General features: G+C 41.2%; 2 protein-coding genes across 2 annotated transcripts in view; both read left to right on the top strand.

The window, feature by feature from the left end:
- The first annotated feature begins 23,167 nt into the window (after window positions 1–23,167).
- Window positions 23,168–34,008, top strand: mmp9 (matrix metallopeptidase 9). The gene is made up of 13 exons (XM_061684939.1): window positions 23,168–23,411; window positions 24,713–24,951; window positions 26,109–26,257; window positions 27,369–27,497; window positions 27,582–27,755; window positions 28,114–28,287; window positions 28,461–28,634; window positions 30,272–30,427; window positions 30,518–30,704; window positions 30,781–30,923; window positions 32,661–32,811; window positions 32,910–33,013; window positions 33,366–34,008. The coding sequence occupies exons 1-13, from the start codon at window positions 23,271–23,273 to the stop codon at window positions 33,473–33,475; spliced, it is 2,031 nt and encodes a 676-aa protein (XP_061540923.1). The 5' UTR covers window positions 23,168–23,270; the 3' UTR covers window positions 33,476–34,008.
- Window positions 34,009–39,476: 5,468 nt separating this feature from the next.
- Window positions 39,477–60,948, top strand: part of kcnc4 (potassium voltage-gated channel, Shaw-related subfamily, member 4) — a 24,802-nt gene continuing 3,330 nt past the window's right edge. Inside the window, exons 1-3 of the mRNA XM_061699029.1 lie at window positions 39,477–40,355; window positions 57,182–58,106; window positions 59,860–60,036. Coding sequence (XP_061555013.1) covers window positions 39,708–40,355; window positions 57,182–58,106; window positions 59,860–60,036 — 1,750 coding nt within the window. The 5' untranslated portion in view covers window positions 39,477–39,707. The remainder of the gene's footprint in view (window positions 40,356–57,181; window positions 58,107–59,859; window positions 60,037–60,948) is intronic.

Raw genomic sequence — 60,948 nt, 5'->3', positions numbered from 1 at the left:
AAACCATTTCATTCCTGATGGGTATATTTAATATTGTTTCACATCACACTACAGAGATCCCACGAACCAGTTCTAAATCAGCCTCTTGATCAAACTCTTTGAGCAGGATAAACCAAATTTCTCCACCCATGACTAGGCAGCTGGGTTGGGTGAACATATGCCATTTTTAAGTAGAGCATATAAAAAACATGATACCATGTTGACCTAATGACAAACGCGCACAATTTAGACAGTATCGCTTCACATGACAACGCAGATCAGCAAATATTCCATAAAAAAAGTCCAAAATGATAAAGATAAAACCGTTCAAAAGTTAATGTTCTTTTATGTGTTCAATAGTGTAACTATGAGTTAATATTTTCAAAATATCAGACAAACGAATGGATTGCACCACTTGGTGACGCTTTTCGGTCATATTTGGAAAAATATGTCCTGTTTGAGATACCGCAGAATGGTGCATAATGAAATCTGAGCTTTTTGGCTATTTTTCAAATGTTACTAAAATTGTAATCACGGACATTTTCAAAAGCAACTGCAATTTAATAACACATTTCTCCCATTATTGTAATAGATTACAATTAAATAATCTCGTTACCTATAATGAGTTACTCCCTAACACTGGATATGAGTAAGCAACATGGACTATGGTCACCTCTCGTTTACTGTTGGAATGAACATCAGGTCCATCGAGTGCGCAATTTCTTACATTTAAAGTTACTTCTCTTATTTTTTGCCTTTTGTTTGCGCAGCACGTCCTCAGTTGCTGAGGTGTGATTACCTTTCTAATTTCCGTGTGTGACTTCCTGGAGCGCTGCCACACTTATCATTAGCAGCTTTGCATAGCGCGGTTTTTGAAGCGCATTTTCTCTGCTTATTATTGTGTGAATGCTGATAGGGAAACATGGTTCCCCTGGGCAATGAAATTCTTACTTTACCTTCACATGGATCCCAACACAATGTCAGATTATTTAAAAAAAAAAAAAAAAAAAAAGGTAAATAATATTAATATAAAGCAAAAAACTAAATACAATCGAAGGCATTACAATACAAAATAAAGGAGGGGAGGGAGAAAGGAGAAGCGGCAGTAAAACAGGCCAAAATCCAGATGATGTAGAGCAAGAGACTAGTGTTGCACACTAGGTGTGGTTTAACCATATGTGATAGTGTAGAAATAAGTCTTAAATTGAGATTTGAACTTGACTACAGAGTTAGCCACTCCACATGACCCACGCAGGCACGGGGAGAACATGCAAACTCCACACAGGCGGGGCTGGGATTTGAACCCCGGTCCTCAGAACTGTGAGGCAGACGCTCTAACCAGTCTATGCCATGCCGCTCTTTATTTATTTATTTAATTCAACTCCAGTTCCGTTCGACATCAGCTCTTCAGCATTCAACGTGTATGGAAATTTGGGTGTCATCTCTAGTTACTCACATTATTCGTATGCATCCATTTCATTAGATCAAGTTGACGGGATTAATATACTGAGTTATTCCAATTGTCAGCAGTCCTGCAGCTGAAGATGCATTACAGCAATCAATGCGCTTGCTCATTAAATAATGTTTATTTTTTTTATTTGAATTAAACTGTGAGGTAATTCCTATCGTGCCTGTGTGCTTTCCTGGACAGATGCAGACACTGCAGTCCTCTGGCCTTTGGGCTCGTGTGTAGTATCATCATAAAATGTCCTTTGAAATTGAGCTCGTGAAGGAAAAACTATAGATACAATTCAATTTTTCTGTGAGCCAATATAAAGTTGCTATGGGTCCTTTTGAAAGGTGTCGTATGAGTTTATCCATCTATCGTCTACATTGCTTATCCTCACTTGGATTGTGGATGTGCAGCATGTGAAGTATTTCCTACCCTCATTGTATACAGAACACAAGGGGGGTTATTTGGTAGGTTGACTTAGTACAACCACCACCAATCTTGTAATACGATACTGACATGATGAAATTGCCTTTTCATTGCCAAGATGAATATGTATTTCCTTGGTGACTGTGTTAGTTAAGTGAATGCTGTGACATTTATGTCCCACGAAGGGGCTTTCCACATTAAAAATGGACGAGCAGTTTGATCCACCTGCAGGACTTGCTGATCGGGCATCATGAATAAGTAAGAGTGTTGTGCCCGCGGTGGCACCACACACACAACAAGAAACGGGGCTCCTTGCTTCCCACTATGTAACGCGACCACATCATGCTAATGGATGTCATAGCAGGAAGAGTACAAGACTCTTCGGTTTGGGCGCTATGTTTTTTCCCCCCCCACAAAAATCCAATTTCAATTTACAAAAAAAGGATGTGTGTGTGTGTGTGAGTGTGTGTGTCTATCTTTGACAAGAGAAAGATTATAAATTAGGCATTGCTCCCTTTTAGTCCCTTTTAGGATTGGGTTGAAAATTGAAAAACATTTCTACACATTTTTGATAAAAATATATATTTTTAAAAGAACAAAAATGGTTGATGAATTTTATGATTAAAAAAAAAAATCTTAGTTGTACTTGACCCTCAACATAATTTAACATATTGTTAGATGTTTTCCTTAAAACAGTGGTTTTCGAAACTTTTACACCAAATACCACCTAAAACAAATACATAGCCACCATAATGACCACCATTAAAATACAGTAGCGTAGTCGGCGAAGTGCTCATCATAAAATGAGGTGGAGGTTTTATTCCTAAAAAGTAATGTTACTGTAATCCACTGTAACATTATGCACAGGTGCTTAAATATAGGAAATTGAAAATCTGCACTTAACTCATTCGCTGCCAGCCTTCCCAGTTAACATGGATATTTGACTTCTAAAGCCGTCAATGGCAGTGAATGTGTTAAATTATTTATAGTTAAAATGTATTGCACTGAAAGTAAGGAAAAACATTACCTAAACAAACACTGGAAAACACATTATCATTTAATCTAAGAGATTAAATGTAAACTGTATTGTACTTAAACACAACTGAATTGAATTTAACAAATGTACTGTACTGAATACAGTTCTGCCACTGAGGTACAGTGGTACCTTGAGATACGAGTTCAATTCCTTTGAGGATCACGTTGGTATCTAAAAATAAATGGTATCTCAAAACATCTTTCTCTATTGAAATGAATGGAAATGAAATCAATCGCTTCCAATCCCCACCACAATTAGTTTTTTAGAACATGTTTTTTTCACAGGAAAAGTTGCACCCAACAATTTTGTACTGTATATACAAAAATTAAAAAAATAAACAGGAATAACATTTGCTGTCTACATAAGATGGAAAACAGACAATGCAGGCAAAACCATGACTGCACCTCATATATTGCACGTCCTTGGTCTTCTTCTTTGGGGTCTATTGGCGATTGGCAAACCGGCTTAATGGCGCATTACCCCCACCAAGTGATTATATACTTCCACTGCAAGGAAACCTAAGTTAATTGATGGTGGCCAAATGTTGTGGAGTTTGCTGGCGCCATCCAGTGGTAGGGGTCTGAAGCGCACTCTTACCTCAAAAGTTTGCTCGTATGTCAAGACACCAAAAAAAATGGCCAAGAGATGGCTCGTATTTAGAAAAAACCTAATTGATCCAGGCATCGCAAGGTATCTCAAAGCACCACCAAATTATTCCCAGTTTGGACATTGAATTAACTGATTCAGCTTTCACTTAGAGGGAAACCCATGTGCCACACGTCGAGAATCACTCCCTTAAAACATTGGCTGAACAAGTATTAACCTTTTGAATACTAAGTAATAAGTATTCATGCTTTTGTGATTGGTTGAAATGTATTCCAAATAGAATTACTGTCAGTGGGAAATGTTGTATGTGAAAGGGCCCAGCATCTGCGCATGTACGTCAGCATTGAGGAGGCCGTTAATCCCGGATTGACTGACTGGCAGAGTTTTAGCATGTCATTCTACTGAGAGGCAATCGATGATTAAAAAATATAAATAAATAAAAAAAAAAATTTAAAAAAGGAGGCCACCGACGCTGACAGGCCGTGTGTCATTCCACGGTGACGTGATTCACAGTGTGAGATAAAAGAGGGATGCAAGTATGTGTGCCAGTCATTGCCTGTTCCGTGGCGCTGCAATTTCTACGAAGTGCTTGGGATCCACTGCCACCTGCTGGTCAAGGATATCAAACACACACACACGCACACACACACGCACACACTCACACAACGTGACATGATGTTACTATCATATTTCATACTTAAATGAATACAACTAAGAACTAACTAAAAAGATTGTGTCTCATTATGTAAGATGTTACAAATTAAAATAATCATAAACAGATAATTTATAGGAAATTAATCAGTGTTTTTTTTTAACAATAAGGATATTTTTAACAACAAATAAGTGTAATAAACATATATGGTTTAACAAAAATGGTTTATTTCAGGACACGGTGGACGACTGGTTAGAGCATCTGTCTCGCAGTTCTGAGGACCGGGGTTCAAATCCGAGCCTGTGTGGAGTTCGCATCTTCTCCCCGTGCCTGGGTGGATTTTCTCCAGGCACTCCGGTTTCCTCCCACATCCCCCCCCCAAAAAAATAAACGTAGTAGGCTAATTGACGACTCTAAATTGCCTTAAGTGTGAGTGCGAATGGTTGGTTGTTTGTTTGTGCCCTGCAATTGGCTGGCAACCAGTTCAGGGTGCACCCACCTCCTGCCCGATGATAGCTGGGATGGGCTCTAGCACTCCCGCACTCAGATATTTGCAAGTTGAGTTAATAGTAACATATAGACAATGTTTATTGGGATTTTTTTCAAATGTGTGACATACAATTTCTTTTTTTTTTTTCTTTTTTTTTGTATGACTGAACTTGCCCTGGCTCAAATTGACCCTGGACCCATTGCAACATGCCGACATTACCATATTATCGGCAGCCTTTTATTTCTCAGTAACTGTTTTTTTCTTTTTTTTTCTCAATATGTTTATGCCTCAAAAGTATTCTCTGTCAATTGACCGCCTGTTGTCATACCAGAGCGTCTCCAACTACCGGAGACAAATTCTTCGTGCGTTTTTGACATACTTGGCGAATAAAGATGATTCTGAATTCTGACATGTTCGTCTGTAGATAGCATATGTTAATTGATCAAATCCCTCAGGTAGCATTAATAAAGCTAATATTTTGTTACATAACATCGCTCATATCATGGCATTAGTTTTATTTTGTGGGAAAATATATATTTTTACAGAAAACAGGCAAGTCTGCAACTTATCTGCTCCAATAAACATAGGTTCACTGTATTCGTATGCAATACATTCAAACGTCACTATTCCATCATGTCCTTTTGAAGTCAGTTCTTGAATAGCCAGTAAATGTTGAGGAAATACTGTTATGCTGCTCTTACACAGCATGTATTGCTTCGCAGTGTAACGACATGCAAGAGGGGTCATCAACAGATGCATGACCGCAAAAAACGCTAATGTCAGGGTACAAGCAGGAAAATGACATACGCTGACATCTACCAGAGTTTTTGTTGTTGTTGTTTTTTTGCCTGTGAGAGAAATGTTGCATTTGTCTTTAGTTCAAAACCTCCAGCAAGGCCCGTACGTTGTCGCCAGTGTAGTCAAACACACATCAGAGGGAGGCATACAATAAGTGCCTGCCTCAACAAGTGCTGCCACTGACTCACTTCCCCTCTGCTATCAGCTGTTTGTCCTTGATCCACACGGGAAATTCCCATGCCTTGTTCTATTTTGTGAAGGCACTGAAAAAGCCTGCTGAATTGACTCACCCCATACGAGGTCACCGCTACTGGAGCTGTTCCTCAGCCCAATGAACAGACGAGACGGATTCAGACGGGTGGCTCATTTTATTTTGGACCATTAGGCGCTTTTTGCAGTCATCAAACCGTGTGAAAAATATGTATAAATGAACACAATATCCTTTGTAACATTAGGACAAAATACAGTCAACTGTACGGTGGCCTGGAAGTGCAAAACAACATAACAAATTGTGAAACACTTTTACATTTCAGAAAACACATTAACAAAAGCAAAACCACTTTTCCAAAAGACGAAACAAATTGAGACAACCCGGAAATTTCACAGATATTCTTAGAAATCCCACGCCGGCAGCTTCCTTGCATATAGCCACACTTTCCTTTTAATTCTCGCCTGCATCCTCTCTTTTTAACAACCTGCTTCTTCCTTAACTCTTAATCTATTTTTTTATGGTTTAATAAATGTGATCAAGTACAATCTATTGAATGTACAGCATCAAACGCCTGTACAGACTCGCTGTTTAGGGCGTCCATCCACGCAATCGCTATTTGGGATGGACATCTCGTTCCATCTGCGTAGCCTTTCCTTTCCCTCGATGCAGGAGCCAATCACGTTGAAGCAAGGCGGGTCTTGCTGAGAAAGGAATGAATGTCTAAGAATGTCTGTGAAATGGGATGTTCCCTTTCCGGGCTGTCTCAATTGTAATTTGTTTCTGCTTTTGTTCATGTGTTTTCTGGAATGTAAAAGTGTTTTGTTTTTTGTTCATTGGTTTTTGTTTTCTGAAATGTAAAAGTGTTTCACAATTTGTTACATTGTTTTGCACTTCCAGGCCACCGTACAATTGTCTTTTTAAAAACACACAAAAAAATCAATTACCTCATTACACTTGCCAATGTCGCGAAGCATTTTAAAGATGAGCTCCAACACCAGTTTGACCGAGCCACATGAAATTGGGTGGACATGTCTATCATAACAGGACACGGAGCCCCAAATTAAACAGAAAGTCGACCATTTTGGTGGGAAGCAGTAAATTTGGCTGAATTCCATCCGTCGTGTTCCTTGAAAGATTTATTTATTTATTTATTTTTAATCTCAGCCCCTAAAACAAGTTTTACCCATCGACACAAAATCGCGTCGACATGTCAAAACAGGACATACCAAAAAGTCACAAGGACCCGAGCCTGAAATTGAACAGAACGTCAGCAATTTAGGTTTGAAGCAGCTACTCTGGGCAAATTCCATCAGTAGTGCCCCATGGAAAGTTTCCAAAAAATAAAAATAGTAATAATAAAATCAGCGTTAGACACTAGTTTCACCATTCCACACAAAATCATGTGAACGTGTCTATCATGATACGACGCATGAACAAGTCTCAAAGACCCATTAGCGAAAATGAACAGGAAAGCAGCCATTTAAGTTTGAGCTTGCCATTTTAGGTGAATTCCAGGGCTCGTACTTTGACAAACACCTGCTTGGGAATTTGTCCAAACAAGCTCCAACTGGGAACAGGTATACTCGAGAGATGGTCGATGCCACTTAATGTGGGTGGAACATGGCTTCAAAATTTGAGGATCATTTGGAGGATTGGCCATGAAAATGGGTATATTATTTACATACACTACTGTTCAAAGTTTGGTTTCACTTAAAAATGTCCTTAGTTTTTACAGAAAAGCAGTTTTTTTCATTTTAAATTACATTTGCTGAGAATTACAGTCTATAGATTGTTAATGATAAAAACACAATGCTTTTTTTTAAAACAAAAAACAAACATTTCTAGGTGACCCACAAACTTTTGAAAGGTAGTGTCTGAGTACAACTGTATGTTTTCATGGAAAACCAGAAATGATCTGTGTCACCCCAACTTTTGACAGGCAGTGTATGTTTTTCTTTTGGTTCCTTGTGGCAGAAAGAAGTTTGGGGGGGGGGAAAGAAGCAAAGGAGTTGTTCTGTTTTAAACACAAAATGATTGAGTACAATGAGTGTTGCCTTGGTGCTGCTGTCACTACTTGCGGTTGCCCTTTGAATGCGAGGGGATGACGCGCCCATAAAGGCTCCCCCTCATGACTGGCAGTAATTGGCCTCTAAGCGTGGCCGTGCAACAACAGGCTGAGGTCGTCCATAAAGTCGACACGCCTGCCCGGACTTGATGTGAACGGTGGCCCACGCCGCAGCAGACGCGCACTCGCCGCATGTGGCCGCCAGCCACAGCTCCGCTTGCCACTGCTATTTATAGCAATGTGTACATTTTGGAAAATAAGAGTCAAATACAGTATAAATGAGGCCTCAACAACGTTAACATGCTGACTAGGCAGCAGCCTCGTTCGATGCTTTCAAGCCGCAGTCAATGTTGCTCAATGTTTCTTTTATTATTGTTGGCTGTGTGAACATGTTAGCATGGTGGCTTCATTTTAAGGCTGAATTACCATACGCGTTGATGTGAGCGTGATTGTTGTTGTCCATATGTGTCCTGAAGACTGATTGGCACTCACATTGTTAGACATTTAGGGTTAACGGTAAGTTACGATAAACATGAATTACAGTAACTTACTGGCAACAGTTACTGTTAAAAACAATTCTGGAGTCATTACTCAAGTGCATTTATTGATCAGTATTTATTGTTGATTTGCTTACCTGAATCAGGTGACACTCTGCAAAAGCAGCAATTGGCTCCTGTCTCTTCACCTGTACAATGAGCTTTCGCCCATGGGAACATACTATGACCACCACACCACGTGTATATAATAGAAGCATATACAGCAATATTTCTACACAATAGATTTTATGAGCATTCTCTTTCTTGTAAAGTTGTATTTTCTTGCATGTTTCTATGCGTGTCTTATTTACAACAAAATGCTTAAACACTGCAGCCAGGAATATTACAATGCATGCTGGGAAATTTTGAACTGACCAGGATGTCATTCATTCTAAAGTGGAACATACAGTCAATGTAACGCAAGAGTTAAATAAGACACACATTCAACAAACTACAGGTAACATAAAGACACACAATCAGTTTTACGTTAATCGTTATTGTCAATGAACATTAAGGATTAATGCTTTTATCATGGCAACAGTTCAACTTTGTATGGCGCAATGCATGCTGGGAAACACACAGCTTCACAATTCTGCTGCTTTCAAACTGAGCAGAGCATTCTGCGTCTCCACTAATTTATTGTTATTACAGAAAATTGTCTAATACAATACTTTTTTTGTGAAATGGCACAGTAAAATGGTGATTTCATAATAAAATGATTGATATAGTACTTTGCTAAGTTTGTCCAAGTCTGCTTGAAATTTCAAATTGATATACACCATGTTATGGTATTTTTGTGCCTACATATTTTGTTTTACAATAATTAACATCCATTCATGAAAGTATAGTAACTCTGTGTGATGTCAATCAAAATCCCATGGTGCAGTGGCAACTATAATTCATTACTGTATCATCACTTTAAAGTATTTTTACTGTATGGTATGTGGGAAATAACTGTAGAATTTCCAAAATGTCAAACAGTACAGTCTATTGTTTGTCTTTATGTGCCATGCAATTGGCTGGCGACCAGTCCGTGGTGCGCTTTAAAGTGCCCCTTCACATCACGCCAATGAATGGCCGTCTATGCTCACAGCACACTTTGATTCCTGGGCTCCGTCCAAGCAGAGCAAACTAATCCAAGCCTCTAGGCTTTGGCTGAGTGTGTTGAGTAAATGCACACACATACACACCCGTACACTCACTTTTCAACTGTGTGTATAATGTTGCAGATGGTGGGTGTTTTTGTGTGTGAAATGAGGAATTTCCCAACTTTCTCGAAATAAAGTGATACCTCCAAGTAGGACCACAATCTGTTCCGTGACGCTGGTCAAACTTTAATATGGTTCACTTTCAAAACAAAATTTCCTGCTAAGATCAATTCTGTTTGTAATAATTCATTCCTGAGCCCAAACTTTCACCATCATAAAGCCTTTATTAACTGTACAGGCAATGTTTTAAGTAACATTTTTACATTATTAATTGTCTGCAGGGTGATTAAAAAGTAGCTTCCCATTTTAAAACAGTTGTATAAATAGCCATTCTCTGTACCGCTTATCGTCTCGAGGGTGTGCTGGACTTTGGGCGAGAGGTGGGGTACACCTTGAACTGGTCGCCAGCCAATCGGAGGGTTTATAGACAAAAAAAAAGTTATAATTTATTGTAATTTTTTTCCAAATTCTTATTAATGTCATGAACGGAACAGCGGATGGGACCCAAACATGCACGGCTCCACTACAAATGGACAGTTTAAAAAAAGAGAAGTAGGCGACCCGAAAAGGCAACAGTATCTATAAACGTGAGGCAAAAAGGCAAGGTCGATAATCGGAACAGGGTCCAGTCTTACTGTGAGTCGGTGACGTGGAAAGAAGGAATGCTGGAACGCCACGACAAGGTGCAACGAACTGGGGACTTGGAAGAATGAGACACCGGGTTAAATGCGAGGGGTAATTAGGGTGAACGAGGCACAGGTGGTGAAGATGCTCTCAGGAGCAGGTGTGTACGAGGCAGGGGCAAGACAACAACCAGAACACACCCCCATGACAATGAATGAATTATTACAACAAATGGGTATGAGAGGAATGCATTTAGCCTAAGTTTTTTTGTTTGTTTAAAATTCGATATGGCCACCAGAATTTGCTTGCAGCTTCTGGAGACGCTCAAGAATCACGTCCGAAATTCCACCAGGAACTCTTTTGGGACGAAAGACATTTCAGCACTCATATCCTGTTTAAACATTACATTATCCTTGTAAAGTACCTTGGCAGGAGCTGGGCAAGCTTCCATGCTTAATGTGGCCATGTAAAAGGCCTGATGCACTCTCATAAGTTTCGTATTCCTACCATCAGGTGATTCAAAAGCAATATTGTACATTTCGGTTTTGATCGCTCGTGTTTAACAACAGGGGAAGATGAGTCACGAGTGTGCTGCCACGGTGCCAGATGACAACCGTCTCACTCACGGATTTATTCTTGTCGAACTGGAGGATTTATGACTCATGACACAAAGGCGGCCGTATGCGCGATACTAACTTTGATGTGGTTTATGCCCATTTTATGGCCGCTTACCCTCGGCCAAAATAATGTCATGTTTTCATTGCTGTTTTTGTGTTTGTGAGTCAGATTATACACAAAAACCTTCACCAGAGTAAACAAAACAAAAAAAAGGTCATGTTTTGCTCGGATTGGGACAACTTGTGGACTGTGTTTTTTGTTTACGTGCATTTTGGGCGTGTGTGTGCATGTGAGTTGTGAGGTGTTCACTGAATGTCAACACAATGATACTGGGCGTGGGTCACTTGAAAATTACTAAAATGCACATTTGCGTGCAGGCAATAATTTGCTTCAATTCAAGGCCTTTTTTCAATTTCATTTGCGGCCATTTTACAACAGAAGTTATCTGAAGGCACTTTCCATATGGAGCAGGACGGCTGCCTCGACCGATTGGGTTGCGTTAGAGTTCTGTGTGAGAGTTCTGTGTGGAACTTGTCCTGTTCAACTGCTTTATGATCGTGGCCACTATGCTGCAGCTCAGTTTCAGGATTTTGGTAATCTTCGCGCCTACGCCAGAAGTCTGCAACCCATGGCTCCAAAACCACATGTGGCTCTGTCATCCTTTTGTTGTAGCTCTAAAATAGAATAATGTATTTAATTGAAATTGGAATTCCTGAATTACATTTTCCGCATGTAATTCTGAATTTCAAGATTACGGTGCTCTTGTAACATTAGAATAAAAAGTTGAAAAATATTTTTTCATCGCTCAAAATATGCATTACAGGCGCCGATGTGCAACACCTGCCGTGAGGGAGGGAAAATCAAAACAAAGCGCTCACGCACACCTCACAGATGATGTGTGACGATAAAGGTCGCGTCTGCAGCCTCGATATGTTGACTGTACGTTAAGGTTCAGGAGCAAAAATCACGTTAACCAAGTAAAATAAATATTTTTTGAATTGGCTATTATTTTTACAAATGTATATTTTACATTGTTAACTGAAATAGTCCTTTATAATTCAAATTGATAGCTGACTGCATGCTCCACACGTGATAAAAAATTATGACAGAACAGAAGCAGATGGCATCTTTGGTTTGAATTTTTGGTTGGCTGCAGGTGGATAATTTTAAGTTTGGTTTTCATTTTATAAAAATTAGGACTCAAGTAAACATTGACTATTTATTTGAATGTAAGCTTCAAACAAGTGTCTTTTTTAGGCCTTCAAAACGTTTTTGTTACATGGAGAAATAAAATGTCTTCCAGCAGTTCATTGAATTCATAAATGCTTTAGTTTTTTACACATACAGGTAGAACAAAAAAAAACATAATGCAGTGTTATCCTCACTTCAGATGTCAAAAGGGTTTGGGGGCTCCCGGTTTTTTTTTTTTCACTCAAAATGGCCCTTTGAGTATTAAAGGTTGTTGACCCCTAGCCTAGGCCATCTTTATGGGAGTAAAAAGGGCAGATGGAGATGCTGTGGCATGACCTCAAGAGTGTAATTCACACCAGACATCCTAAGAACCTTGCTAAACTGTAACAGTTGTGTTAAGAGAAATGGTCAAAAATGTACCCTGATAGTTCTGCATGTCTGATCTGCAACTACAGGAAATGTTTTGGTTGAGGTTGTTGCTTCCAGTTGACCTTTGGAGGGTCAACCAGTTATTAAATCTAAGGGTGCACTTACTTTTTCCCTCCCTGCCCTGTGAATGTTTACGTTAAGCTATATAAAAATATGAAAACATATAATTGTTTTTTTTTGTGGTATTAGTTTAAGCAGACGGTTTATTCTTGTAGATGAAAATTAGACTACATTTTATGACCAATTTTTGCAGAAATTTCGGAAATTCCAAAGGGTTCGCACACTTTTTCCTCCCAGTCGAGCAGCAATACTTTTTTTTTTCAGATGCTTAGCGAGATTAATTAGATTTGCATGTCACACCTAAGACAAAACACTAATCAGTCACATGACACTGGGGGGGGGGGGACGATGGCTAATTTGGACGTTTTCACTTCGGGGTGCACTCACTTTTGTTGTCAGTGGTTGGACTACTTTACATTGTAGTAAAGTGTCAGAGCGAGGGAATAGGCTGCACTTCTGGAACACAGAGGCATTTTCTACATGTGAAAGGGGAAAAGGAACAATGAACAACAATAGAATGTAGTACCAGGTACCAGAGTTGCTCTCGGTGCTACAGGAAGCGAGAGAGAGAAAGAGGGAGAGGGAGAGGGAGACAGAGAGAGAGAGCGAGAGTTTTGTGATGTTTATGGCAGCTTTTATTACAGTAAAACAGAAAAACAGGTGTCTATCATCACAGAGACAAAGAATTGAATTGAGAACAAGAAAAATGTAGCAAAATCACTACATTAGTAAGAATACAGATGTTGGGATTGGTCACTAGACCTGCCGTGTAAATAACGGATGAATCTGAAAGGAGACAATCGTTACATAAAATCAACTTTGAATTGCTTTTATACAAATTGTCTCTGGAGTACCAGACTACACAGAAGCACTATCATCTCAAAGCCAAAAGGTACGCAGAGTTGCACTGACTTGTCGGCTGCAAGATTAGCGCTAGTGAACAAGGTTAGCGTCTGGTAAGCAGAACATATGCAAATGTTCAGCGTTGTTGTCAACATTGGGGGTGATCGCCACCTTTTTTTGACGATGTTGCACCACATGCACCGCATGCATGAATCCACTACAGTAAGTGACAAGTGTAGCGGCTTGGTTATGAAGTGCTGCCTCCACCAGAGAAAATCCAATCCAGTTTTTTTCTGCGCTGTCTTTCGTCATCAAACTCTTGTGTTAATAATAACCCTTGGCTTGTCACAATGCCATTGAAAATCCGTACTTGGTATTGCACAAGGGGGTGGAGTGGGTAAGGCTGTCACAATTAATCGATTAATCGACAAATAATTGATCATCATTTTAATTGACAGCTATTTTGAACATCGGTGACTCGTTTAGAGCTATTGTTTAACTTAGAATTCTACAAATCCTGATTTCAGCCTCGCATCAGTAAATACCGCTTTGTTCTGTTTTCCTACAGAAAATTACGACCAACCAGCGAATTTGAGTTCGTAACTGCGACGCTCGCGGCAAGACGCAGCGGCCTACAAAGCAGCGGACTCGCTGAGCATCTCAAGCCGACAGAGGAGCAGCGGAGGTGGCTTGGCCTCATGCGGAAGCACAGATTCAAATATCTTTAAATAAACATTAATATGCATGATCACCCATTCTTTTATTGTTCAAAAAATAAATAGAATAAATAGAATATTTGAACCTGTGTATTCTTCAAGTTAATTGAGTAACTAATGCTATAGTATTGATTGCACAATAAAAAAAAAAGAAAAATGTCAATCTCATTGTATAGTGACAATAAAAAAGGCAGTTGTATACTTATATTACATATGATATATGATAATAAATGATGATATGATATTAATATAATACTTATCCAATTTTAATTATATTTTAATGGAATAAAAAGCAATTCTATTGTATGACCAGTTTGATACAAAATACAATTATATACAATATACATAAGCAGAGGCTCCCTGCTCCAGCTTTCCATCGGTTTGGGGGTCGTTGGCCTGGAAATTGTTGAAGGCCCTTGATATAATCCATAAAAAAATCTAAAAATATCGGTTATCTCTAACGGTGGGAAAAAAACAGTTATTGTGCATCTCTACTGGGAACTCTTTTAAATTGTGAACAAAATGCATACCATTTCTCCTTTATTGGCAAAATGTTTATCTGTGAAATTATCATCCGGTTTAGAAATGGTCATTATGAAATCAAAACAAATGGCAAAACACAAGCATAGTTGTTAAATACATTGTACGTCTTTTATTGTACAATAGTACCAAGTAAAGACACAATATACCGCAAAGTTACATGAAAAGAAACATTTCCCACAACACAAAGTCAGTTGTGAAATATCAAATGGGCTAATATTGGCTCCACATCAAACACAGTCACACTAGTGTGTGTGTGTGTGCATGTGTGTGTGTGTGTGCATATGTGTGTGCGTGTGTGTGTGTGTGTGTGTGTGCGTGCGTGTGTGTGTGCGTGTTGTCACTGTGTCCCACCACAAATTCAACATGATTTTAAAAAGGAAGAACCTCAGCAGTGCTTTGGTAGACAGGAAGTGACTTTGGCCTTTTTTAGTGCTTAATAGAAAACACAACAGAACACTTGTATACCAATGGAACAAGTCACACTCACTCTAACACTGAAGTGTGAACAGAGAAGTGAGGACAAATACAATTGCCATTAATTTTGGTGGTGAGAATGCAGTAGGTATATACTGTAAAACAAAGTAAATCTTAGCTGGGGGTTTGGGGGGTGGGGGGGTCATTGTCATTGTCATTTGCTTTTTGTATAAGGGGAGGGGGGGGGGAAACATAAAAATCTGAAATCGGATTTTTGTGAAATAAATTGGAGACTTTATTTTAAAACGGATATAAACCCCAATGACATCACAATTGTCTTCACCTCCGCTCTGAAACTCCACGAGCAGGATGTGCACGTAATGTTCAGACGGCTGAACCCCAACAAAGCCTCCGGACCCAACAATATCTCCCCCTACACTCTGAGACACTGTGCGGATGAGCTGGCTTCCTTCTTCACTGATATTTTCAACACCTCTCTGGAGTGATACCATGTGTCAACCCGTTTCAAGCCCTCCACTAGTTTCCTTGTCTCCAAGAAGCCAGTGATTGCATGCCCTAATGTCTTTGGAGCGCCTGATCCTGCCCCACCTCAAGCCAATCACCTCATGCACATCCTGGACCCGCTGCAGTTTGTCTACAGTGCCAACAGGTCTGTAGACCGGTCGCAGTCAAGCTGGCCCTTCACTCAATTCTGCAGCATCTGGACTCCCCGGGAACCTACGCCGGGATTCTGTTCGTGGACTTCATTTCTGCCTTCAACTCCATCATCTACCCCAGGACAAGTTCTCCTACCTCAACATGCCCGACTCCCTCTGAAAGTGTATCACAGACTTCCTGATGGACCGGAAGCAGCATGTGCGGCTGGGGTAGACCATCTCACGGCTGCATACTTTCCCCCTGGCTCTTCTCTTTGTCATCAATCTGTAAAACTGATCAAGTTCGCGGACAACACCACTCTCACCGGGCTTATCTCGGATGGCGACGAGTAAGCCTACAAGAGGCAGGTAGACCGGCTGGTGTCCTGGTGCAACCGCAACAACCTGAAACTTAACACCCAGAAGACAAAGGAGATGATGGTGGATTTGAAGAAACTCACAGTCCTACGGTGTCCCCTCACCCTCACAAACTCCTCCATCTCTGTCGTGGACTCCTTCCGCTTCCTGGGCACCACCATCACCTGGGACATCAACTTTCGGCTCCCTCGTCAAAAACGCCCAGCAGAGGCTGTTCTCCCTAAAGCAGCTGAGGGAAATCAAGCTTCTGACCACGATGTTGGTGCAGTTCTAAATGGCTATCCTCACCTCTTCCATCACCGTGTTGTACGCTGGTGCCATGGCCAGGGACAGACTAAATCCAGGATGTCAAAACTGTTCTATTTTCCATGTACAAAATTTATTTATCAGCTGCTGTTTACTGAAATCTATGAAGTTATTCAAGAAAAAAAAAATTTAAAACACTGCATCTGCTCGCTTATGGAAGCTGCCATTTTTAGGTCTTCTTACTCCCGCGGAAGTGCCAATTTGGGAGATTTGATGAATTTGCGATTAGCATTCATCAGTTTCATCTTATTATTTAACTAAGAAAACCATACAGAGTTAGTAAATATTCAGCAGCAGCAAGTTACATATCATCTCTGTCGGGCGGAATCACAGCTGGCTCGCAATAGCCGCTCGCTGTTCTTGCATATCAAGTTAGTATCCTACTTTATATTGTCATCAGATAGGTACTGTTGCAAACCGACATCAACACAACACCGCCCCGAAATCATGTTCAACCGCAAATTTAATACGCTAAAAAAACATCACTATTCTATTACACTGTCATTGATTAAAATTGTACAATACGGCACCAGCTTGACCCCATTAACAGGCAGCTGCTCGCTCCGGCTGAGTGGCTTGCGCGGCGAATGCCTGGTTGACTCGCAACAGCCGGACGACTCATTTTCACAGGTCTTAGAGCCATGTGTGATGTATTCAAGAAAATAATGAGAAGTTTAAAAGGTGAACATGTATCTGTGCATTTCCTTTGAGGCTGACAGAGTTACAACACCTACTTAAGCGTTACAACGATCCATTTTTTAACGAAACAGACTTACTCAAATGTATCCGATCTATCTACTTTAACCAGTTATTGTCAAAACAAAAAACAAAAAAAATCCAGACTTCCAATCGTGAGGCACACTGCCTGACAGCAGAGTAAGGGAAGAGCCAGAGTTTTGCATCACATCTCAGACACGGGCTCATAATTGGTAATAGATTTGTTCTCAAGCTGTTTTTGCCGCTTTGAATTGGTTAATAATGCACAAGAAATAACGGACGACATGTGGACAGACCAATAGTATAATGCAAAATCCATCATTGTCTGAAATCTGTCAACTGATAAAGTTCAATTTTATACCATGGTGGTAGGCCGCTCCAATGGTGGTGCTTCATCATCACGACACGTCACGCTGATGACGAATTCGCCAAACATTAATTATCCTGTTTGATTCTTATTCCACAAGCACAATATTCATCACAGTACTGTGTTTTGACTAGTGCTGGCACATAAAATATATTCTTGTTTTAAAAATGTGGGGGTTTAGTTCCCCTTTAAGGTCATATCACCCAGCCCTATTTCACAGTGTAATTTCATCACATGGATTCTGACCACAAGCATTTTGAGGAACTTACCCCTCTGCCATGATACTATCCAGCTCTGTTATGACATTATGTTGTTGGCTGCCTACTAGTGTGTGCGTGTGCGTGTGTGTGTGTGTGTGTGTGTGTGTGTGTGTTATGACTGAAGCCAATTTTGTGAAGAATGCCTCGGAAAAAAAAACATCTTTTTCAAGGTTCCAGACGTGTTTTGGGGAGCTAAAAAGTCAAAATCCAGATGACTTTGTTGGCTTTGACGCCGCATCAAATTAGAGGCTGATGTTTTTAAAGCAGGCCTGCCTTGCGTGGACGTTGCACAGAGCCACATCCAAACTCAAACAGTCAAACTGTCTTGAAACGAGGCCTTCCTATGTGGAGTTTGCATGTTGTCCCATTGCTTGCGTAGGTTTTCTCCACGTATTCTGGTTTCTTCACAAAGTCACAAAATATGTGAGTTAAGTTTATTGAAGACTCTATTTTGACCACTCCATTGTTTGTCTATAGGTACCACGCTGACGCGACATGATGACCAGTTATTTGTTTGTAAATATGTGCCATGCCAATGACCAGCAAACAGTCGATTACTGTTAGCCTAATAATATAAAGTTATTTTTAAATATTTTCTGAAAACAAGAAAAAACACAACAAAATTCAACAAACAAGCATAAAGTTGCCTTGATTAGACCTATGCAGATTGATGACTCAAAATCTACACAGACATACTGTAAAGAAAAAAATACAACTATTAGCAAGCACATTGGTATTTTTTTTTTAATTGATTTCGTAAAATAAAAACGATTTGGGCATTTTTCCTATAAGGCTGATGATATCTACTACCCTGACTGGCGACCATTGGCTGGCAGACAGTCCATTGTTCCTCTGTGTGTCCTGACATTGACTGGTGACCAGTCATTTGTTTGTCTGTTTTTGCCCTGTGATTGGACGGAAAGACATACAGACAGATGTCCCTTTTAAAATGGTGAGACATTTTATTGTGTTTCCTCAAAATTGTTAGGTGTACACAAAATTATTTTCCAACTGTAAAAAAAACAAACCGGTGTAAATGCTTTCTTAGGGTGTTATGCAACTTCCTTGTCATTTTGAGCCAGGCACAACAAATAAAAGCATCACTTCAACTCAAACTTTGAATCGGGAATGAATCAATCTGTACTTAACTGCACATTAAATGCAAGCAAATCACAAGAAAAATATTTCATCATCGCAATGGTGTTGTTCCAGGGGAGCTATCACGATGGAGAAGTATACCGCAAGTAAAGATGACGACATTTCTCAGATGTGCAAACAATCGTAACAGGCTGATGAATGACGCTGCATGCCATGTGTCAAAATGAGTGATGCATCAACCACATCAGGAAATTGAAATATAAGGAAGGATGCAGTATCTCACGCATCCAACTACATCCACAACACTCCTCTCTCACAGGACATTGCAGGTACACTTGCTCTTAATTCTTTCCATATAAGGTCACAAGTATAGCAACTTGATATTACAGAACAATTTGGAGTGCCAACAAAATCTTGCTGAAAGGTATGCACTAAAGTACACTTCCTGAATACTGGATGTAGAACCATCATCAATGTGCCTTAACACTTTCTCAATATAATAATAATAATAATAATAATAATAATAAGAAGAAGAATATACCAACTATTAGCATTTTAATAATTCTCATTAGAACTATAGCTTCAACACAGGGTAACATGTAAAACCTTAAACAAAATACCTTAGGCTACGTTCACACTGCAAGGTATGATACCCAATTCAGATTTGTTGTTGAATTCGATCTTTTTCGACAGTAAAATTATGTAAATGCGACTTCTAATGTGGACGGAATGCGTCTGTGGCGAGACATGCATGCACCCAAAACACAACGTCACGTTCCGCAGTGTGTTTACAGAAGTAAATGCGGCTTCTCATGTAGGTCTCAGTCCTGACACATTTGTGACCATTTCAAGACGTTTGCTGAACAGGGGACAACATTTTCTTCCATTCATCAGTTCTAAAGCATCTTCTTTGCACCACTGACCATTTCCGGTTCCTTTCTTCGCTATTGCTTTTTATGTGCATCTGTTTCCTAGAATAATTGTGACGTTTGTCGCCTTTTGATGACGTATAGGTTGGATGAACGTGACCTGAGGGCCCAGACTGCACTCGCATCGGATACATATCCGAATATAGAATTGCCACCCTGGGCAGCTGCCCATATCGCCCATACCAGAAACCACCTCTGCACCAAACTGTTAGCATGTTAGAATAGAGCGAAAGATGTAACTTTGTCATCAATGTGCCTTAGCACTTTCTCAAATCAGGTTGCTATTTTTTTATATGATAACATACCAACTGTTAGCATTTTACCAATTCTCGTTAGAACTAGTACTTGACTACAGGGCAAGATGTAAAACCGTTATCGATTAGCCATAGCGCTTTCATTACTCAAAGGTTGCTATTGTGCTATATGTTAGCATACCGACTCTTAGCATTTGAGCATTGTAGCAATTTTCATTATACATTGCATTCATACATTAAACCCCTGTTTTTCTAGGTGGAAATCCACAATATAGATAGACCATATACAAAACATTTATATATATATATATTTATATACTCCTCTCACATGCTTCAAACACATTTAAACTCTCTCTGCTTCTCCTTATATACATAAAAAAAAAAAACTAACACAAAAAAGAATCACTGAAAAGTCAGTGATAGTGATGGTTCAGTACTCCCCCCACAGTTTACATTTACTACATTTCAATTAATTGTTCAGTATTTGAAGCGGTACGGTGGACGACTGGTCAGAGCGTCTGTCTCACAGTTCTGAGGACCGGGTTTCAAATCCCGGCCCCGCCCGTGTGGAGTTTGCATGTTCTCCCCGTGCCTGCGTGGGTTTTTTTCCGGGCACTCCGGTTTCCTCCCACATCCCAAAAACATGCGTGGTAGTTTGATTGAAGACTCTAAATTGCCCGTAGGTTTGAAGGTGAGTGCAAATGGTTGTTTGTTTCTACGTGCCCTGCGATTGGCTGGCGACCAGTTCAGGGTGTACCCCGCCTCTCGCCCGAAGATAGCTGGGATAGGCTCCAGCACGCCCGCGACCCTTGTGAGGATAAGTGGAACGGAAGATGAATGATTGAATGTACAGCATTTGAGTTCTGTGTGAGATCTTCAGCATTCAGTTCTCCAGTTACAAACGGTATTGATCTCAATGCGTTGATGTCGGCGCAGCACGGCAGAACGACGGGCAGATGGAGAGATCAACCACGTCAGCAGTGCACTCAATGAGAAAATCTCCTCATGCAGCTATGGAGAGTCATACTTTTCTACACACGCTTAGACATGAACACAATAACAGTTTGACTGTGAAAACAGGGGTGCATGGACTCGTCAATGTCAGGGAACATACAAACAATGCGCTGGTCGCCACTCACGATCAGGGCACAAATTAACAATTTCTTCATCTTCATTGAAGCTATCATGCCAACATTGTTTTTGGATTGTGAGAGTCAAAACCCAACCAAGCACGGCAGAACATGTAAACCGCACACACAGGAGGCCCTGAGCCCAGGTCCAAACCCAGAACCTATTGTGTGTGAGGTAGACATGCACACCATGCTGCCACATTGTGTAGAAAGAGTGTAGACATATTCCAAAATGTCTTCTCAATCAGCTTGACCACATGAGGCAAGTATATTGTGGCGACTTGTATCATTTTGCTGATGGAGTAAGGGGACATGTTGCAGCAATGTCATGATGAAGCTTATCATTACGAACGAATTACAAAGAAAGAGGAAGGAGTATTACATGCGATATGTGAGAGACTAAGAAAAACAAAACATTAGCTCATGAAAACAGACCAACCTAAAGTGTTTTTAGGGAATATTTTATCATCTGATTTTTTGTTTGTCCTAATTTTAAATTGCATCTTTAAAATCTAAATTATTTTCTATTTATGAAAAAAGTGAAGTATAATTAAAAAATTAAGCATGATGCAGCGTGATGTGTGTCCTCTAGCAATAAGACACGAAAAAAAGGGTTCTGTAACACTAAAGTGTGCGTACAGCAGAGAGGTGGGCAGACTTTCATGCTCAAGGGCAACATTTGATGTTTAAAATGAGCAGCGGGGCCTGTTCATTTGCAGATGAGGTAAACAGACAACATTTTTAAAATGTATATAAAGTAAAATGCAAAGTAAAAACCTAAAATAGTTTATTTTCAGTCATTCATTTTCGATACCGCTTATCCTCCGCTTATAAATGATAATATCAAATCAGTCAAATAAAAGAAAAAAGAAAAGAAACATTTTAAAACAAAATAAATTGAATTCATCCATCCATCCATTTTCTGTACCGCTTATCCTCACTTGGGTCGCTGGCGTGCTGGAGCGTATCCCAGCGGACTCTGGGCAAGAGGCTGGTTGCCAGCCAATTGCAGGGCACATAGAAACAAACAAAACCATTCGCCCTCACATTCACACCTACGGGCAATTTTAGAGTCTTCAATCTATCATGCATGTTTTTGGGATGTGGGAGGAAACGGGAGTACCAGGAGAAAACCCATGCAAGCACGGGGGGAGAACATGCAAACTCCACACAGGCAAGGCCGGATTTGAACCCAGGTCCTCAGAACTGTGAGGCAGATGTGATAATCAGTCGTCCACTGTGCCGCCAGTTTATTTTCATATTAAATAAAATAATTTATTCACATTGTTTATCCATCCTGCGGCACAGTGAGCGACTGGTTAGAGCGTCTGCCTCACAGTTCTGAGGACCGGGGTTCAAATCCCGGCCCCGCCTGAGTCGAGTTTGCATGTTCTCCCCATGCCTGCGTGGGTTTTCTCTGAAATAAACATGCATGGTAGGTTAAGTGAAGACTCTAAATTGCCCGTAGGTGTGAATGTGAGTGCAAATGGTTGGTTGTTTAAATGTGCCCTCCGATTGGCTGGCGATCAGTTCAGGGTGTACCCCTCCTCCTGCCTGAAGATAGCTGGGATAGGGTTCAGCACGCTTGGTACAGAAAATGGATGGATGGATGAATTTAATTTATTTTGTTATAAAATGTGTCTTTTCTTTTTTCTTTTATTTTACTAATTGTATTGTATTATTTATACAATATCAACTAACTAATTATTTAAAAAGATAAATTAGTTTAAAATCAATAAACACATTTCAACTATCCATTTCTGTTGAAAATGAATACAACAAATATGACTGGACTCTCAGTGGGCCAGGTTTTGAAAAAAACGTAACAGACTTACATGACCCGCGGACCATACTTTGCACACCAATGTCCTGATGTCATTCAAGGCATCAAAATAAATAATTGTTAGTCTTGAAAGCAACACTGCTGAAATAAATGCACACTACTATTTTTCCATAAGGGTCCACCTACTATATGCACTATCGTCACAAATGCCATACTCATCTGTTGTTATTGTTGTTGCGAATTCAGATGTGAATATTTTGGAAAGTCCCTCTGGAGTCAATTGAACTGATAGCATGTGTCAAGGGTGTGCAGTGGGAGGGTTGAGGTTGCTGGAGGGCGGGGGATGAGGTGAAGTGACTAAGACGTCAAGTTGCATAAAAAGCCCCACCAATCGAAACAAGGACACAAGAGCGGCGAGACGCCAACAAGAGGACGCTAGACGGATTGCACATTTCAATTTGACATTTTTTCCACACAGACCGACGGGCTCCGCCATGCGATCCTGCGCTTTGCTCGTGTGTCTGCTCTGGGGCTTCAGCACCATGCGGGACGGATGGAGCCTTCCCCTCAAGTCGGTCCATGTCACGTTTCCAGGAGATATCATCAAAAATATGACTGATATGGAGCTGGCACAAGTGAGTAGCAGATGGTGCATGTTGTTTTGATAAAGAGTTTTCACAAAAGCAGTCAAGCTGTGCAGGGAAGCAGAAATGGAAACTAATCACCTGGCACTTGGGCTGAGCAATCTGGCCTTGAAATGAAATCTCCCATGTTTTCACAAAAATGGCATTCATTCATTCATTCATTTTCTGAGCCGCTTATCCTCACTAGGGTCACGGGCGTTCCGGAGCCTATCCCAGCTATCTTTGGGCGGGAGGCGGGGTACACCCTGAACTGGTCGCCAGCCAATCGCAGGGCACATATAAACAAACAACCATTCACACTCACATTCACAACTACGGGAAATTTAGAGTCTTCAATCAAACTATCATGCTTGTTTTTGGGATGTGGGAGGAAACCAGAGTACTTGGAGAAAACCCACCCAGGCACGGGGAGAACACAAACTCCACACAGGTGAGGCCAGATTGGAACCCGGGTCCTCAGAACTGTAAGGCAGATGTGCTCATGTTGTCTTTTTCTTAGCAGAATAATACAATGTATTCATTTATTTAAAATTATTATTTTTATTATAACAGCCCGAAGGAATTCTAAAATGCTAACTTTTTTTGTGTTGGTTGTTAAAGGATTAAAAGAAAATTGTCCTGACAAATAAACTGGACTTAATTGCTAAAATGGATGAATCCCGCAGCCTAGCCTTGTCACGTTTGAGGCTTGGTCGAAGGTGAGGAAGGCAAGGCAAAAACATGGAGGACCCAAGTGCAGGGAAGCAGGGAGGCAACGCAGTAGTGCAGGAGTATATAAAAAAAATATATTTAATTCCACAAACAAAGGAAAACAAGGATCATGAAAATGTCTAAATGCTAAATTAACAGATTCCAAAATCTAAATGCAAAGTAACAAAGAAACACTTGAGTAAACCCAAAACAAGAAACAAGACATGACTGGTGAAATAACTGAGTGACAACTGGCGACTATGACGTACCGCAGACAAAGACAACGACACCTGACAATGAATACTGCAAAAACATGTGACAACCACAAGAAAGAAACCAGGGAACTAAATACAAACAGATTGACGAGACGATGAGGAACACCTGGACAAGACACGAGTGGCTGGAGAGAGCTGATTGGTCGACGCAAGGTAGCCGAGAACAGGTGGACACAACAACCAAATGAGCACACGACAAACATGGAACACAGGAAAACATGGAACAAAACTAAACACAACCCAAACCAAAACACAGACCGTGACAGCCTAACCTGTTGCCATAGCTACAGTACTGTATGTTCTCTTACCACTGGCCTCCTTCCTCAGAATTATCTGACCAGGTTTGGCTACATGGAGAACCTGAAGCGCAGCAGCTTCCAGTCAATCGTGTCCACCTCCAATGCCTTGAAGCGTATGCAGCAGCATATGGGCCTGGAAGAGACGGGTCAGCTGGACTCGGCCACCCTGGAGGCCATGAAGCAGCCGCGCTGTGGCGTTCCCGACGTGGCCAACTACAAAACATTTGACGGAGACGTCAAATGGGACCACAATGACGTCACTTACAGGTGAGTCGAGAGAACGGGGATTTTGGTCTGATTTTGTGATTTCCAATTTCAGCCCAAAGTATTTTTGAGGTCTACTACTAAAACAATTTGAAAACCACAGCTGTAAGCCATCCAGTGCCACTCTGAAATGGTTTTTTTTTCTGATCTAAATTATACATATATTAACATTGTTAGGAAGTAACAAACATGTAACAATGGTACGTAATTTAATGACAGAATTTACGTAATTATTATCGTTACAATATTGGGAGAAAATGTGTAATTCAATTAAAGTTGTTGTTTTTGTGGGGGGTCCAATGAATATAATATTAGTTACATTTGAAAAATATCTTGCAAAACCCCTGAGTTATTTTCATATGACTTCCTCCTTCTAAAGCCAATGCTTGTGATTGGCTCTCTCTATGCGCCATTCTACTGTGTCTTAAGCATGACCTATTTTTCCAAATATGACCTTGAAGCGGGCAGCACAGTGGGCGACTGGTTAGTACATCTGCCTCACAGTTCTTAGGACTGGGTTCAAATCCCGGCTCCACCTGTGTGGAGTTTGAATGTTCTCCCTGTGCCTGCGTGGGTTTTTTTCCGGGTACTCCGGTTTCCTCCCACATCCCAAAAACATGTGTGGTAGGGTGATTGAAGACCCTAAATTGCCCATAGGTGTGAACGTGAGTGTGAATGGTTGTTCGTTTACAGTATATACGCCCTGCGATTGGCTGGCGACCAGTTCAGGGTGTACCCCGCCTCCCGCCCGAAGATAGCTGGGATAGACTCCAGCACGCCCGCAACCCTTGTGAGGATAAGTGGTACGAAAATGAATGAATGAATGACCTTGAAGCTGCCCTTTGTGATGCAATCTATCCGTTTGTCTGAGATTTTGAAAAGGTTATGCTTGCAGTTACATTTTTTAACACATAAAACAACATTGGCTTCTGAACAGTTTTATCTTTGTATTTTTGCACCTTGTTGTGGAACAATATTATGAAGCGCTATTGTCTAAATCGTGTACATTAGTGACATTAGTTATTACATTTTCAACAGAGTATCTTGTACTTGTCACCAACTACATTTCCAATAACTGGAAGTAATCTTCCCAACACTGTATATTAAAAAACCTTTTGTTGAATCCATCAAGAGAAATGTTGTACTCGGTCCCTTCACAGGATCTTGAACTACTCTCCAGACTTGGATATCATCCTGACAGATGACGCATTTGCCAGAGCTTTCAAGGTTTGGAGTGATGTCACCCCACTAACGTTCACTCGCCTATTTGAAGGGACGGCGGATATCATGGTGTCGTTTGGAAAAGGCGGTATGTGTCGCAGGGTGTCACTGACTTAATCTTTGGGGGCTGTTGGGCTTATGTTAAAGGGGACATATTTTGCCAAACCAACTTTTTGTAGTATTTGGGATGTAATACTGGCTCTATGGTGCCTCAGTAAACATGAGAAATATCACTTAAAATCGTCCATGCATTCCTCCTGAGTTCCAGTTTCTACCGACAGGCTTGAAATCAGGTCATTCAAATTTCTCAAGCTTATCTACGTCACTAGTGAAGATCTCCGCTTACCTCTCCGCTCCCGAGTCAGCGCTGTCAACATAACAAAATCGTGTGCTCTCACAAGTGGGTCTTCTACACGGAGGCAACCGATCAGAGAAAAGGGGTCCTTTGTTGCCTTATATGGACAAAGCAGATGCAAAACTGGGTCAAACAGAGGTACCTGTTAGATGGGCCTTTTCTAGACACTTGTATGACAAAACCTAGGTGGGTTTTTTTTAAAGGAAATTGACACTTTTATTACTAAGTCCATGTTAGAGAGTCCCTCTGTGGACATCTAAATAGCCGAAATACGGGACCTTTAACAGCAAATTACAATCATCAGCGGGTGGCATAGTATGGTCTGCTGGCCACATATGGTTGTTGTTTTTTAACTTGGCCCATTCTTGCCCATTGGCATTTACATTATCAAGAGTTCTATAATACCACCAGTCAATATCAGGGCACATATAGACAAACAATGGACTGGTTTTCAGTCAATGTCAGAACACATTGACTAATTGAATTAAGTACTTTCCTTTGTTAAACCATGTAAGGCAATTGAGAACAGTGTCTCATTTACAATGCCAAACTGGAGGCAATTTAGGGTTCAGTGTCTTGCCCAAGGACACTTCAACAGTGGACAGTCAGAGCCAGGATTCGAACTGCAAACCCTTTGACCACACTTCCAACTGAGCTACAGCCGCCCTAGTATCGATGAAAAACAGATTGGTTGCCAGTCAATGTCAGATCATATATAAACCAACAATGGACTGGTGCTACAAGGGAGGCAGAAATGTGTCATTTTTGATGGTTTCATTAACCAGTGAACATTTTTGGCACACCAACGATGTAATGTTAATCGGTGCTTAATGTTACGTTCCAGACCACGGCGACCCATACCCGTTTGACGGTAAGGATGGCCTCCTGGCACACGCATACCCCCCGGGCAAGGGAATCCAGGGAGACGCCCACTTCGATGACGATGAAAACTGGACGCTGGGAAAAGGAGCAGGTAGTTGACGCTTTCCCTTGTACTGTGTTGGCCTCACTCTGCTCCTCACTTGGATAAATTGCACACACTCCTGTCTCCAAAAAGTGGTGAAGACTCGTTATGGGAACGCCGATGGGGCCATTTGCCATTTCCCGTTCACTTTTGAGGGCAAATCCTACACGACGTGCACTACCGACGGCCGCACGGACAACCTCCCGTGGTGCTCCACCACCGCTGATTTCGGCAGAGACAAAAAATACGGCTTCTGTCCGAGTGAACGTGAGTCTGAAAAGCTGATAGCTAGATCAATGTCGAGTTATTACATATAATTCATATTAATAGGGGCGTTTGCAGCCCATTTTGGGGGGTGCTGAAAAAAACAAAATTAATCCCAACACCCCTCAAATTTGAGACATGAAAAGATTTTTTAAATTGTATATTCTTTTAAATAACCTTGAAAAGTCTAAAACTATTTTGCACTTGGTTGAAATGTAACAATCTAACAAAAATACAAGGAGCTCAGCACGCCAAAATGTTTGATCCTAGAATCACCCCTGATATAAATTAATAGTTAAGGGAATATGCTGTAAAATTATCTAAAAGAGTGTAATCCACTTCCTTCCTCCCAAAACGACAGTTCTGTACACTTTTGGAGGGAATGCCGACGCCGCCCCCTGCATCTTCCCATTCGTCTTCCAAGGGAAGGAGTACAGCAGCTGTACAACGGAGGGCCGCGAAGACCGGTACCGCTGGTGTGCCACCACAGAAAACTTTGACCAGGACAAGAAATACGGATTTTGTCCCAGTCAAGGTGCGTGTCGGCAAATGCTATGAAACAGGACTCCTTTTGTGTTTTCTGTCAGTCCATTTGTGTTTTCTTTTTAGCAAAATTGATTGATATCAGATTTTTAGTGAAAAATGCATTTTAAGGCCGTGTCTCAAACCCTGCTTGTTACTGTTGTTTGTGTGTCTCCAAACGAGAAGACACTGCCGTATCCGGTGGGAACTCAGAGGGAGAGCCGTGCCACTTCCCGTTCACCTTCCTGGGCAGAGAGTACGACGCATGCACCAGCGAGGGCCGCGGCGACGGCAGGCTGTGGTGTGCCACCACCGCCAGCTTCGACAGTGACAAAAAATGGGGCTTCTGTCGCGATCAAGGTGAGAAACTCAAGATGCATTTTTTTTTCACAATTTCAAACATGTACCCAGGGTGGCACGGTGGAATCATGGTAGCTCGTCTCTAAAATTTGGGGTTCGAATCTCCGCTCAAAATCAACAAAGAATTACAGCATACCAGTTAAAATCACTTAGTTTCAGGGGCAGTTCTGTCTCATGCAAATCAGACACTGCTAATCTCAACCCCCCCCCCCCCCCCCCCCGTTCTCCCTAACTGTGGTACGCGGGCTCCCTCTAGTGGTACATGAAATAATTACTGTATTAAATGTTGACACGGTTGCATAGTTATACACTGACTTGAACAATTGTTTTAATCCAGCACGGCACATTTGTTAAGTATAGTTAATTTTTATTTAACTTTAAAGTACATTTGTATTTAATTGTTTAGAGCTGTTTTTTTCCAACATTTATTTAGGTACAGTTTTTATTTAGCGTTTATATATAATGAATTTTAATTGAAGCATTATTTAAGTTCAGTTTTATTTTCCCATATTTGCAAAGTATTAATTTTCAGTGAATAATTTTACAATGGCTTACAATATTAATAAATATACCTTTTAGGAATAAAACCTTGTTTTTGATGGGCCTACTACACTACTGTCTTCCAATGTTGATCATTATGGTGGTATTTGGAGAGCCAAGTATTTTTTGAAGTGGGATTTGATGTAAAAGGTTTGAGAACCACTGGGCTAGACAACCGAGGCAGCCTTAAAGCATCACTGGTACTGTATTTTTGCTGGTGGAGGCCGCACTTCATCACACCGCAATTTGTTTACAGGCACTTTTTTCGGGGTGAGATAGTCCGTTTTCGCCGGGAGGTGGACGACTGGTTAGCACGCCTGCCTCACAGTTCTGGGGACTGGGGTTCAAATCCCGGCCCCGCCTGTGTGGAATTTGCACGTTCTCCCCGTGGCTGGGTGGGTTTTCTCCGCGCACTCCGGTTTCCTCCCACATCCCAAAAACATGAGTGCTAGGTTGATTGAAGACTCTAAATTGCCCTTAGGTGTGGATGCGAGTGCGACTGGTTGTTTGTTTATATGTGCCCTGCAATTGGCTGGCAACTGTTGCAGGGTGTACCCAGCCTCCCACCAAAAGATAGCTGGGAGAGGCTCCAGCAGCCCGTGACCCTAGTGTTGATGAGCGGTTAAGAAAATGGATGGATAGTCCGTTTTCAGCTTATCTCCAATCACCAAGCTGCCCAATTACACTTTGTTGCCCATTAGTGTAGTGGATCAGTTCATGTGGCGCATGCAGCTGACACATCGCTGAACACAAATACACCCGCCCCAAGATCATGAACTTGGAAAAAGTAGGGCGTTGGGACTAGGCTAGGGGAGACGTGTTATGGAGAAGCTTAGAGTCTGAAGAGAAAAGTGAGCCCCAATAAAGACCAGGGAAAAGCATCACTTGTGCTTTCCCTAATTGGGGCAGAGATATGTCACATGTGATTTGCCTACAGCCTCTTTTGGGGAAATAGTCTGCTGACAAAAAAATGACTTGGTTGTTTAATTTCATGCATGACGGTTGGGCAGGCACACCTGATACACAACCATTTGTATGCAACACGTTTAAAAACTCTTTCAACTTTTTATTTACCTGTTTATTCACAAACCATGCAGGTTACAGCCTGTTCTTGGTGGCTGCCCATGAGTTCGGACACGCGCTCGGCCTGGATCACTCCAACATTCGACAGGCGCTCATGTACCCTATGTATGTTTACATGGAGAACTTCTCCCTGCACAAAGATGACATTGCAGGCATTCAGTATCTCTACGGTAAGGCAACAGATACTAAGATCCAAGTACTTTTATCATTCAAAATGTTGTAGTATTGTTATAAAATAAAATATGTGCTATTGTGTTCAGGACGCAGAGAAGGCCCAGCTCCTACACCCCCTAGACCTGACACCCCTACCACCACCACCCCGGTTGTACCTGTGCCAACTACCACCACCCCAACACCTGTGGATCCAACAACCAAAGACGTTTGCAAAGTGAACAAATTTGACACCATTACAGTCATTAAAAACAATTTATATTTCTTCAGTGATGGGTAAGTAAAACAACCTGGTGACATACTTCATAGTCACTCAGATATACAAATGTCGTCATGTTTTTTTTCTCATTAGATATTACTGGATGAAATCCAGCAGAGATGATAGTGGTGAGCTCAAAGGTCCATTTCGAGTTTCTGAGCGTTGGCCAGCACTGCCAACAATCATTGATGCTGCCTTTGAAGACCTTCTCACCGGGAAACTGTATTTCTTCTCTGGTACGTAAGCTTCATATATTGTACGTGCACACAAATATGGCCTTCCTTACCATAAAAACCTGGAGCAGAGCTAGGGCACTGCAAGTAGGCAAGTGGCTAGTTACGGTTGTGAAGCAGCGCAGAGTCTAGCGAGCCCCGATGAAGACAAACTAAAAGCATCATTTGTATTGTCACTGGTGCGCGCAGCACTTCATTCATTCATAGATAATGTGATATGAGAGCCAAATTAGGAGTTTTTCATGCTACAAGCTGTCCTTTGGCCACTCTTAGCTTTGACTTGTGAGCTCAAATTTGCGATACCAGTGCTGTATGGTGGCAGTGATTGTGAAGTCACTTCACAACAAGCAGCAGCTTAGCAGATAGAATTGCCACTCCCAGTTGAAGTTGCTGTTTATTTAAAACAACCACATAGCCTCCGCTGGCTTAATGGTAACACATAATGGAAAACACTACAGGGATGGGCTAACAATTAGCATCTATGTGGCGGTGTTATGACCCTTTAAGCAACTGATATTTGAACATGAACAAGGCAGCACATGGACAACATAACAGTAATCACAGGCATATATTCTTTATCCTATGTGAAGAACAACAAATATTATTGCTGTACTATCTGAGGAGCTGAGACTCTCTCCGTATACAGTACATTTACCCTATACATCTCATTAAATTAGAGTATGGTAGAAAAGTCCATTTATTTTAGCCCTCACACATTATATAGATTAATTAAACACATGGGAAAATGCTTTTCAGAGTGCAAATTCCTGCCTAATTTCTAGATTGAAAATCATTTTCATTTTTTCTTGTTTGTTTATTACATGAAATTCTAGTTTCTCGAGATGGTGAATTTTGGGTTTTCGTTTGCCGTAAGTAATAATCATCTAAATTATACATATATATTTATATTTATTTATTTCACTCTGAGTGTGTGCATTGCATCTCTAGAGTGTGAGTTTCACGTTTTGAATTGCACTACCTCAATAAATTAAGCTTTTGACACTCTTCTAATTTATTGAGCTGTAACTGCATAGCCATCTCTCTGTCTTATACTGCCCCCAGGTGGCCAAGGCGCATACACCAGAAAGAGGAGCACAATGTGCATTGAATTGAAGGAGAAAGTGTGACAAAAATGGCTAATTCTTTTTTCATTCCATTTAAATATGTCATTACAATACGTTTTTAGTATATAGTTTAAATTATAACACAGACAACACACAGTCAAAACAACTGTATTCATCATTGATTATACTATTCCTCCTGCTCATCTAAAATTATATATATATATTATTATTATTATGAAATATTTTTATTTTACCCTCAATATTCTTGTTTAAATTCTTTGTCTTCAAAGAAAGTAATGTTGTCACCACAGTGCGTGGTGGTGTGGCGCCCTAGCGCCCTCAATTGAGCAGCCACCACTGGCATATCACCCAAAAAATAATTTCACAATACTAAAATAATGTTCTCGTCTCAATGTACTCACAACTGACTTACTCAGTGTGAAATCCGGGCCTGTTTAGTTGAACACGAAGCTATTATTCTGTTGTGTGAATGGCAACAGCTGGATACACAGGTGATTGTACCTTCTGCTATCTTGTGGAAGAGCATGGAATTGTTCTTCCTGTGACTATAAGTTCGCGACTTAGATCGATGAACAAAAATCATTTTCGGACCGATTCAGTGAAATCAGATCATATAATATTGTATGTCCCCTTAAACAATTCACGGTCTTTCTAGGGCGGCAGTTCTGGGTGTATACTGGACAGAGCGTTCTGGGCCCCCGCAGCATTGACAAGCTCGGCCTCCCAGCCAGCGTGACGACGGTAGCGGGAGCGCTGCCGAGGGGAAAATCCAAGGTGTTGCTATTCAGTGGGGAGGAATACTGGAGGTGAGTTGAAATTCATACAAACACACATAGAGTCATTGAGTTGACCCAACTTTAATGTTTTATAATTCTCATTATGATGATGATGTGTGTCAATACAGGCTTGATGTGAAAACCCAAATGGTTGAAAGCGGCTACCCACGATACACACACACTGTCTTTGGCGGAGTGCCCAGCGAGCCTCACGATGTCTTCCAGTTCAAAGGTAAATGCCATCGTCACTTAAAAGTGTTGATTGGCGTCAGTGGCAGAGTACTGTATGTTGTGGTCCACTGTATATACCTGTTTCGAAGGGATTCGGAATAGAAACAAGTAAAATTATCTGCCAGTGCAGTAAAAGAATTACACTTGGTAAAGATTTGTTGAAATGAGAAAATGATGCCAATCCACTCTGAAACTGGTATTAGTCTATTTTCAAATGACAACTAGTTTAAATCTACTCTCAAACTACTTTTAACCTACTTGCATTTTTGTCTGCTTTCAAGCTAGTTTTAACCCTGTTTAAACTAGTTTTACTGAAGATTGTTTGAGTTGAATCATGTCTGTCTGCTTTGTAGGTCACATCTACTTTTACTGGGACCGCTTCTACTGGCGCATGACGTCCCGCAAGCAGGTGGACCGCGTGGGCTACATCAAATACGACCTGCTGAAGTGTTCCGATTCTTGAAGCGCTCGCTCGGTCGGGATGGGATCGGAACACATTTAGAATCAGGGAGAGCGTAAATCAGTGTTTACGTGCGGTGCCTGATGACTTCCTGGGTTATTCATAGGCCGGCCATCGCTGGTGCGACACAACATTGTATTTATTGGCCTTTAACGCATGTAAACAGCACAGCCCTTGATGTGATCATATGTGAAATTATGGAATAATAACAGCCAACGTTGAAGGCCAATCATTTAAGACCGACCGTATATGGGTCCAATTCCAGGTTGTTTGAATAATTTATACAGCAAGTGTCTGACAGGTGCAGACTTTTAACAGTATTTGTTTTTTTTGTCATCTGTATAATTATCTTATTTTTGTGTTTTTAGTATTTGTGTCTTTCTTTTAAAAAAAGGCTTCAAAGCCAGTATTTGCACTGAATTACAATGCATGGCTCTTTCACTTTAAATTATTTGTTTTCTCAACTTCCAATGCAATAAAGATTCAGCCAATTAATAAAAAAAATAGTAAGTGTACTTGTCATTTTTTGCTGGTTTCAGTTTGGGATATTTATATATTTTCATTTCTTTGGCTTATTTTGTACTGCATGGTAAAAATAAAAAGCTAAATCAATCAACCAATCAAAAGTCTGGACAGAAAAAAATTCATATTTTCAAAAAATGAAAATGTCAACTTTTTTTTCCAATTTGAAAGTTAACAAATAACAAATTCAATAATTTCCAACATTTGTTATACAAAGGTTAATGCGCTGTGCAAGATTTACATGATGCCATGACTAATAAACTGTTTTTTAATCTACTTTCAAATTTGTTTTTAAATGTACTTTGAAATTGGTTTCAATCTATTTTCAAATTACTGTAATCTTCATCTACTTTTTCAATCTACTTTCAAACATGCCTGGGTCTACTTTGAAATTGGTTTTGATATATCTCTTAATCTTTGAACCCTAAGAAAATTAAATGTTCAATTTAAAGACTTCAATAAGCTTTTGTCTTAAAAATAATAATAATAAAAAAATCATAGATGTGTTCAGCTGTGCTGCATTGCCATCGTGGCATCACTTTCAGCACGCCCGCGACCCGAGTGAGGAGAAGCAGCTCAGAAAATGGCTGGATGGATGGATGGATGAGTGCTTCTCAAAATCTGGTACGAGGACCACTGGTGGCCTGCGGGCTCCCTCTCGTGGTACATGAAAGAATCACTGCCCAAGAACGGTTGTAGCTCCCTTTTAAGATCTAAACATTCACATGTAATCTTTAAGGACTGTTTGTTTTTAGACAGTAATTTAGGTACAATGTATATTTAACTTTTATGTGCATACCTTTAATTGAATAATTATTGAAATTGCATGGTTTTTAAAACAATGTTTTACTATATTTAAGCACAGTACTAATATTCAAACTGCACAATGTTACAGTGGTTTATAATAATATGAAATATACTTAGTTACTTAGGAAAAACTCTTTTTGATGAACATTTTGCCCTACTACCTTCTGTATTTTAATGATGGGCATTATAGCGCTACTTTGACAGCTTTTTTTAAAAATGTGGTACTTGGTGTAAATTGTTTGAAAACCACTTGACTGTATGCTTGACTGTATGCTCCAGTGTCACTCTTAAATTTACTGAATTTTTCCTATTTCCTCTCCATGATTGCATCTTTAAAGAGGAGCTTTCCCTCCCCCCCTCATATTAGATCACTTTGTCGTATTTGTTATCTTTATGACTTGAGTATAGTACATGATAAATATAATCTGTGAAGAAAATCAGCCGTCTCTGGCCCCATCTAGTGCCTTTAATTTGATGTACAAGAAACTGCAGTGCCTGAGGAAAAACAACCAATCAGAGACAGAAGGCGAGACTTTCGAAATTGCAGGCACAGCCCTCTCGCCTTTTGCTGACCTGTTATCTTGTTTCCCCATAAAAGAACCTTATTCTCAATGGAGTGTTACTATAACACTAATGTTTTCAGTGTGAAGGTTTGCTGTATTTTTTTTTTGTTTTGTTTTTTTGTAGCGTCTTGGCAATATGGCCTTAAAATAAAATATTTCATTTATTTATTATTTCATTTATTTTCAGAAAAAAATATAGATTATATATATAGATATAGATATATCAATTTTAATTGATTATTCTTTCCTTCACGGTATTCTTATTTTGCCTCATCTATTGACCTGACCCATTTGTCGTTTTTTAAAAAAAATAAATGTGGGCCTCAAACGCTTGCCCGCCCCTGAATTAGTTATAGATGTATTTTTTTAATGAATATTTTTTAAGTAGATGACACTGAAACATGTTTTTCAACAAAATTCCCGCTGAGTGGCAGTATAAGACTGCGTCTGGACTTTGCCGAGCGCACTTGGACGCCTCACGGCTACAGTACCTGTTGTGGCCATAGTTACCAAGTGGCCGGAAATGGTCATAAAATACATCCTGTGTGTCCATATTGATGAGCCACAGTTTGTTTTGTTTAATTTGGTATTTTAGTTCGTGTGAAAGCATTTTAAGTATGAGAACAAATGACTTGCTAAAGTAGCAAAGTCGTACAAGTGTAACTTTTTTTTTTTTTGGAGTGTGGTTCTCATGGTAGTGAATCTTGGTGGACATGAGAGGGTGGTGGGTGGAAGGCAGTAACTGCTGCTAACTAGTGGACGAGCATTTAATTGTTCTCACACGACTCACACTTTTTTAGGTATTAATTTGACTTATGAACGCAAACTTGAGATACGAGTGCTGTATGGTGGCAGTGTCAGATAGAATTAGTAAATATTCCTTAAGAAAAAGCGGCTTCTGCGAGCTGTTTATTGCCACTCTGTATACTGTCAAATTAAACATCCAAGATAAAAAACATAAACGTGTTGTGTATTGAAAGCAACCACACAGTTTAGTCTTTAGTATGCTATCTTAAGTATAATTCTAACATAGGCAATGATTAGCATCTATTTGGCTATGTTATAACCGTTTAAGCGACATATTTAACACAAATGCTGCAGCAACGCATGAAGACAGACAATAGAACATTATGAAAAGTCTTTATCCGCTGCGAAGAAAAACAACATGAATCCCGCTTGAGTTTAGGCTTTACACGATCAGGATTTTTGGGGCCGATCACCGAGTTTAAAAAAAAAAAACGATAACCGATCACCGATCTGATCACAAGATGTAGCAATGACTTGTTCATTTACTGTATATACCTGTGCACTGTATACTGAGTATCTTCAAAAATATTCTCTAGTAAGGTCATGTATTCTAATCAGTCAGGTCAAACCAACATTACAACATGACAGAAATAATGGATGTTAACTTACTGTAATTAAATGACTTTATTGTAATTAAATTACTTCACACACACCAAAACTTTAGAGCATGATTCAACAGAACGCCTGCATGTTTACATACCTCTGGACGTGCTAACGCTAGCTTGCTAGGCTACATAACGTTTTGTTGGCTGCTTGTGAGCCGTATCGTAAGTACGTGAACATACTTCAAGCAATCCTTGAACTAACGTCTTCTCCAGAGCACCTGTCACCACCACACGTTTTTCCCCATTTTGTTCTTTTTTGAACAACACAATACAGGCACGATCCATTGTTGTTGTTGTGGCCATGGTAACAAGTGTATCCGGTCGCGTTTGATTGGACAAAGCCCAGTGATCATAAATGACGTCAAAAGACACGCAACAAGGCTAAATTCAGTTTTGTACGTTCAACGAATGAATCACTCTTCAGTTCCTCAATACACCAGTTCACTGAACGAATGACTCAATTCACTTAAGTCCCTCCGCTGAACGAATCACTCTTCAGTTCTTGAGTTCCTCAGTACACCAATTCACTGAAATAATCACTCTTTAGTTCGTCAGTACACCAGTTCACTGAACGAATCACTCAGTTCACTTAAGTCCATCCCCTGAACGAATCACTCTTCAGTTCTCCAGCTCTTGGATTCAAATATACCATATACGACGGCGACGAGAGTAAATGTCTTTTGCGGAGACGATCAATGACGTCATTGATCGGATCCTCAAATTATGACATTAAAGCTTATCAGCCGATCTATGCTAACGATCGGCTGATACTGATCAAGCCGATCAGATCAGTGTAAAGTCTACTTGAGTTTTAGGCAGATAGAACAATAGAATCCATTGCAATATGATTGGCTGCATCGAGGCAGGAAAGTGTGCAGTATGACTCGGTCTTTACACTGCCTCCAGGTGGCCATGGCGCACATACCAGAATGAGCAACAAAGTGTGCAATGAATGGAATGAGAAAGTGTGACAAATTTCGTTTTGTTTAGTCATTCATTCATCTTCCGTACCGCTTATCCTCACTAGGCACGCCATACCAGCTGACTCTCTGTACACCCTGAACGGGTTGCCAGCCAATCGCAGGGCACATTGACAAACAACCTACGGGCAATATAGAGTTTTCAATTAACCTATCATGCCTGTTTTTGGGATGTGGGAGGAAACCGGAGTACCCGGAGAAAACCCACGCAGGCACGGGGAAAACATGCAAACTCCACACAGGCGAGGACGGATTTGAAACCGGGTCCTCAGAACTGTGAGGTAGACGTACTAACCAGTCGCCCACCGTGCCGGCTTATTTTTTATTTTATTTAATGATGTCATTACTGTATGTTTTCATTAAGTACAATCTATCGAGTGACATTTTTGTCATTAAAAAAATAAATAAATAAATAAACTTGCAGTTTTAGGATGGCCTGGAACGGATTTATTGCATTTCCATTCAATTCAATGGGGAAAGATGATTTGCGATAGAAGTCTTTTGAGTTACAAGCATTGTCTAGGAACAAATTATATATATATAATCTCTGGTTACCAAAAAAACTATTTCATAAAACTGAAGAGGAAAAACTCTGAAACTGGATAATTTCTTGTGACACAGTGCCATTTCGTGAAATCATTATGCCAAGGAACAATGTTGAAGTTAGTTGACGCGCTTCATTTTGACAAAAGTCGTGCTTTGCCACCATCTTGTGGCATCTTGGTGCCAAGGAACCCCGTTTGTAGTGAGTTTAGGAGCTGTATTTAGACTAATGTGCTTTTCCGCCACATTGTGGCATCTTGTGCCAAGGAACTATGTTGAGGTGAGTTGAGAAGCTTTAGTTCAACAAAAAATGCTTTGGTGCCACCTAGTGGCATTTTGTTCTCAAAGAACTATGTTGATGTGAGTTGATGTGAGTTCAGACAAAATTTGGACAAAAGTAGAGCTTTGCCACAATCTTGTAACATCTTGGTTCCACACAATTATGTTGAAGTGAGTTCAGGAGCTTTATTTCAACAAAATTAGTGCTTTGATGCCACCTTGCGGCACTTTGTTCCCAGTGAACTATGTTGAAGTGAGTTCAGGGACTTCATCTGGACAAAAGTAGAGCCCTCCCACCATCTTGTGGGATCTTGGTGCTGCAGAACTTTCTTAAAGTTAGTTGAGGAGCTTCATTTGGACAAAAAAATGGTGTTTTAGCACCATCCTGGTGCCAAGGAACTTTGGTGAAGTGAGTTGAGAAGCTTTATTTAGACCGAAGTAGGGCTTTGCTGCCATCTTCTGACATCTCGGTGCTAAGAAACTACTGAAATGAGTTGAAGAGCTTCGTGTGGACAAATGCGGTGCAAGGGTGCCATTCTGACATCAGTAGGCAGTTATAAACCTGATCTTACGAGCGTCAATTCCTCGCGGATATCTGCGGCAGTGTACCCGTGAATCAGAGGAATGCTGTTATAATCAAAATAATTGCAAAAAAACACAAAAACAAAACAAAGAAAACGTGTACGGTATATGTAATATTCCCACCTGTGGTATTTTTCACGGTGCTAAAGGGGAATTGGGTCTAATTTAAAGGTTGGTGTTTTCAGAGTGAAAAGAGAAATAGATGAACAGAGGGAGTGGTTGCGCGATGACCAGCAGGCAAAGAGTTAAAGCGGATCCTCTGTGTTGTGGAGCTGCGTGGCGTGGCGTCGCTGGGGAGAAAGAGGCGCAACGACAGCGTTGTTGTTTCCCCGGTGGAAAACTGGCGCACATCTGCTCCAACTGTTGAACGTCTCCCGTGGGGTTGCTCGGGACCGGGGAAAGTTGCGCAATCCGGAGGTACGATCGCTTCGCAGGACTCGAGTGAGGCCAAGCCACACTCGGTTGGCAAACAAGTGGTTTCGGAGATGCGATGTTTGGACACGACTGAAGGAGCAGCCAGTCTTCATCTTGCGGCGCCGATTTGACGATGATCAGCTCCGTGTGCGTTTCGTCTTACCGAGGGCGCAAGTCCGGCAACAAGCCTCCGTCCAAATCATGCCTGAAAGAGGAGATGTCCAGAGGTGAAGACTCGGATAAGATCATCATCAACGTAGGTGGCATCCGACACGAGACCTACAAGAGCACCCTCCGCACCCTGCCGGGCACCCGCCTGGCATGGCTGGCCCACCCGGAGCCGCAGGTACAGGTGCAGGGCTCCGAAGAGTCGTGCACCTCGCCGCCGCCGAGCAGCAGCGCCGGCGAGTTGTTCTTCGACCGCCACCCGGGCATCTTCGCCTACGTGCTCAACTACTACCGCACCGGCAAGCTGCACTGCCCGGCCGACGTGTGCGGGCCGCTCTTCGAGGAGGAGCTGGCCTTCTGGGGTATCGACGAGACGGACGTGGAGCCGTGCTGCTGGATGAATTACCGGCAGCACCGCGACGCCGAGGAGGCCCTGGAGACCTTCGAGCCGCCCGAGCCGGACGACAACGCAGACGACGACGATGACGACGGCGACGTGACGCGGCGCTTCGGCATCGAAGAGTGTCCGGGCAGGTCCAAGAGCTGCTGCCAAGTTTGGCAGCCCAAGATCTGGGCCCTGTTTGACGACCCCTACTCGTCCAGAGCAGCCAGGGTGAGTTTGGGGGGCACTTTTGACACATGTTGCTCGAACAACAGATAGCTTTTGTTCCTCAAGAGCACCAATAATGTCGCAAGATTGATCTGACCCTAATATCTCACTATTAGAAATATTTTCATGCCGGAAAACTCATTCAATGTGGGTTTTCTTTTTCACTTGTAAATTGGTTAATTTGACGCAGGGCATGTTTAGCTACCAAAGTATCAGAAACAATGAATCAACGAAAAGTTATTATTATTTTTGTTATTGTTATTGTTTTCTCCTTTAGGAGCCACATGTTGCTCAAACATCAGGTGCAACAGGTAGCTTTTGTTTCTCGAGAACAGCAATAATGCCTCGGGGTCGCTTTGACTGGAGGTGTGTGCAATCATCTAAAAATGTCATATACAGTATAATGGGAAGCAATATCCAAAGAAACATGGTTGATATCTCATTATTTTACTCCATTATAGGCAGTTTAATGCTGGAAAATATTTGTTTTTCTTATGGTTACATTTTCTCCAATTTTAAATGGGTCAGTGAATATGGCTCATGTTTAAATATCCTAAATTGTGAGCAACAATAAAACAATTCCAATAAACATTATTATTATTATTCTCATCTTTTCCTCTTTAATGGCCACGTGTTGCTCATGCAACAGGTAGCTTTTTCTCTCTCTCAGGAACAGCAGTAATGTGCCAAGGTTAATTTGACCCAAGGCACGTGGAATTAGTCAGAAACAATGCAAAAAAATCCCAATCCCAATGTTTATATCTCATTATGAGTTCAATTGTAAGAAGTTTCATACTACTTTAACAAGTTTTTTAAAAATTGCATTTGCTTGAGTTTTAAACAGGTGAGTTGAACCCGGTCCAAATCCAGGGGACATGGGGGGGGGGGGGGGCATAAAAACCTATGCCAATAAAGTTATGCTAAATCATTAATTCAAAATGACTTAATGTTTTAAAACTACATTTGTTTTACTTTTAAATTGATTGATTTGACCCGGGCCATGTTTAACTAAGAAACAGAGGGGGAGGGGGAGGGGGGGGGGGGCGTAAATCTCAATCCCAATAAACATAATGTTTTCTTCTCCCCATTTAGGGCCCACATGTTGCTCAAACAACAGGTGCGACAGTTAGCTTTTGTTTCTCAGGAATAGCAACAATGTTCCAGGGTCAATTTGACTCGGCTCATATGCAATCATCCAAAAGTGTCAGAAACAAAGAAAAAACACATTATTGTTGACATTATTATTATTATTACTGTGCCTATGTTTCAAATACTTTTACACATATTCCTTTTAAACAGTTCTTCTGTGGAGGGGACTGGAAATTAGAATTAGCTGTAAATGATGTGATGCTGTACATTAGAGATTTGTTGTTCAATTGTCTTTGTAGCATCTGTCCCTATTCAAATAAACACGAAATATATTTTTTTTATTATGATTATCATCATCATCATCATCTTGACCTTGAGGAGCCGCATGTTGCATTAACATCATCTTTTTAATCCTCCAGTGACGTTCGTTATGCAGCACCAATAATGTTCCCGGGTCAATTTGTGCGTGTGTGTGTTTGTGCGTGTGTGTGTGTGTGTGCAACACCTTTTTCTGAAAGGACAACGGTGGTAAGAGTGGAAGAATATCCACAGGAAGCAAGCGTGATGTAAGTGTTTTCACATTTTAAGTGAAAAAGACTGCAGCAGTGTCCAAATACTTTTGTTCAAGGTTTCATGATAGTTTGAGATGGTGGCTGGCAGTCATGTGACTTCCTGTTTCTGTTTAATTGTGTGTTAGGGTTAGGCACGTTGGACCATTACATATTTTTCCACATGTGTTTGAGAGATATCAAGTGTGTTTTGCAAGATTTTTAAACCAAGGTTGAAACATTTTGGTCATAAATTCTGAAAGTTATGCTTTGACTCAAAAGAACAGAATAGCTAAAGTGAAGCAGGGTGGTGGCAGCAAAGTAATTTTGGGAATGTTTTTCTTTGAGCTGGATCTGTGGTTTTAGACAAGATGGAGGGAATTATGAACAGTTCAAAATTACAGTCAGTGATAGACCCCTTATGATGACGACAAATGATGGACTCAGTTTTCCCTTGCCCGGACGCGAGTCACCGGGGCCCCCCTCCGGAGCCAGCCCTGGAAGTGGGGCTCGAAGGCGAGCTCCTGGTGCCTGGGCCTGCACTCCGAGTGTGAAGCGGCTGGGATGAGAATCAGCACCTCCGAATCTGAGACCATGGTCCTCAGTCGGAAAAGGGTGGATGAGACTCGTGGATGAGATGAGATCCTGCCCCAAGTGGAGGAGTTCAAGTATCTTGGGGTCTTGTTCACGAATGAGGGAAGAATGGAACGGGAGATCGACAGGCGGATCGGGCCAGCATCTGCAGTGATGCGGACTTTGTATCGGTCTGTTGTGGTAAAAAAGGAGCTAAGCCGAAAGGCGAAGCTCGCAAATGGTCGGTCTACGTTCCTACCCTCACCTATGGTCACGAGCTGTGGGTGGTGACCGAAAGAACGAGATCCCGGATACATCTGATTCGGATGCCTCCCAGACACCTCCCTGAGGAGACCCCGGGGATGACCCAGAACAAGCAGGAGAGACTATGTCTTTTGGCTGGCCTGGGAACTCCTCGGAATCCCCCCCGGAAGAGCTGGATGAGGTGGCTGGGGAGATGGAAGTCTGGGCGTCCCTGCTAAAGCTGCTGCCCCCGCGACTCGACCTCGGATAAGTGGTAGAAAATGGTTGGAAATGGATGGATGTATGGGTAGCGCAAAACCTTCAGGATGCTGGTAGAAAGCAACAAAAAAAAGTCTGGAAAAGCCTACTATAACATCTAAAATATATTTGGGGTTATTCAGTGGCACTTTAAAAGGTGGTAGTTGTGTGACAAACTTGAGTTTGAATGTGATTGGTTAACTCTTAACATAGCTACATCCCAGAGGGTGAGCACACTTGTGCAACCACAAAGATCCACCATTTTGATGTCACAGCCAGACTACGCTGCGTAAAATACTATAATTTCAAAGCCAAAAGGTAAGCTGAGCTGTATTGAGCACATAGCTGATTGCAGGGTGAAGTTGTCAATGTGGTGGTGGGGCTGGGTGGGTATTTATTTCCGCCGCATGCTAATTGACAACTGTAACTGGGCGACTTTCTGAGGAAGTGCTGCCTCCAATGCTGAAAAGTCTTCACGAGCGCTCACTTGTTTTCCACACTCTGGACTCTGCTTTCGCTTTCCGCTTGCCTCGTTCAATCCCCTCGCTAAGCCTGCTGTCGTCATGGTAACGTATGTGTGACTTATTATTGGCTCAGCATTGTATGAGGCGTGCTGAACTGTCATGAGACCTTCCCCTCAAAACTGGCTAATTTCAGAAAGACAAGAAATTGGGAAGCATGCTGGACGAGTGGTTAGCACATCAGCCTCACAGTTCTGAGGTTCAGGGTTCGGAGTTTGCAAGTTCTCTCCGCCCGTGTTTGGGTGGGTTTCATTTAAAATTGTGAAATTGTTCATAGGCATGAGTGCTTGTTTGTCTACAGCCTGTATACTGTATGTGCCCTGACACTGACTGGCGACCAGTCTGTTGGTTGTCTATATATGACCTGACATTGACTGGTGACTAACCCACCTCTCAACCAAAGTCAGCTGGGTAGGCTCCAGCTCAGCTGCTACCCCAATGAGAACAAGCACAATAGAAAAAAAGCACGTCACATACATGTTATTAGGACATGTGGGAACTGTTTTAAAACTGTGATAACAATGCAGAATATCTCAATCTCCTTTAATGTGATGCTCAGCTCGCTCGAGCTGAGCTTTGGCTGTCATCATTTTATTAGCGGGTTCAGCAAAAAGGCATATTTGTATCATCTTGTGACTGGTGTGGTGCACTTTTGATGTTAGACAAGAAGGAGCAATGAGTGCACATGGAGACTGGTATGTTGGCTTCTCGCGAGCTGTCATATAGAGTAAAACCTCAAATGAATGGTCCTGGCACCAACGGACTCTGGAGTGTTTTTTTTCCTGTGTGTCAAGCCCTTCACTGTGGTATCCGATTGTAACAGAGGTGAGAAAAGGAAGCTCATTTACCTTAGTATTGGTGACAAATTGAAACTTATGAAGAAATTGGAGTCGGGAGTTTCCGTGGCCAGAGTATGTGAGGAATCCGGCGTGAAAAAACAAACAGTATGTGACAGACGTAGGAGTCAGGAAACACTCCAGGTTTTTGTGGTTAAGTTTTATGAGTTTGATGTCTATATACATATACTGTATTTTCATCTATTTACAATAATTTTGTACTGAACTGGGTGTTTTTAGCAGATGGTATTCAGTACTTAAGTAAAAGTACTGATGCTTGTCCAAAAAAACAACTCTGGTAAAAGTAGTGAAGCCACTCCCTTACTTAAGTAAAAGTACAAAAGTACACACTTGTAAATGTACTTGGGTAAAAAAGTAAACATTAAATCAATCTTTTTCAACCCAATAATAAAATATATATGGTGAGATTTTTGTGTCTCTCCAGATGATTGGCATGTGTTCTGTCAGGGCAACAATGGACAAAACAAAACAAAAAAACGAGCATTTATTTGTACTATTAAAATAACGTTTGTGTTTAAAAAAGTAAGGAGTAAAAATCAAAGGTCGCCACAAATATCAATACTCAAGTAAAGAACATATACCTGAAAAAATCTACTTAAGTACAGTTACAAAGTCCAAGTTCAACCACCTCTGGGTTTTAGGCATTGAAAAAAAAGTGCTTCAAATTAACAGACCAACGGTTTGAATGGACGGCCCCTCAACCTTTGATTGAGGTTCCACTTTACTTGTCACTTGTGTTCAAAAGGTAGGGTGTTTAATGTTTGTTGTTTTAACATGTGGCATCATGACATCTTCTTTGATCTGAATGTCATCAAAAGGTAGTGAGTGTTTCATGTGTGTGTTGTTTTAACATGTGATATGTCATCTTCTTTTTGTGTCTCAGTCAAGCTGCCAAATGTTTTGTCACCCGTGCTCAAAAGGTGCAGTGTTGTCAATATGCTACTGTTGAGGTTTGCAGACCATTAAATATGATGTAAACATGTTAAAAGGTTACACAGACCATTAAATATGACAACAATTACTTGTTGGTGTCCGCACGTTTGCCACTGCTCTCTATTTGATATACAAACGCAGTGAGCGTACGATGAACCATGTTTGCATCAGATCCGCAGGCCCGACAGACAAATAGAAAGAGCTGTTTGTATACATTGTGTGTGTGCGTGTGTGTGTGTGTGTGTGTGTGTGTAACAACGCGCCTTGGTGGTCACACTAATAAATCTACGTGTTTAAAGTTTCCACTGCAGAAGTGTGATCACTGTCTTTCTCTCTTTGTCCCAAACAAATGTACACACACTAGGACTTCACATTGTTTGTAGTCAACAATAAGGTGATGATAGTTGAGTTGGCTTTGACTAATTCAATAGCGTCATTGATATTTTTTTTTCAGTCATCAACTCACTATGCGCGCCCCCAAACACAAACTCGCTCGCTCACTTACTTTCCCCATCATCCGCGGTTGCGCAGGCCCCGCCCACCGGCTCATTCATCCAATCACATTCAGACACCTTTTGGCCTCGAAGACAGTCGGAACTTGTAAAACTCTTAACACCAATCCACGTAACACAACTGCAGGGCAGTGTTGCGGAGTAATTAATGACAGGTAACGAGATTATAGAATAAAAAAATGTGTGTACTTGTAATCCATTAAAATCCTGGGAGAAATTGGGTAATTAAATTAGTTGGTTTGGAAATTTCCTATGACTAAAAAAAAAAGTGAAAAAGTGAAAAAGTTTTTGTGGTTCTTTTTCCAATGTAACTAAAATGTTACATTGGAAAAAGAACCACAAAAACTTTTTCACTTCCTCCTTCTAAAGCAGACGCTTGTGATTGGCTCTCTGGTCATGTGCCCTTCTGCTGTAGTCTCAAACATGACATAATTTGCAATATATGACCCCGAAGTAGGGCTGCATGATTTATTGTTTGATCATCGTCATCACGATGTCATCATGCGCAGTAGTCACATCGCAAAGGTCCTGGCGATTTAGCGGACAAAAAGATTTGGGTACCCAACATGGACTGCATGCATCATTCCACCAATCATAGTCATACTGTGAATAGTTTAAACTCGCAAAACATTCTCCGAATAAGAGGCAAAATGTTCTCGTTTCAAGTTGTTTGTCACTCCCAGCTCTAATTTACTGTAAAGCTACACGTAAAACAAACAATTAAACAACAAATGTCCACGAACCTAAGTGCTAGCAAACGGTGATAAGAAACGCTAGACATTCTGATAAGATTAGCACCAATGTTACAGTACGTATAACCCTTAGAACAATACACAGGGCAGCCCCGATGTGTGGCGTCGTCCCCGGGTGCTTCGGACGATGTTTTAGACGAACCATTTTTCAAAGAGAGCTTGAGATAATGTTCAACAAGTTTTAATACGGGTCGCAAGCACGCAACATAACTAGCTAGTGCTAGCAGTAGTGTTTGTAGGTAAACATGAATGAATGAATAGACTTTATTTAAATGAGGATGATAAACTTTAACATAGTTACAGAGCAAAATTTGCTACTGATGTGCTGTACAGAGGGTTTATACCTAATGCTGGTTTTCAACCCTTGTCCCTCGTTGGGCTTGCACATAAAGATGATAGCCAGCACAAAATAATATAAAGAGGCTAACACTACATTACACATTTAGACAATACGTACAGCATAGAAGAATAGAAAAACTATATTGAAAAATACTAAAAATATGCTAAAACTATATTACATTGTTATAAAATGCATACAATCCACATAAGTAATAAAGTACACTACAAAGTCCAAGAAAATACACACCCAAAAAAACATGTTGATTTATGCTGTAAAGATTCGATAAACATTGGTTTGTGCGTGCAAATAAATGTTGGCAACGGCTAGCGAGGCAGGCATTGCACCGTTTCAAGATGTAATCCCATTGTTGATCCCATTCACACTCACAGTCATGCCTACGGGCAATTTAGAGTCTCCAATTCATGCATGTTTTTGGGATGTGGGAGGAAACCGGAGTGCCCGGAGAAATCCCACGCAGGCACGGGGAGAACATGCAAACTCCACACAGGCGGGGCCGGGGATTGAACCCGGGTCCTCAGAACTGTGAGGCTGACACTCTAACCAGTCGGCCACCGTGCCGCCTGTATGCTTATTATGTTAAAACATATTTGTAAAATTACAAATTGATTATAAACAAATTAATACTATTAGGATTGTGGTAATATACATACTACAGTATAACTGGACATGAAAATAAATTATTTTAACTTACATGCTCAATACTACAGTGCATTTAAATAGAGTAGACTTGACACAAATTTCTCAGTATACATCTGTGCATAGTTTATTTTCTACTGAATCTATTATAAACTGTCCAAAAAATACAGAGAGGGCAATAGAAAAATATGTGCTGGTTTTCATACATCAGGAGTATGTTATCCTGTATTTCTTCGCTATATAAATCACAGGGACACAAAAGAATCGCAATGTCATTTTTTTCCAATATCGTGCAGCCCTACCTTGAAGTGTTACCTTGTGTGGTTACTTTGTCTGAGATTCTGAAAAGTTTAGACTCATAGTTACACTTTTGAACACATAAAAGAACTGACTTTTGGACAGTTTCATCTTTATCATTTTTGACTTTTTAAGGAACATTAACTTATCTGGGTTTTCAGATGAAGCGCTATTGTCGAAATTGTCTACATTTGTCATTATGTCAACATGGTATGGTATGGTATGGTATGGTATGCTATGCTATGGTGGTTTTCAACATACTGCACACATATAATGGCACGAGCAATTGTTTTTATCATGCATTTACATTTCATCATGTTTTGTTATCACTTTATTATGTGTGTAAAGAATAAATATTTGGTATATATGATCTGTGGTTATAATCCACTTTTTTAGAGGAATCATCCAAGGGTCCTGTTTGTACATTCATTTAAAATTAAGAAAAATAGTTAAAATTGTCATCAAATGTAATTAGTTATCTTACTTTGAGAAAGCAACTGAAATAACTTTTCAACAGGGTAACTTCTAATTGTAACCAACTACAATTCCAAAGTAATCTTCCCAACACTGCTGCAGGGTCGCTACGCACTACAATATATAATAATATTATCGATTTTTTTTTTAATTACGGTAATTACAGTAGAAAATGCTTTTCATTTATGCATTGTAGCTGTGCAATGTGGATTGTTGCAAGAGTTTTATAACAGCAGACTGCCTGTGAGACTCTGAAGGTGTCTGTGATTAGTAATTGGATGAGCGAGTAGGTGAGGGTGGGGCCTGCGGAAGGAGGAAGAGGATTGCGAGCATGCGTGTGCACCATTTTCTCCGAGATGAAGGCTGACCGTTGAGAGAAACATTATTTGGATGTTCCCTTTGGCGATATTAACTGTTCAGTTTTACAATAAAGAGCAGGGGCGTGCACAGACATTTTCAGGAGAAGGTGCTCAAGCCAAACAAATGGCACCCATCGCCAATAATTAAGATCAGTGTCAGTGCCAGAGTATGTCCAATGAGAGGACATTCGGTTGTTCTGTGGTGTGCGGATATTTTTACCGCTTAAAAAACATGCACGATTCACACCCTGTGCTGTGGTCTGAAAACGTGTTTCTCACAGTAGAGAATTAATTCATGCATATTGCTGTGGAGGGGCCAAATGCTAGGCTAAGTTTGAAAGCCTTCAGCTCACTGTAAAGATGCGTGTATACAATACTTTGACAGGAAGTGACGTGACTGTATGCAAATGATCAATAGTTTTTCTTATTTTTTTTTTTTTGTTTTGATTCTCATGTAGCTCAATTTAAGACTTACCTTTCATTTTAATTTAAAAAACAAATTTGGGTAAGTAAAGATAATGATAATGCTTGGGGGGTTTAAATCAATGGATCAATCAATCCTCGCCCCAAGAGAGGATGCAGATTGGCGTTTCTGTCGATCAACCTCGCGAATCTACGCTCTTTCCAACAAAAAGGACGAGCTTCATCTTCTGATAAAGACCAGTAAAGACTTCGGACTTCATGTGCTTAAGGGAGACTTGGCTTTGTGAGGCTGTACCCGATGGTGCCGTCATGCTTCCCGGCTTCCATCTTCACCGGGCAGACCGCGACATGGAATCATCGGGGAAAACAAAAGGCGGCGGGATATGCTTCTATATCAACGAAAAATGGTGTACGAACATCACGGAGCTCAGCACACACTAAAGCCCGCATTTAGAGTCGCTGTTTTTGAACTGTAAGCCATTCCACTTGCCTCGTGACGTCGCATCATTCATACTCAACGGTGTTTACATTCCGCCTCAAGCTAACATGAACGCTGCACTGCTAATGCTCGCTGAACAAGTAAACGAAATTGAAAAATAACACCCTCATTATTCTCGGGGACTTTCCATCCATCCATTTTCTGAGCCGCTTCTCCTCGCTAGGGTCGCGGGCGTGCTGGAGCCTATCCCAGCTATCATCGGGCAGGAGGCGGGGTGCACCCTGAACTGGTTGCCAGCCAATCACAGGGCACATACAAACAAACAACCATTCGCACTCACAGTCACACCTATGGTCACTTTTAGAGTCTCCAATTAATGCATGTTTTTGGGATGTGGGAGGAAACCGGAGTGCCCGGAGAAAACCCACACAGGCACAGGGAGAACATGCAAACTCCACACCGGCGGGGCCGGGGATTGAACCCGGGTCTTCAGAACTGTGAGGCTGACGCTCTAACCAGTCGTCCACCGTGCCGCCCACGAGGACTTTAACAAAGCTAAACTCAACCACAAACTCCCTAAATACAAACAGCACATCGACTGAACTACCAGGGAAAATAACATTTTAGACCACTGCTATACTACGCTAAATAACACATACCGCGCCAAACCTCGTGCAGCCCTGGGCTTGTCTGATCACTGTTTAATTTACTTAATACTAACATACAGGCAAGAACTTAAATGTGGGAAGCCAACAGTGAAAACAGTGAATAAGTGGCCCAATGAAGCAAAGATATAACTTTAAAGCTGTTTAGCCTGCACAGACTGGAGTGTCTTTGAAAATTCAGCTGGCAGCCTGGATAAATATACGGACGCTATATAAGTTTCTGTGAAGATGTGTGTGTATTAAGAAAGTCATTTCGCACATTCAATAACAACAAGCCGTGGTTCACTGCCACGCAACTTCGCCAAGCTAAGGAGGACGCATATCGAAGCGGGGACAGGGCCCTGTATAATCGCACTGGAAACCAGCTGACTAAAGAAATTAACATTGCAAAGAGGAACTATGTAGCAAAGTTGGAAAAACAGTTTAGCGCTAACAATTCTAAATCAGTCTGGCATGCATTCCAATCGCTGACCAATTACAAGCAACAATCCCCCAAGCTGAGAACAATAGTAGACTAGCCAACGACTTGAATACCTTCTACTGCAGATTGGAAAAGGACACTTTCAAACCCCACACCCACCCAGCCGCACCACCGACCACAATCACACCTCTGACTTCTGCGTTAAGCATCCATGAACAGGATGTGAGGATCTTCCAACAACGAAAGATTAACAAAGCGGGAGGCCCAGACCTTGTGTCTGCATCCTGCCTCAAAGTCTGCGCGGACCAGCTCGCTCCAGTCTTCACACAGATCTTCAATAGATCTCTGGACCTGTGCGAAATACCATCCTGTTTCAAACGCTCCACCATCATTCAGTCCCCAAGAAACCTACAATCTCGGATCCGAATGATTACAGGCCTGTCACATTGACATCTGTGATCATGAAGTCCTTTGAATGCCTTGTGCTGGACCACCTCAAGAGCGTCACAGGTCCCCTGCTGGACCCCTTTCAGTTTGCCTACTGAACAAACAGGTCTGCGGATGATGCAGTCAACATAGGACTGCACTTCATCCAAGAACACCTCGACGGCGCGGGGACCTTGGGGAGGATCCTGTTCGTGGACTTCAGCTCTGCCTTCAACACCATCATCCCTTAACTCCTTTCCTCCAAGCGTCTCCAGCTCAGCGTCTCGCCTGCCATCTGCCAGTGGATTTACAGCTTTCTGACGGGCAGGACATAGCAGGCGAACCTCTCTCCACTGCTCTTCTCTCTCTCCACGAACAACTGCATCTCAATGCACTCGGCTGTCAAACTCCTGAAGTTTTCAGATAACACCACTGTCATCGGCCTCATCAAAGACGGTGACGAGTCTGCATATTGACAAACTCCGACTGCAACGGAAAATCAAAACTGCTGACAAGATTGTCAGTACCCCCCTACCCACCCTTGAGGACGCTGCCAGAACTAAGACAAGAGCGTGCAAAATCGGCTCGGACCCTCCACATCCTGGTCACCAGCTCTTCCAGCTCCTTCGCTCAGGTAGGCACTACCGATCAATGCAAACTAAAACTAGCAGACATTCCAACAAGCTTCTTCCCATCTTCCCATCAACTTCTTAAACAGCAAACGTACAATTCCATTGCAACATGCCGCCAATGTTTTGTCTTGGGTTTGTTCTCACATGTCTGTCGGGTCAATTATACATACTCGTGCATTCACTGTAGTAGTCTTGCCACGCTACACTACCTGCATATCTGTTGTTGACCAATACTGGCCACTCATGCCAGAGTAGCATCTGCACCACTTGCACACTAACTGAGGAGTATCTGCAACATTTGCACAATCGACAATGTCCCAGATTATTGCACTACTAGTCACTTTAAACTGCAGACATTCCATGCACCCTTTGCACAATGGTCATTGTACCGGACTAATACTATATTAGTCATCCAAACCGCTCTAATTGCTAGAGGACTATGCATCTTTTTGCAAAAAATAAAACATAAAAAAGTACCGGCATTTCCAGATTACTAGCAACCTTTTATTGCTCAGTGTTTTTTATTATATTTATTATATTTTTTTTCTTTATGTCTCAAAAATATTATCTGTTGTCATACTAGAGTGGCTCCAAAACCGGAGACAAATTCCTCGTGTGTTTTTTGGACATTCTTGGCAAAATAAAGATGATTCTGATTCTATTTCTGGTGTCACCGATCTTTGCCAACTGAGGTCATGTGAAGCCATCCATCCATCCGTTCACTACACAACTTCTCCCATTCAGGGTCGTGGGGCGCTGGAGCCTATCGCAGCTTACTTGTGGTGAAAGGTGAAAGGCAGACGACACCCTGAACTGGTCGCCAGCCAGCCACAGGGCACATACTGAGAAAGACAATCATTCAGACTCACATTCATACCATCACTGAGTGGGAACTGAACCCATGCTGCCTGTACCAAAGTCAGGCGAATGTACCACTACTCCATCAGTGACCCACCAGTGAAGCCCTTTGATACAAATAATCTTGACATGACAATGGGCAATTTGTGTAAATGCATACATTCAAATATCTCCTTGAGTATATACAGTATGTGACTTTTGGCCTGAATACTGCAATGATAAAATATTATCATTCTACTGCAAAACTTAGTGGTCTATTCTGGCTTTCACATAAACAAAATTAAGATTTTTCATTCTAGTTTTCATTAGTTGGGAGTGTCAGGGCTCTTTGGCACTCTCGTAGACAATATCTGTCTGTCTGTCTGTCTTATACTGCCCCCAGGTGGCCAAGGCGGGCTTGCAGCACAATCATGATTGATGCAAAGTGTGAAAAAAATCTATTCTCTTGAGTTCTATTTAATTATGTCCTTACTGTATGTTTTTATAACGAACAATATTATACAGGGCTATTCTTCAAATTTAAAAAAAAGCAAATTTTTTTTTTTTTTTTTTGGGAGGCTGGAACAGATTAACGGCATTTCCTTTCATTTCAAGCGGGAAAGATGATTTGACGTGCACGTACACACGGATCCACTCACACTTACAAGCACATGCATACACAAGAACACGCAAATGCTCACACACATTCACACATGCACAATACGTGCGTACACACACATACACGTGTAGACATGTACTCGCATGTGCACACACACGCTCACAAACATGTACATAAATTTACTCACACACACATGCATGCACATATGAACACGCATACGTATGCACACACACACACACACCTACACACACACGCAGACACACACACATACACAAACTTTACCTAACTTGACTCGAAAGAGCTGGGAGCGTTTCATCCTAAAAGGGAGATGAGTCGCTACACAATGTGTAAACACATTAATGGAATACACACACGAACATGCACACACACACATACACACACACACACACACACATACACGTTCACACACACACATTTGCCAGCTAGCACGTATGCATGCGCGCACACACACACACACAGACACACACACACAGCAGACCTATTTATCCAGCTGCGGGATTATTTATTTAGCAAGGGCAATACAATTTGTTCAGGCTTTTAGTAAAGAAACAAGACGGGCTGCTTACGATATAAAGACAAACATGCGTCCATTCATTCTTCTGACAGCTTGCAATATTGTTCATTGAAAATGGGATGGTATGACAAACTCATTGTTTTTCATTGTTTGCATGTTGCATGCTGCTGTTGATGTTAAGCACTTCAGTATGCTCCATGTATGTTCACTAACTCAGACAGTGGGACCTGAGAAATACAGTATGTATTGATGAAATGTGGACCTCTAACTTAACATTATTTACAATTACAATATATGTAATGGTCTGTCAACCTCAAATGTACCATACAGCATAGACCTTTTCACCGTGACATCACACGTACTTCATCATGGGTAAAAAAAAAAAAAAATTTCATTAGGCCAAGGCAGTGATTGAGTGTGAATGGTACAAATTCAGATTTTTAGCCTTCGTCTCTACTGGTGTAGTTTGAATGTGTGAAGTGTCACTCCAAAAAAAAGTTGTTACATAAAGTAAATTTGCTTCTAAGGAAGACAGAATATCTCATACTGTAGTACAGTGATTCGATTTTCGAATCACCGTACGTTGTGGAAATTCAGACATGGTAAACAAGATCATTAAGGGATTGGCTAATGATTTGACTTTTCTGTTGCTCGGATTAATGGCACTCTGCACACACATGATCTTTTGACGCTGAAATGGATGGCTGACGTTAGCAAGCAGGCTCGCCATTATTGCTAAATTAAACAAAGACAACCCAACCAAACATTTAATACATACCTGAGAAAATGTCTTCCACAAATCTGATCATGGATATTTTCTTCCCAATCTGTCCACTAGAAGTGGTTACCGCTGTCGGTGCAACCCCTAACAAAACAATCTTTTGAGTTCATCATTGTCAGTTCAAATCAGCGGTAGTTACGGTTGCAAAGGGGTTTAAAATTTCTAGTAAATTTCCATTCCAGGTCAAGCTTTAATACAATTAAAATGCAAGACATTTAGCAAAGCAAAGCAAAGCAAATTTATTTATATAGCGCATTTCAAACACAGGGTAACTCAATGTGCTTTACATGATTAAAAGCATTTAAAAACAAAGACAAAACAGCTTAGAAACATTTAAAACAAAGAGAAAAAAATAAAATAAAAATACAATTAACACAGCATACAGTGCAAGAAATATTTAAAAATGGAAATGGTCTAAAAAGCATGGGGAAAAAAATAAGAGTTTTTAACCTGGACTTAAAAACATGCACACTTGGGGCTGACGTAACTTCTGTTGGCAACTTATTCCATTTGTGTGCAGCATAATAGCTAAATGCTGCTTCACCATGTTTGCTTTGGACTCTGTGCTCCACTATTTGACCTGAGTCAGTCGATCTCAGAGCCCTACTGGGTTTATATACCATTAGCATTTCATTCATGTATTCAGCACTTAAACCATTTAGTGATTTATAGACTAGCAGCCGAACTTTAAAATATATTGTAAAGCTGACCGGAAGCCAGTGTAAAGACTTTAGAATTTGAGTAATATGCTCTGACCTCATTGTTCTGGTCAGAACCTGAGCCGCAGCATTCTGAATGAGCTGCAGCTGTTTACTGCTCTTTTTAGGGAGTCCAGTCTAAAGACCATTACAATAGTCAAGTCTACTTGAGATAAAAGCATGGATGAGCTTCTCCTGGTCTGCTTGACACATGCAAGCCTTCCCTCTGGAGATGTTCTTCAGATGGTAGAAGGCAGTTTTAGTAATTGATTTTAAATGACTGTTGAAAGTCAGGTCCGAATCTATCAGAGCACCAAGGTTTCGGACTTGGTCTTTAAAGAGAGTGGCTCCAGGTATTTACTAACAGCAATTCTGTTTTCTTTATTGCCAAAAACAATTATCTCAATTTTGCGGTGGTTTAATTGAAGAAAAGTTTGGCTCATCCAGATATTTATCTGTTTTAGCCAGTGACAACACCTCAATTGAACTGTAGTCATCTGGAGACACTGCTAGATATAACTGTGTCATCTGCATAGCTATAAATCAAGATTAAAGTTCTGAAGAATTTGACCCAAGGGTAGCATATACAGGCTGAACAGATTTATTTGTAAATATAACGTTATCAAAAGATTGTTTTTATCTTGAGCAATCAATTCTTTCATTGAAGAAAAACAACATCAATGTTGAGTTACATATTCTTAATCTCCAAGACCAAACCCATTTAAAAATGAACAAAAATGTACCCCCCTCTATCCCAAAACACCAAAAAATCCCCATTAAAATTTTCAAGAGCCTCTCTCCCCCCAAAAAGTCCCATACGACATGCAAATTCAAAAGCATCTTGCCTCAAGCTTCTCAAGCCTAGCCTATGCATTTTTTCTAAACCCTTTCAAGGATTCAATTACTTTGTCATACCAACACATTTGCACATGATATGGCATGAAATTTGTTACCCGAAGTCCCAGATAGGCCCAGTAAGTCTCAAGACTAAATAGAGTAAGAAATTGAGACCAAAAAAACTAATCAAAAAAATAAAATAAATACCTATTTGCAGTTGTGAATTTTTGCAAAGGTGCAAATGCAGCCATAATTTGGATGTGGCGGAAATACAAATCCAGAGGCTTGACTTGTACATAATATTTCCATGATATTTCCATGGTCTTTGTACTTGAAAAGAATAAAGATTTCATCGTGCTGAAATGAATAGGAACAAGCGAGCCTGATGTCAGGGCTACAGAGTACTTTTCCAGTTTATTAGTCTAACAGCTTTCGGAATGAAACTGTTTCTCAGCCTCGTGGTCCTGCATTGGATGCTCCTCCGGCCCGAGGGGAGCGGATGGAAGAGATGGTGTGCTGAGTGGGCTGAGTCTTTGAAGATGCATAGAGTTCTCTTTCTGCACCTGCTGGTGAAGATGTCTGTAGTGGTGGGGAGGCTGCACCCCACAATCTTCTGAGCAGCCTTTGCCGTCCTGTGTAATGCCTTCCTCTCTGCAGCCGAGTACAGCAGCCAGACCAACGTTAGCAGTCTTTCCGGGGCCAATGGATCTCAAACTTTTTACACCAAGTCCCACCTCAAAAAAATACTTGGCTCTCCGAGTAGCACCAGAATGACCAAGATTAAAATCCTGTAGTGTAGTAGGCCTCTAGTTGGTAGTGTTCATCAAAAACAAGGCCGCGGTTTTAGTCCTAAAAAGTATATTTAATATTCTTGTAAGTCACTGTAACATTATGCACATTTTCAACATTTTAATTTAGTGATTCTTTGGCGTATTACACTTTGGGTAGATGTGTGGTGGAGACCGTCCTCGGGGTTGCCTGCCCTGTTGATGCTTCTCAGACCCTGGCACCTTTTGTTTCACAAACATTCTGAAAAGGTGTACAGTATGTGCACTACATTGTTTACAATGCTGATATATTCTTGTTCGATGATTTCTCACCAGGGAGTGGCCCTGGCGTCCCTCTTCTTCATCCTGGTGTCCATCACCACGTTCTGCCTGGAGACCCACGAGGCCTTCAACGAGCTCCAGAACCGAACAGAGCTGGTGCTGGTGGGTAACGTGACGCGAGCCGAGGAGCGCTTGGAGATGGTGACCAAGCCCGTCCTCACCCTGGTGGAGGGCGTATGCGTGCTGTGGTTCACTTTTGAGTTCCTGGTTCGGATCGCGTTCTGCCCGGACAAGCTGCTCTTTGTGAAGAACTCATTGAACATCATTGACTTCGTGGCCATCCTGCCCTTCTACTTGGAGATGGGCCTGAGCGGCCTGTCGTCCAAGGCGGCCAACGACGTCCTGGGATTCCTGCGAGTGGTCCGCTTCGTCCGCATCCTTCGGATCTTCAAGCTGACCCGACACTTTGTAGGTCTGCGCGTGCTCGGGCACACACTAAGGGCGAGCGTCAACGAGTTCCTGCTGCTTATCATCTTCTTGGCTCTTGGAGTTCTTATATTCGCCACCATGATTTACTACGCCGAGCGGATCGGAGCCAGTCCGCACGACCCTACCGGTGCCCACCACACGCACTTCAAGAACATCCCTATCAGCTTCTGGTGGGCCGTGGTCACCATGACCACACTTGGCTATGGAGACATGTACCCGCAGACGTGGCTGGGCATGATGGTGGGGGCCTTGTGCGCCCTGGCCGGTGTGCTGACCATCGCCATGCCCGTGCCAGTCATCGTCAACAACTTCGGGATGTACTACTCGCTGGCCATGGCCAAGCAGAAGCTGCCCAAGAAGAAGAATAAGCACAACCCCAATCCTGAGGCTCAGACTGACTCGGCTTCCTTTGGAAAGTCGGACAGCAACTCATGCAGGGAAAGCACTCAGAGTGACACGTGTCCTCTGGCGGCCGACAGCAATCGAGCAGGTCAGACCGCCACTCTCCGTGAGGGTTTTTGCACATTGCTACATTAGATGTGTGCAGATATTTACAGAACAGAAGTTGAAAATTATAAAATCAGGTACAAAAAAAAATCATTCACATTTACATTAAAATAGTTCAAAAGGAAGCAAAGTTGATGCAAATGGCCAACAAAAAGCCCAGAGTCACCGGCCAGGTAAATGTGAAATAAAAATGGTGCATTAGAGGTGCACAGACCATTAAATATGATGTGAATATGGTACACGAGAAGTGCGGCAACCATTAAATATGATTACAATATGTTACGTTAGAGGTGCACAGACCATTAAAAATTACGTCTATATGTTATGTTGGAGTTACACAGACCATTATATATGAGATGTAAATATGCTATAGGAGAGGTGCACAGACCATTAAATCTGATGTAAGTATGGTACTGCACAGTGGCCCCCGGTAAAAATAATAAGAAGGGACAGGGACTGGGCCTGATCACGAACAGCGAAAGTCTGAAAATGATTGAAGCTCAGTGTAATTGCCATGAAAAAACATGGAAAAAAAATGCCCCCCAAAAAGCAAAAAAGTAGGCGATCGGGTTTAAAAATGAGGGGGGAAATACTGTGAAAAAGCGCGGGTTTTCACAAACAATGGGGGATAGAGTCCCCCCCAAAAATCAACAAATAGGCTAAACATAATGTAAATATGCCACATTAAAAGACATGCTGTATATTTGCTACAGTAGAAGTGGACTGAACATTAAATCTAATCTAAATATGGTACAGTGGACCCCCGTTATTCACAGGGTATAGGGACCGGGACCGACCGCAAATAGCGAAAAGCCGCAAAAAATATTGACACTATAATTGCAATTTTTCCTGAAAAGAAATAAGTGGAGGAATGGGTAAAAAAAAAAGACAAATAAGCAGGGGATCTGGAAAAAAAATACTGCAAATGAGCGGGGAATAGGTTCCCACAAAAATCCCCAAACAGGTCTGTCCGCTAATCAGAATCAGAATACAGTACATGCGGGGGGTCCACTGCGGGGGTAATCAAGTGGTGTACCAACCATTGAATATGATGTTAATATAGAAAACACAATATAAATATGCTACAGTAGACATACAACCATTACATACGATGTAAACATGGTACACGAGAGGTGCACCCACCATTAAATGTTACATTAGCGATGCACAGACAATTAAGATATGATTTGCTGTATCCAGTCTATGACACATTTGAGAACATGATGTAAATATGCTAGAGTATCGGTGCACAGACCGTATAAAGGAGAAATAAATATGCGATATTAGGTGTGCACACACTGTGTAAATGGGATCAAAGTACAGTGGAATCTCGATTTAATTGACTTTTTCATGGCCTAAATACAAACATACAGTGCAAAATTATTGTTTTAAAGTTTGTTTTTTCGTAGCCTGAAACACACAATACAGTACAAAATAACGGTATATAAATATTTTAAAAAAGCTTGAAAATGTTTGAAAAGTTTATGCAAACATATCTCCTCCAGCTGGGATTTGAACTGCAGTCAAGAATTTAGTGAGCCAGCACGCGAGCACATGGCTTATGTACATGCAATTTACATGCATCCTGGCACATGTGAATTAGACATGTGGAGGATTTGATCTCAGGCAGGTCTCATGCAGTAATCAGTTGTTGTCAGGTCCCGTGGGAGCAGTGGGTAAAAGCAATGCCATTTTTCTGCTGCTGAGTGATTTGTTTTGTTTTGTTTTTCTGTCAGACTCCAAACAGAACGGCGATGCGAACGTGGCCCTTTCTGAGGAGGAAGGCTGCAGCTTGACACAGCCGCTGTCCCCCAGTGAAAAATGGTCCCTGCGCTGCCCCCGAGGGCGAGATCGGACCAAGAAAGAAGCTTCATGCTTCCTGCTCACCCCCGAAGAGCCAAGTGTCCACTATGGTGACTTACTGCACCACACAGCACAAATCCTGCAAGGTTATAAAAGGATGGCCCTCATATTTCACATCAAATTGTAATTATGGCGTACTAGAGGTACACAGACCATTACGTAGGTCTAAATATACAAGAGGCCCACATGCCTTGTAAATTATATGCTCCATTAGAGCTTCACAGACCATTTTAATCTGCTGTAAATATGCTATACTAGGGATGCACAGACCATTAGGTATGCTTTAAAATGTTTTACTAGAGGTGTGCAGACCATTAGGTATGGTCTAAAATTTTACTCTAGAGTTGCATAGACCATTAAATAAGGAATAAATATTGTACACTAGAGGTACACAGATCATTACACATAGTCTAAAATGTTGCACTAGAGTAGGGCTGTCACTATTGAATCTTTTTAGAATCGATTATCCCCAAAAAATAAAAATTGAAATGAAATATATTTTTATTACTAACATGCGTATTATTCTCATTTATGAGGGCTGGACTTCTATCCTTTAACTGCATATGTTGGTACCGAGTGTACGGTATAAATTGTACAGAATTTGAGACAACAAAATCAGCCTTTGCTAAACGGTTAGCATTCACAATTAGCATTAGAGCGTCAGCGATGACCATTTTAAGTAAAAAAAAAAAAAAAAAACAACAACAAAAAACATTAACTACCATTAACTACTCATACATCATCAACCTCTTTGTTTTATTTTTCTGAAGCTTTCACTTTTTATTTACTTGCTCTAAATTTGAAATGCAGTCCTCCATTTATTGTGTAAATTAGAGAACATTACACACTGGTGCTCATAAACTTGATTACCTGGACAGAATTTGTAAAATGTGTACCATTTTTTTAAAGAAAACATGAAGGATCAGACAAAACATATTTAATTTCATTTTTAATGGGATGCA

The sequence above is a fragment of the Phycodurus eques genome, chromosome 1 (assembly GCF_024500275.1).
Source record: "Phycodurus eques isolate BA_2022a chromosome 1, UOR_Pequ_1.1, whole genome shotgun sequence".
NCBI lineage: Eukaryota > Metazoa > Chordata > Actinopteri > Syngnathiformes > Syngnathidae > Phycodurus > Phycodurus eques.
The sequence above is the reverse complement of the archived record's forward strand: the minus strand, read 5'-3'. Positions and strand labels throughout refer to the sequence as shown.

Excerpts from the sequence above, each read along its gene's own strand:
- mmp9 (XM_061684939.1), top strand. The coding sequence starts at position 23,271 with ATGCGATCCTGCGCTTTGCTCGTGTGTCTGCTCTGGGGCTTCAGCACC. Across the intron at positions 24,952-26,108 it reads CACAATGACGTCACTTACAG|GATCTTGAACTACTCTCCAG; the intron begins GTGAGTCGAGAG and ends GTCCCTTCACAG. Across the intron at positions 27,756-28,113 it reads CGGCTTCTGTCCGAGTGAAC|TTCTGTACACTTTTGGAGGG; the intron begins GTGAGTCTGAAA and ends CCAAAACGACAG.